This window comes from Etheostoma cragini, chromosome 21 (assembly GCF_013103735.1).
Source record: "Etheostoma cragini isolate CJK2018 chromosome 21, CSU_Ecrag_1.0, whole genome shotgun sequence".
Lineage (NCBI taxonomy): Eukaryota > Metazoa > Chordata > Actinopteri > Perciformes > Percidae > Etheostoma > Etheostoma cragini.
This window is the reverse complement of record NC_048427.1, coordinates 14002901-14074989: the sequence shown is the minus strand read 5'-3', so window position 1 is coordinate 14074989 and position 72089 is coordinate 14002901. Positions and strand designations below refer to the sequence as shown.

General features: G+C 41.0%; 3 protein-coding genes and 1 long non-coding RNA gene across 6 annotated transcripts in view; 2 read left to right on the top strand and 2 right to left on the bottom strand.

The window, feature by feature from the left end:
* Positions 1-2606, top strand: part of mrtfba (myocardin related transcription factor Ba) — a 29220-nt gene extending 26614 nt beyond the window's left edge. For all 3 annotated transcript variants that reach the window (XM_034860238.1, XM_034860237.1, XM_034860236.1), the window contains one exon: positions 1-2606. This exon is cut by the window's left edge and continues 1678 nt beyond it. The gene's annotated coding sequence lies outside the window, so the exon portion shown is untranslated.
* LOC117936829 lies at positions 1638-4097 on the bottom strand. The gene is made up of 2 exons (XR_004655033.1): positions 3897-4097; positions 1638-3423 (listed from the first exon to the last, which is right to left on the bottom strand). It is a non-coding gene; the product is annotated as an uncharacterized LOC117936829 (long non-coding RNA).
* A 19445-nt stretch (positions 4098-23542) lies between these two features.
* On the bottom strand, positions 23543-43453 carry ubald1a (UBA-like domain containing 1a). The gene is made up of 3 exons (XM_034860452.1): positions 43171-43453; positions 42446-42505; positions 23543-24201 (listed from the first exon to the last, which is right to left on the bottom strand). Exons 1-3 carry the CDS (start codon positions 43276-43278, stop codon positions 23884-23886), a joined length of 486 nt encoding a protein of 161 aa, XP_034716343.1. The 5' UTR covers positions 43279-43453; the 3' UTR covers positions 23543-23883.
* A 4514-nt stretch (positions 43454-47967) lies between these two features.
* On the top strand, positions 47968-52421 carry foxj1b (forkhead box J1b). Its single transcript, XM_034860451.1, has 3 exons — positions 47968-48318; positions 48473-49135; positions 49807-52421. Exons 2-3 carry the CDS (start codon positions 48548-48550, stop codon positions 50677-50679), a joined length of 1461 nt encoding a protein of 486 aa, XP_034716342.1. The 5' UTR covers positions 47968-48318; positions 48473-48547; the 3' UTR covers positions 50680-52421.
* Positions 52422-72089: the final 19668 nt, after the last annotated feature.

Below are 72089 nucleotides of genomic sequence, written 5' to 3'. Positions count from 1 at the left end.
CAGTCTGATGACGAGAGGAGGGAGCTCCTCAATCTGTGTGAGAGCTATGCACTTAAGAGGCGGCGAGCTCTGGGGACGCGCCTTAATCACCTCAAATCAAGGAAATGTGAACTTTGCATATCCAAAGTAATCGTTGAGATGAAGTGATCAATACAGTTGTGATCAACGTAAAGATCATGTGGCCAATTGCTTCAGAGATACTCCAGTTGTTGTCCAGGTATCTTGTTTTGAATGTAATTTTGAAAAACAGAACTTTACTCACAAAGTTGGCAGCTTTTTTTTTTTCTTCCAATAGTGAACTGACTTATACAAACGGTGGAAAGGGAACAAATATCAGTTTATGAGACATGCAGACAAACATCCCGAATAGGTGTGGAGGGCAAGTTATATCAAGGAATACAGATGTCTTTGGAGAGGGTGTGTGTGTGTGTGTGTGTGTGTGTGTGTGTGTGTGTGTGTGTGTGTGTGTGTGTGTGTGTGTGTGTGTGTGTGTGTGTGTGTGTGTGTGTGTGTGTGTGTGTGTGTGTGTGTGTGTGTGTGTGTGTGTCACAATATTGTAAAGTAAGACTGATGAAATAGCTTGTGATGCGTCAGCCACTGTGGTCTGTAGACCAAGTTAGTTTCCTGACCAAGTGGGCAGAAGCAGGCAAGTGTGTGTGTGTGTGTGTGGAATTGTCTTCCTGTCTTTTGCATGTCCACCCGTGTCTCTGTGTGCATGATTGTATTCACGTTTAATCTCGGGCTGTTTCGAGCTCTTTCTCAGCCGTCGCCCACAAGTTGTCTGAAGAAACTTTGATGATATCGATGAAATCAAATCATTCGACATATTTAAAACTTCCCTCTTCAAAAGGCTTCTGATGACTGTTGACTGTTTTCATCTGTGTTGTTCAGTTGGAGTCATCCAGTCCAAAAATGCACAGACACCTTTAAGGTGGGATACATAGTGAAGAGGGCTTAGCTACTTTTAAAGCTGTCATAATTCCAGATGTTTATTTTAACGGATTGCATCATGTCCCACTTGCTGTTCCTTTATAAACCTAAGTATTGAGTTACTGATTTAGTATCTCAGTTTAAGCTGATGTTCTGGGATTGATGCACTCTCACTGTATGGCACTTTGATATACGATTCCTTTTTTTAATTGTCTTTTTATTTTTTTTAACAGTCATGTCCAGTTAAATTTTCAGTTTCAGTACATTTCAGCCACTTAAATCTGCCATTGCGTCCATTGACACTAGAGGGCGCCTCTCTTCTGTTGTGGCACATTTTCAGGGTCATTTCTACCAGGAACAAAATTTAAATGGGGCTTTTTTTTTTCTCTTGCTTTTTAAATGTATTTTACTGCCTGTGTAATGCTAAATTTCTGTACATCAGCAATACTTCGGAGCCCTTTATGTCAACACTGTCTTGTCAAAGATGTATGATGCTCTTATGGCTGCAGTTCTACATTTATCATCAGATCAGATGGATGCACCCAAATCCAAAACATTTGACCATCTAAAAGAGTTGCGTCTAATACTGCCCAGACCCTGGGCTGTGTAGTTATTTTAGCTGTTTTCCCTCATGGGCACCCCTGGTTTTTCTTCCATCGGTGTTCTCGGTCTAGTTGTATTTCTTTTTTTTTTCCACGTTGCTGCAAGTTTTAATCCCACGTGGGATTAACAGTAAGATATCTAGTTGATTCTTGTGTATCCTAGAAGAAATGACTAGATCATATTTTTTTCTTTCCAGTCTGTCACCTTTAAGGCTCTCATATTTAATATGTTGTTGCCAAAAAAGGCAGTGGATCATACTACCACACTTTGTTTATTTTCTCACTTTTTTGTATCCATATCACCTTTTTTCGGAGGGTGAAAAGAAAAATCAATCTTTTATTCAGCTAATTTAAAAATGTCGGAGAGGATTTCATGTGTATATTTTTGGTTTGCAGTTTAAAAAAAACTATTTTTCATATTAGAAATGCACACACCTCTTGGCTGCAGTAAATCTACACATGTGTGCGATTTACTCAATGTGACACCACTTAACATTGATTGATATACTGTACTGTACAGTTAGTCAGATCATGCCTTGATTTTATCATTGTAACAACCTTTACTACAACGCAATACAGTTTAAAAGGTCATTCATAAGTTCAGCAGCACTTAATAGCTGAGTGGTTGTGTGAATAGCCCTCTTAATTTAGAGGTTTGTGGAGGCGGAGTCCATCTGAAGAAGGGCTAAAGGGTTCTGTCAACTCGTCTACTTTTATAGTGGATGGTAACAGATGTTGGTTCGGGCTTCCCCATATCGACTTCAGCTTGTCATCATTCATTGGAATTTTATCATCAACATTGTACATGTTTTGGTGGAGAAGACATTTTATAAAATCAATATATTTTGGGGAAATTTACATCTTTCATTGTAGCCGAGTCTCCATCTCCACCTGCCATGCCTCTTGTTGTTTGTATGCCATATGTTTTGCACATTGTGTACATATTTCTATAGATGTAATGCATATTTTTCTACATGTGTAACATCCATGGGTTCTTTATTTTGTAAATACTCCAAAAGATGTATATGAGTACTGTATGCCTTTATGTGTCAATAAAATGTGTTGTACTGTGAATGCCTCTGTTAGAGTTAATTACATAATAATGCACAATTCTTTATAAAATGTATCACAAATAGTATTTCAAATAACTGGCGTGAGTGCAGAAACAGAAGACACAAGCAAGGCACTACATTTGAATTGTGTCATGGCTGACAGTGTATACAAACAGTCCTTTGTCAGGTTACAGGTCCCTATTTGCATATTTTCAGCAAGGCATTTCCATTTTCCTTTGAGATAACATATTCCCAGGTTTACTTTCCTTAGACCAAGTTGTCATGGAGCTCATTAGAGTGTTGACAGACAACCCACAAAGCTGTGTCCTAATACCAGCCGAAAAAAGGGCATTGATCCTTTTGAAGGGGTCAGTTTTTCTAAAGGTATTAGTATCTGACACCTTAACTAGTCTAGACATTATTAAAGTAAGTATTGATTTGAATGGCAGTGTTTGCATTTGCAAGCTTAGAGCGTTCATGTTATGCAGACATTCAGGTGGGCAAACTGAGGTTGACTAGGTTGGCCTAGGTTGGCATAAGTGAGCCTTTTTTACAGTTTGTACCAGCGCTGTACTTGATTCCATGCACATCGCCACGATCATTGTGGAGTCTACAGCAGAGGCCGAGTCCCAGACAGCTCCTAGTCCACAGGAAGTTGTCACTCGAGCACATTCGTAGTGGCTCATACTGTACGAATAGCACCAGTGCTGTTAATATAGTAACCTCCAGGTCAAAGTGGCTGGTGGATGTGTATTTTTGCCTGGCACTTGGGACACTGGTGGTGGACGTCCTTCACACGGCTCATGAAGAAAGGGATTAAACAGCAACCTGCGACACACCTGTGGAAGAAAGGGAGGAAGAACGAGAAACAGGCCGCAAGGTCAAACGTTTTTTCATCACAACACTGAGCTATACAACAACTAGTGTGTCTTTAAAACTGACTGTAAATCACTTTCGATAACAGTGGACAGCTTAAACACACCGCCTAATCACATTACAGGCTTAATAATGCAGACAGCAATATCTATCTAAAGTTTGTTGGCATTGGCTTACATCAACCACCATCATTTCAGACCAAGTGAGGCTGTAGAAGCAAAACCTTTTTCCCCTATGCTTCAAGTCTAAATGCTATGCTAAGCTAATGTCTTATTGCTTTAGCTTCACATATAGCATGCAGACATGAGACTCCTGCCAAGAAAGCGAATATGCAGGTTTTTCTTTCAAAATGTACAGCTTCTTTAAGACTAGTTTTAACGCTGAAGTCTGGCAACGTAAAAATGTCTACAATCAATTGGTCTCCAGAAAGACATACCCCATCATGGTGCACATGTAAAAAAGCAACCACGTAGTCTCGCCCACTCTGCTGCTGGTTTCTGTGAAGACAGTCTCTTCACAGGATGGACACTTGATGGCCGCTGGTGTTTGAGCCAGACTTTCCACTTATCCACGAGAGAGACAGAGAACACTGTTACTGGCATGTGCAGATGTAGACAAATGCATGTCTGATGGGTTGTAATTATAATACACAAGAACCTTCCAATATTTAGGAAGTACCAAATTGTCCAGTGAACGAAACCTCATGAGCACAGTGGCAAGTATAGTGTTAAACAAAAAAACATAGTGCCGTATGTTGAAAAATTAAATCTTAGGATAGTATGTTGAAAAAAGTCACACAAAAGTCAAAGTATGGTATGTCTAAAAAGGTCATACTATGGTTGGGCAAAAGAAGTCATAAAAAAGTCATTGCATATAGTATGTTGAGTATGGTTGGTGGAAAAAAAAGTCATTGCATATAGTATGTTGAGTATGGTTGGTGGAAAAAAAAGTCATTGCATATATTATGTTGAGTATGGTTGGTGAAAAAATGTCATAGTATGGTTTGTTGTAAAATGTCAAAGTATAGTATGTCGAAAAAAGTCGAAGTATAGTATGTTTAAAAAAGTCATAGTATAGTATGTTTAAAAAAGCCATAGTATAGTATGTTGTAAAAAAGCCACAGTATGGTATGTTATAAAAAGTCATAAAAAAGGCATAAATTGTATGTCAAAAATTATGGTTGGTCTAAAAAATTCATAGTGTAGTATGTTTTAAAAAGTCAGTAAAGTTACATACTTACTCTTACTGTTACATACATAATGTTCTTATTCTTATTCAGTCAGTCAGTTTATAGGTTATTACATTTATATTTTACAGTCTTAGTCAATGTTTTGTCATGATCTACTGCACTGTTCAATCCCTGCACTGTTCACTTGTTCAGTTGTTCAATTTTTCACATTTGCCTCATTGTTACAGACAGTCTACAATAGTATCTCACCTTAACATGGTCATTGCATTTCTGTGAGGGATTTTCTATTACATTTTCAATTGTTAATTTTATTTTTGTATTTATTCTTATGTATGTGTGATCTATGTGTGTATATGTGTGATATACGTGTGTGTATGTGTTTGTTGTGTTGTGGTTGTCTTTTACTGGATGCCTAAAATTTCCTTTGGGATGAACAAAGTATCTATCTATCTATCTAATATGGTATGTCGTAAAAAGACAAGTCAAAGTATAGTTGGTCAAAAAAAGTCATTGTATAACATGGCAAAAAAGTCATGAAAAACAAATAGTCCTCTAAGTCCTGCCGCACAAGGTGCCACCTGCTCATCACAAATATTTACACTCCGGTGCGCAGCATCGGGGGCAACTCAGGGTTCAGTGTCTTGCCCAAGGACACTTCAACATGGGACTGCAGGGCCAGGGATTGGACCATCAACCTTCCAATTGGCAGGCCACCGCTCTACCACTGCCCCAATATTTCAAAGAAAGTCATAGTACAGTGTGTTGAAAAAAAGTGATAAAAATTCATAACATAGTATGCCGAAAAAAAGTCATAGTATAGTATATCGAAAAAAGTCATGAGACAGGAATGGAATGGTAGTCAAAAAAAGTCATAAAAAAGTCATAGTATAGTAGTTAAAAAAAAGTCATAAAAAGTCATAGTATAGTATATAGAAAATGGTCATGAAAAAGTCATAGTATATAGTACGTTGAATAAAAGTCATAGTAGGGTTGGTGGTCAAAAAAAGTCATGGCAATGCATGTTGAAAAAGTCATGTTGAAAAAGGACATAAAAAGTCACAGTATAGTATGTCAAAAAAGTCATAGTATAGTATGTTGAAAAAAGTCATACAAAAGTCATAGTATAGTATGTCAAAAAAACTAATGGCATGGTTGGTCAAAAAAAGCAATGTATATTGAAAAAGTCATAGCATACAATGTTGAAAAAGGACATCAAAATGTGAAGTATTGTATGTCAAAAAGACATAATAATAATAATAATACATTTTATTTAACAGCGCCTTTCTAACACTCAAGGACGCTTTACAGACAATAAAAAACAGATACAGGGAACATAAAAGTGTAAGTAGTAATAACAAAACAAATAAAACAAAAAACAAAACAAACAAAAAACAAAAACAAAACAGGAACAGTGTATTTACAGATAGCATAGTATAGTATATGTAAAAAAACTATGGTTGTTCAAAAAAAGTCGTAATATAATATGTCTAAAAAAGTCTAAGTATAGAATGTTGAAAAACGTCAAGTATAGCATGTTAAAAAAAGCCATAAAATAGTCATAGATGGTTGGTGGAAAAAAGGCAATGTGACGTATGTTGAAAAAGTCATAGTATAGTATGTCGAAAAAAGTCATGCTATGGTTGGTCAACAATAGTGGTATAGTATACATAGTATGTCAAAAAAGTCATAAGAAGTAATTGTACAGTATGTCTAAAAAAGTCATAGTATAGAATGTCAACAAACGTGTATGTTGAAAAACCTCATGAAATAGTCATGGATGGTTTGTCGAAAAAAGGCTTTGTAACGTATGTTGAAAAAGTCATGGCATAGTATGATCGAAAAAAGTTATGGTATGGTTGGTCTAAAAAAGTCATAAAAAAGTCATAGTATAATACGTTGAATAAAATCATAGTAGGTTGATCGATAACATCATAGTATGGTTGGTCAAAAAAGTAATGTATGTCAAAAAAAGACATAAACAATGTATGGCATATGTCATAAAAGTCATACTATGGTTGATCAAAAAAAGTCATAGTATAGTATGTTGAAAAATGTCTTCTTGTGGTTGGTCAAAAAGGTCTTCGTAATTTATGTTGAAAAAAGTCCTAGTATGGTTGGTCTAAAAAAGTATAGTACAGTAAGTTGAATGAAGTCATGGTAAAGTAAGTGTAAAAAGTCATAATTCAAGTAAAAAAAAATCAGTGTGTTAAAAAAAAAGTAATAAAAAAGTAATTGTATAGTATGTTAAAAATTAGTAATAAAAAAGTCATGGTATAGTATGACTAAAAACGTCATAGTACAGAATGATTAAAAAACGTCATAGTATAGCATGTTTTAAAAACTCATAAAATACTCATAGATTGTTGGTGGAAAAAAGTCGTAGTATAGTAAATCAAAAAAGTCATAGCATGGTATGTCAAAAAGTCATACGATGGTTGGTCAACAATAGTCATAGTATAGTATGTTGAAAAAAAGTCATAAAAAAGTCAAAAGTCATAAAAAAAAGTCATAGTGTGGTTGTTCAATAAAGTCGTAATAACGTGTGTTGAAAAAGTCATAGCATAGTATGTCAACAAAGGTCATAAAACGTCATGGTATAGTATGTTGAAAAAAGTCAAAAGAGTCACGGGTCGTAAGTTTTAAAAAAGTCTCAAAAAAGTCAAATTATGGTTGGTTGAAAAAAGTCATAGTACTGTATGTTCAAAAAGTCATGGCATGGTATGTGAAAAAAAGTCATAAAAAGCCATAGTATGTGACAAAATAAATCATACTATGGTTGATCATAAAATGTCATAATATGGTTGATCAAAGTCATAGAATGGTTTGTCAAAAATACTCATAGTATACAAAGTCCAAAAAAGTCATAGTAGCATAGTATGTCAAAAAAGTCAAACTATAGTTGATCGAAAAACGCCATAGTATGTAATGTCAAAAAAGTCATTAAAAAGTCATGGAAAGTTGAAAAAAGTGAACAAAAGTCATAGTACAGGATGTCAAAAGATTTCACAAAAAGTCATAGTATTTGTTGAAAAAAGTCTAGTAGTATAGTATGTAAAAAAAAATCATAGTATAGGATGTCGAAAAAAGTAATAAAAAGTCACAGTATTTGTCAAAAAAAGTCATAGTATGGTATGTCAAAAAGTCGTCGAAAAGTCAAAGTATAGTAATTCGAAAAAAGGTCCTAAACAGTCAAATTATGGTTGGTCGAAAAAAGTCATAGTAATGCATGTTCAAAAAGTCAAAGCATGCTATGTCCAAAAAAAGACATGAAAAGTCATAGTGTAGTATTTCAAAATAAGTCATACTATGGTTGATCAAAAAAGTCACAGTATAGTTTTCAAAAAAACTCATAGAATATAAAATCGAAAAAAGTTGTAGTAGTATAGTATGTCAAAAAGGTCATACTATGGTTGATTAAATCATCAAGTCGTAGTGTACTAAGTCGAAAAAAGCCATAGTATTTGTCAAAAAAGTCATAATATAGTATGTCAAAAAAGTCATAAAAAAGTCCCAGTATAGGAAGTTGAAAAAAAGTGAACAAAAGTCATACTATGGTTGGTCAAAAAAAAATCATATCATATATGTCGAAGAAAGTCACAGTATGGGTGGTGGAAAGAGGGCATAGTGTAGTATTTCAAAACAATCATTTATCTTTCTCATGACTTTTATGACATACTATACTAGGATTTCTTTGACACACTGTTCTAGGATTTTTTTGAAATAATACACTTTGACTTGTTCTATAGCTAGTCCGTTAGAAGACTGTTTGGGTCCTAGCATAGCATGTCATATGACAAGGTCATAGTATACTACGTCAAAAAAGTATATTTTGGAAAAGAAGTCTTGTTATAGTATGTCGGACAAAAGGTAGTAGTAAGCATATCAAATACAAGTCATAGTATAGTATGCTGAAAAATGTTGTAGTATAGTCCGCAGAACCTAATAAAAAACATAATACTGTATGTTGAAATAAAAGTAATCGTAAAGTATGTTGAAAAAAGTCATAGCATACTATGTCATAATAAGGTCATAAAAAGGTTATAGCCTGCTACCTTTCATAAAAAGGCAAACTTTAATATGTTTTTAAAAATGTCATATGTATAGCATGTCTTTAAAATGTCATTGCATAATTTGCCATTAAATGTCATACAAATGTTATTAAAGTCGTAGTGTAGCGTACCGTAGCATGGCAAAACATGTGTCAAAACATGGCCTCCCATAGAAAATACATTGAAGTGTCAAAGTATACATAGTTTCTCAAAGTGCTGTCAGCGGGCCAAAGTGTTCCAGAACGCACACATTCAAAACTGGCTCCTCCCCCCAGGGGACTGAGGCCCTGCATGACTGAGATCCTTTTGTGTGTGTTTACGTGTGTGTGTAACCTACCTGGAACAACTGGGCCTGTTGGTCTTTCTGACACAGGTCCAGCTTTTACTTCCAGTGTTTCGCCCTCTTGTTCCAGCTGGGGAGGCGGGAGCGTGTAGATCCCCCCACGAGGTGTCTTACTCTTAAAAAAACAGGGATGAGTGTCCTGTTGACCTGATTTAAAACGAGCAAATGATTTTACAAATGCATTAAAAAAATGCTGTTTTCGCTCAAAGCATTATTGAGTCCTGACATGTTACGTTGCTTAATGCTGCTTTAAATTATAGTGGGCTATAAGTACATTTTTAAGTAATGGAAAGTCATAATTTTTAACTAATGAGTGAAAAAGTGAAGAAAAGCCTGCCTTTATAGTCTGTGACTTTAGAGCGATTTCCCGGTTTCTGCAACAGCTCTTTTTTCACCAGCAGCTCCTTGAGCTCCTCCTGAATGGCCTTCAGCTCACACAGTTGGTCGCTGTACTCGGAGGTCACTGACAGTACTACAAAGGGAGAGGATGGTTACAAAGAAACACATCGAACATGCTACTGTACCTGCAGTAGTTCTCCTTAGTGTAGCAAAAAATGATTAGGCAAGTCAAAACTATAAATGACATTGGAAAGTCAGTCATATGACCTCAAAGGATAAAGAAACGTAGGGCTTCAATTTTATTTTCCTCGTCTATTTGCACACTTTTGATAATTTATTTCCCATTTCCCTAAAGATTGATATGATAATGAGATGAAAGTTCTTGAGATGGAAAGAAATACTAGCTATCTCACGCTCAACTTAGTGTGACTTTGCTGACTAAATATCATTTGTAATCCAAAAACAAAATTAAATGATAAATGTACGTAGGAGTAAAATAAACGAAGTTGGAGTTTATTTCAGGAGGAAGAAGAGAATTTTTTTTTTTTTTTTTACCAACTTAGCTAACCTCCTTGTTAGCTTGCTGGGAAAAAATGTTTTATTAATTGAAAACCAAAACTAGTAAAAGATAAGAATAAAATAAGTGATCTGTAAGTAATTTAATTAGCTGATTGGTGGTAAAGGAAGCTTCACATTTCTTTTTACAGTTTACTTTTGGGCTCCAAAGTTGTCATTTGGAAATTAAAAAAGGCTTTTTTGATCAATCAATTAAAACGAAGGGAATCACTGGTTCTGCGGTTGTTTGAGTGGACTGATGTATGACTCACTTTCCTCTGTGGTTCTGACACCAGTGTCCGCCGACTTCTTCTTGAAGTGCTGCATCTGCAGCAGGAGGAAGCGCCTGTTGTGAAGCTGCTTCATGCGGGACTCGATGTAAGCCAGCGGTGGGAGTTGGTCCCTTGGCTCCGATGTCCCCTGGTTGGATTCAGGCTTGGTGTCAGGTACAGAGTCATCCTGCTGCTCTTGTTCTGGGTCTACACCATCATCAGTGTTCATCTGGATGTTCTCTGTCAGACTGAAAGAATGATCCTGGTCCTGGTCCATCCCGGTTTCAAAGACTTGAATCAAGCAGTTTTATGCACACATTGAATCCTCAAACTGAATGTAATCAGCTTAAAAAACAGCTCAAAACCAAAATCCAAATCTAGGCTGAAGTCCTTCTGGGGCAAGTTCAGATCTCAAGGCTCCGTGTCTCATTTGCAGCCCACAGAAATGGAAAGCCGCATGATGTCAAACATTGCTGGCAGTTCAGTCTTCTCTCAAAATCATTCAGAAAGTTCAAATCCGAGGAATTGGGAAATAGGCTCATCCGAATGATGTCTTTTCATCATCTGTCCAGTCTTGGCGCATGACGTTAAAAGTAGCTTTAACACAGGCGTCACTAAATGGGGCTCATAATAAAATATAATGTCAACAGTGTACACAGAGGACACTGTAAAACATGCAAATGCCGGCAGCCCGGGGCACCTGCGGGACAATGGACAGTGTCTCACATTAACGGGAAGACTGAGGTCATGTTGTCATTCAAGTTTGGACATGATTTGAGTTGTTCGGGTGCTTTTGGAAAGTACAAAACAGGGTTATCATTCCATCTTCATGTGGTTGACAAATTCCAGTTGATCTAGTTGTTGGTAAGTCAGGCTGCTTATGGCCACTGTGTTGTTAAAAAAACAAAACAGTGCAAACTATGTGTGACGTTTACATTTTTCTGAAGCTCTGCCATTTTTCATCCAATGGTCTTAAATGACCTGTAACAGCAAATGAGACCAACAGTGAAAAGATCCCCCTTTCAATATAGTTCTTAGTGAGGCCTCCGTCCAGGTTCGATTCATCCCGAGCAGTCAGAGAATGACTTGTGGCAGGTGTGTGGCGCTGCAGAGCAAACATTCTGATGGGTCACAGATTTCTTTGTAACACCGGAAAGTGTTAGCGTATCCAGCCTGCTGAGCCAGGTAAAAGTTAGCAGGAGATTTCTTAAAGGCCTAATGGTATTTTAATGTTATTTTCCAAGGTATCTGCTGTAGGTATAGTTGATACTGGGGCAGGGCCGTTACACAAAAGAAGGAAATTAAACAAATAATTTAAAAAGTAATTTAACAAAGTAGCCAACATTAAATCACATCCCCCTTCTAGTGTGGATGTGTTATTCCTTTTACTCCATGTTTGGGATGTCTTACCGTTTTCCTTTCACTTGTACCCCTGTAACGTTACCTGTGTAAAGCAGCTGTAGGTTTCATGAAATGTGTTATATCAATATAAGATATACCGTGGGTTGCTACAACAAACTCTTGATGCTTTGGCTCGTGACACAGTGACGGTGATACCCGGTTTATCTTATGCAACACTTGAAATGCAACAATGCATCTGTAAGTTAGTCTTTGTTTGTAAATGAATGATTTTCTGTCTGAGCAAAACATTGGTCCTAACGGTATGACCTCCCTGTGTTGCTTACTCGCTAATAAAGTGGGAAATGCAGCACCATGAACAAAAGACCTTTACCACAGCAGGTGTGGTAGAAGTACAAACTGAAAATGACATATAGCCATTTTAATAAAAAGGTCATGATCAGCTTAGTTCAACTGCAGACTATAGTATTTAATAGAGACTTTTATCCTTAGTTAAATAATAAAATGATGTCTTCAAACTATATGGGTAAGATCGAGGGACTCAGACAGGCTTGGATAACCTGGTGCAGAAAAAAAAACACAGAGACTGCGGTTGCGGTTATAAGAGGGCGCGGGTTTATTATAATGTAACATGTTACAATGTGATTGGCTGTTGAGCAGCAGCTGTGGCAGTGTGATGCAGAAAGGGAAAGCTAATACTTCACTGCAAGCCTTCCAGCTGTGTGTGAGTGCAGCGTATCCAATAGCAAGGGACCATGCAGGCAGCACACAGCCAGTGTTGAACTAAATGCCAAGGCATCAAACTAAATATGAAGCTTCAGCCACACCGTGTGGCCCACATTAAACAAGGATCACACTTTTTAACTTTCACTGGAAACAATCTTAACTGGGTATTAGACTATAACTGAAGTGATAACTAAAGCAACGTAAGGCAACTTTATTTTAGAACCTAACAGCATCAAGGCAATTCAAAGTGCTTTACAAAAATTATTAAGGAGCAGTTAAAACATCTGTTAAAGAGAGTATAAAAACAGCAGAACAAGACAAGTAGGAAATGCAAGAATAAAGGTCACAGTGCAGTGTAAGACATGAACAACTACTTTTTTTTAAAGGCAGCATCAAGCTGAAAATCCTTCAGCCTTCATTTAAAAGAACTGACTCACTCTCATGTAGCTCTGTTTTGATCTTTTTCACAGTTATTTTAGCTATTAGAAACTCATGATAAGAGGGTACTCTATGTTATGTAATTTTTATTTAAACAGGGGCCGTGCACAATTAAACGTTAACCTTATATCAAAACAAAGGAGAGATGCATTGCACCAGGTTGTAGCACTATGCTATTTTCTGCCTGCAATCCCTGGGCAGGTAGGTAGGTACATGATACATAACACATATAGTTAGATACATGTTACGTTGATGGAAGCTGAGTTCAAAGGTCATGGCCACACTCACTCTAAACATAAATACTAAAGTCTCAGTTGATTATTGGTCTAAAAATAACATAACCCTTGTAGGGTTTGGTAGTACACAGTGTACCTGCTTGTTCAACTGTGAAATGTGGCAGGAGCTAGCCAGCGTAGCTTCAGTAACGCCTGGAGCCAGTTTGGAACATCAAGCAGAGCAGATGATGTCTGACCTATATTCCACGCACAAATTCACTCCATACATAGGCCTATATGCCAGTCTCAGGGACAATAACAACCAACAGACTGTAATTGCCTGTGCAAACAGTCTTATCTGTGACTTCTTTTTCATTTCCGTATCAGAAATGATAAGGTGTTGTCGTTGATGCTTCTTGGCGTTTCCATGGGACTTTATGGGTTGTCTAGGCCACTGGACTATATAAATACAGCACATTTACATTTACCTGTAAATGTGTTGTTCTAGCATCTGACCACTAGATGTCAGGCTCTTACACCAAAGGTGCAGGTCAGGCCTACAGAGGATTAGGTCCTCAGTTTACAGGGCTGACGTCATCGGTCCTGCAGTGGCAGACCTCTATCAATCCATCAATTTACCCATTTATTCTTTTATTCATCCCTCAGTGTTTCTACCAACCTGGAATATTAAGAAAGTTGTTCTTTCTTTCTTTCTTTTCTTCCAGTTTTAAAACTCACAAACCTCTATTCTTCCATCACACACACACACACACACACACACACACACACACAAACACAAACAGAATCAACAAGAGCAGCAGAATGATTCTCTGTGTGTGTGTGTGTGTGTGTGTGTGTGTGTGTGTGTGTGTGTGTGTGTGTCAATGTGTGTGTATTTGTTACTGTAGATAAACACAGATCAAATAACAGTACAGTGTGTGTGCACCACCTGTCAGGGTATTAATCACACAGGGGAGGATGCACACAGTCATTGATGGTAAATGAGCTTCATTAATTACCAACAGAAGGTTCTCACGTATCTCCGGACAACAGTGTTACTTCCATGGAGTCAGTGTTAAACATTTGGACCAATGCTTGACCTGCCCTGAAACGATTCAAAATAAGGCTTAGGTGCCAGCCCAAGAGTTTTTGGGACTTGATCTATGGATTTGACACCACAATCCCCCAATCCTAGGGTTCATTCACCCTAAAATCATTAGTTTACCTTGCAAGTACTAAACATTAGAACATGTTAGCAAATTGCTAATGAACACAGTGTAACATTTACCAGCTAAAAAGCCACTTTATTTTCAAGAATGGGTGGAGACCAAAACAGAGCTAAAAGTAAATTTTAGACATGTTATCAGGTTGCCAGAAGCACAACTCCAAAATAAAGCTAATGTTGCTACGTAACTGTTGGCAATGCTCCTAAATAGCCAAATTATTGCAGGTTTGATGCTGTCTTCAAACAGGCTCATATTAATTGTGTTCTTGAGAAGAGTCCATATGAACTGTTGTAGTATTCCCAACCTTGAAAGCAAAAACTCTTCTGAATACTACGAGTTCACGAGTTGTGACATACTTGTTGATGTTTTTAGGAATGGCGGAAGCCATGGAAGTTCACTTTTTGGTTGATGGTAAGTTAACATATTGAAATTGTAGTCGTACAGAGTCTGATGAAAATGTTGATATTCTTAATGACCTCATCTTCTCCCTCTGTCATTATGCTTTTGCATTTCCGGAATTACTTTACACGCTTGCTAGATTGCTTAACTGTTAGCCTTGGTGGCTTCTAGATGCGGACAGTAACATTAATATTGCGGTTGCCTAGCAGCAACGTTCTTAACCACTTGATCTCTAAGCATATTGTGTACACAACTTCCCATGTAATAACCATGAGCTCATGAGTTCCATTTGAAGCATGAGTAGCACAGATAGCTACAAATCGAATAAACATTGCATGTAAACTCATCTGAGAATAATACAGTCTTAACACCAATTCCTTTTTAATGTTGCAAAATGTCTTTGTCAAAATGTATTGATATCTTTTAACATATCCCTATATATTCTACTTTTATAGAATGTGTTGTTACATCGAGCTAAAAAAGAGTGAATATTAGATTTATATTCCCCAGTTGGGCATAACATGACTCCAAATTAATGCTAATGTTGCTCTGTGTCAGCTTGATGTTATATCTGTTTAATACATCAACAAGGTGGTGTGTCTATCTTGTGCTTACAGCTTGTTGTGCTGCTCCCAATTGGTCAAAATGTACAGTCAGGTGACTGGTAACTGGAAGGCATTAGCGTTTTAACTTAGGTCCTAACACTGTAATTAATAAATGACACAATACTGCATTAGAAACACTGAGACGTAGCAAAACACTTTACACAGCGTTGGAACAGCCGTCTTTAATTCCCAGCGATAACAGTGGACTGTTACATAACTGATAACACAGAGGTGGTCGAGTGTCTAACAATGTGATTTTTCACCATGACCCTACTGTAATACCTCAGTGCAGTAATATAGGTCAGTCGGTGTTTAGTAGATTAAAGGTTTTTGTAGAAGAGACAGATTATTTGAACACACTCTGCTGTCCAGGGTGTCCATTAGGCAGCATGTTGTACTCAGTGGCTCACTCCCAGAGGACGTCTCGCTGATGATGACATACAGTTGCTGAGAGGATTGCGTCATGCCTGGATTAGTAATGTGTGTGTGTGTGTGTGTGTGCGTGCGCGTGTGAGTGTGTGTGTGTGTGTGAATGTGTGTGTGTGTAAAATACATTTTAAACATACTTTTACAATAATGTCCATCTAATCTTTGTCGGTTTACTAATTGCCTTACTGTATTATTTTTGTTTTCAATATGTAATGTGGACTTTTTTAATGTTATTCTCTGTCTCACATTTGCTATCTAAACAAGGACAGATGTGTGAATGAGTACACACAGAAGTTTAGGATTAGGACTTGTTTTTAGGTTCAAGCTTAGCATCAGGTAGCCTACAGATAAGGGCGCCCGTGATGAATGTCGTCACTATGGATACTCACCAGTCTGGTATGACAGCGTGTGTGGATGTTCCTGTTTTCTTGGCTGAACAAAACCATTGTAAGAACCATTTCCTGTGCAGCAGCTTGCACCTGGACTCTCATACGGAGTAAAAGGAGGAGGATTTGAATACACACACATACTCTCACACAGTCTCGAACATGTTGGCTGAAAATGAGTGGCAGTGACATTTCTTTTTGTTATTTTTTTGCCAGACAGGGCAGACAATGGGGATCACTGCACCATTCAGGCTGATCAGAGGATCGGGATGAGGAGAAATGCGTGTAGTGTAAGGGGACTAGTAAGTGAGAGAGGAGAGAAACATAGAGAGGAGGGGAGAAGAGGTGAAAAGAGGAGGAGAATGGGGAGAAAAGAGGGCGAGAGAGGGTGTCAGGCACGCTGCCAGCATGCAGGTCTGATGTGAAAAACGATTTCTGCAGCCGCAGCGACAGGCGAGGGAGGATGGATCCAGGTCTGCATCAGAGACACTACGTTACCTTCCCCGCTGACGCCTATCTGCACACGAGTTATGTTCACACACATATCGCTGCTGTAAATCATCTGTTGCAACAAGAGCGTTATGTAATAGAGTTCCCCTTAAAATCTCTGCACAGCACCATTCAGCTGTATAAATTCAGAGATTAAAACTGCACGGCAGCTTATTGTTGTGCCTGGAGTGCATCGCTACAAAGATAAATCACGGTGACAAATCACAAGAGTTTCCACCACAGCGTGCCTACCCGCAGGGTGCAGACTCATTTGTCTCAGCTGGATTGACTTGTCAACACATCTGCACTCACTTCTGCTCACATGATCACCGGTTAAGACACTGCAAACATGGTGCATTTTAATGTGAATCACTGACGTGGTAATTCTGAGACGTGAACCACGTCTCTATTGAACATTAGATAGAAGACTATTGCTGAGAATACTCTTCCACTTGGGTACAAAGAGCTTTGTGACACACAAACAGCAAGTCTGTTTCTCCGGTGTAAACGTCAGTGTTGAGGGTTATAAGGCTGGCACCATATGATGGCTTTAGCAGTTGTTTGGTCTCATTGAAATATCTTATCTAGTAGACATATAGAAGCAAATCAATTCATGGCTCTCCATTGACTTTTTATTGCTATGTTTTTATAAAATGTAACTTTTAAGAAGAAACAAGTGGATACAGGCAATAATATGATAATATGTGAGGCATCAGTAAGAAGAGACCCTTATACTCAGTATGCCTATTTTGTCCCTAAGTTAAACACAATCAAAGAGTCCGTTTTAGAATTTTAGGATTACTATATTTCAGTAACTTAATCATTTTGACAGTTTGAACCTATGTTATAGTGTGTGGATAAATCAGAAAGCTATGCAGTGCTGTGTTAGATGGGCTAGAGGCTGCGTGCCACAGACAGGGTTCCGAAAGTACTGAGAAGTGGACTAAAACAATGTTGGTTTTGGGCTTTTAACAACTTAAGCAGACATATGATGTTACTAACTCAGACTGCTAAAGCCTCATACAATTATAAAATGGGAAACTTGTCTTTGAAGATTGAGAAAATGCGTTAAAATAATACACACAACCACTAAAACACTTCCATGTATTGGATTGGTGCAGCCACAAAACTTCTTGGGGTTACAAATAAGTGTTAACATCAAATGTCTTCCATAATGAAGCTATTTAAGGGGGGAAATGGGAACTGTCTGCTCATACTCATTCTACAGCTGCTAATTTACACTTTGTTGTTCATATAATTATATATCTAATTGTTGGAATTGTTGTCTGAATGTTTGCACACGCCCCTTAGGCTGCCTACCTCTTTGTGTCCTTTTTTTTCTTTGATGTACACTGCTGGCGCTTGTATGTTGCAATGGCCTGATTCCCCGCAGGGATCATTAATGTTTCATCTAATCTAATCGAACCCCTGCTGTTACCACAGAGCCGCCTCACAGTCAAGAAACCAGCACAGGATTGTAGTAGAAAATCATGTTTGAAGTGAAGGAGACAGCGATAGGTTCATGGACCACAAAAAAGTAACTGATAGTATGGGAGGAGTATGGAAATATGACATTAAATGTGTTAATTTACCAAGCAGATGAGAAGCTGATGATTCACTTTAAGGATTTTCTGTACATGAACGCTGAATAGAATAGTTCTGTGGCACAAATAGCCACATTCACTGTTTCTGTGTGAACATCTGCTTGTCTGTGACGTCCCGCAGTGTAACAACTTGCTAATTCACCTGTAAACATGTTTTATGGCTCGTTTGTCCTCAGCGTCTTCTGAAAATCTGAGAATGAGAGAGATCATGTGCGTGGAGGGGTGTTTGCAATAAAGGAGAAGGGGGGAGGGGGGGTGATGTTGAGAAGAAAGATAGAGAGAAGTGAAAAAGAAAGAAAGAAACAGATAGGAACCCTTGGAACACTTGGAACTAGGGACACTGCATGACGTTTTTACAAGGCCAGTCGGACCAGTTCAGACAGCCACACACACCTGTGAGACTCAGTGATGTCATGTTGACATACGCATGTTGTCCATACACAAACACACACACACACACACACACACACACACAGACCACGCATCAAGTTTCTCATATGACTTTCTTCCCAACAGCACCACATGATATGGGAACAGAAGCAGCATGCCACTGTCTCTGTAACTTCCCCCAGTGGTCGCTTTATGGTCACGGACACACACACACACACACACACACACACACACACACACACACACACACACACACACACACACACACACACACACTATGTGTGCCTGTTAAGTCCGGCACTAATGCGTCCAGCCAGGCAGCACTGATACAACACTGAGAGCAGAGATAAAGCCGGCTTTGTGTCCAACTCAGGATCTCGGCCACTGAGTGGCTGAAATGGCACACAGCCATTGTCACAGGTTCACTGCGGTCATGGACACACACACAGACAGAGTGAGAGAAAGAAAGAGTTGGTGACACTGGCATTGGCTGAAACCACAGATCGGAAAGGTGCAATTGCAACACTGTTCAACATCTGTCAATCATTGCCATAATATTTGAGACATACAGTAGACATAATTACTGTAAACACACAAGACCTCGCAGGCTCCAATGGCTTCTTCTACATTATGTGCCACTGGAGCAGATTTCACAATAAATGTGAAGGACTGTATTACACATGCACTACAACCCTGGAATTATCTAGACACTACCCGAGTGTCTGAATGAGTCTGTTCGGTAGAGTCGGTTTCAACATCAAACACTCTTTACTCTGCCAGCTCCCTAGTATAAAGTCCAGGTAATCTCTGATTGAGCCCCAGGTGTGCGAATTTACGGCAAGCAAGTTGGGATGTTGAAGATGTTTCATGCTGCTCGTGCAAAACAGGAAGAAACAACGACAAGATTCAGGAACTTCTGCTGGTTAGGACCGACACCGAACTCGTAAGACAAAGACGAGGAATGGCGAGAGACTCAGTTGTTTATAACCAAATTATGATCGGCTCTAAAGCGCAGTGTGACCTGTGTCATTACCCGTCTGCTACGCGCTCTACCCAGCACCACCCCTCGTTTAAACCAGGTTATTTCCTGCAAGTGAGAACGGATCTGCCGCTGACAACCTCCCGTTGTGTGCTTCATGTGTAAAAGGAAATGTTGGAACTTAATTCCTCGGACATGCTGTATAGTCCGGAAATTACATATGAAAACGGCATTTGGTAAAACAAAAAGACAAATTCTGTCAGATTGATGCTTAAAGCTGCATTAAGTTGATTTTTTTTTTGGTCTAAGTCTGAAAACACACTACATCAGCAAGAAAGTCTGAGTAGGCTATGAGACGTGAGCTCACTGGACATTTCACAGCCCCAAGATGCATTGCGGCTTTTCAAACCATCCAGTGACAGCCGCAAGGCAGACGGTTTAAATAAATAACTGGTTGGATAAAAAGATTGCAAACAATGGCGAGAGACAGGTACAGTTAGAGGAAAAAAGCAGGAGCTCACAACACACAGCTCGAGGCCGGCTGAGTAATTTCTGCAGCATCATTAAGAAATGAAGCTGATCACTTTTCGAATTATTTCTGACAGCTCTGACTTCCGCTGACCAGACACGATGCATCGTTCTTGTCTTCCAAATCATCTCCCACCCCCCCCCCCCTTAACTAACACGTGAAAGCCCGTGTTCTTTTCCATCGCTGTAATCTTAGTACTTGTATGTTTTAGTCACTTTTAAGAAGACAAAATCACCTTTGAAACATCCGCTGATGGATTTCAGGTAACAATGTTTTCCCATTTATGTGGTTAACGTTTCACTGCACACTCTGTCATTATGTACTATTGTTTCTTTCCTCCCAACTTTTTCCCACTTTGACTCATATTCTCACTCTCTTCATCTAATGTCTGCCAGAAACTATGTATGTGCAGTGTGTGTGTGTGTGTGTGTGTTCCTGCTGCTAGCTGCAGCTAGTTCGGTGCAGAGCCGGAGCCTCCGCCTGTAGAGAGAACAGGGTGGAGGTGAGGAGGTGCCAGGTTACAAATGCACCCAATGTCACTGTGTCCGTTCTGCTCCCCTGCCCACCTCCACACAGTGCGCAGTGTCCTCCACCTTCCCCCTGCCCTCTATTCAGACTCGCCGCCTCCGATGGCTTCCGCAGAACATTGGACATGGTGTTTCCTGGCCTTTTTAAGCTAACTTCTGCTCCCTAAAGCCCCAGCTAAAGCTTTTATTTTCTATATTGCTATATATATGCATATGCTATATCAACTTGGCTTCAAAGCCTGGCCCTTCCTTGGGCACTGGTCCTTGCATTTCATACAATCCAAACAAGGACCCACTAACAAAGACATTGCTCCATAGCGCTTCAAGTGGTCAAAAGCTCCGCGGGGTAACTTTTAAATAAATAAAAAGATATACGTTTTGTAAAGCAATACAATTTGTGCTTTAGAGCACTGATTTGATCAAATCTAGCATGGTATCTTTCAATGAAATGAGTTGTAGAGCCCAAAATTCAAGTATAGTCTCCTTTGTTTAGAGAAAATACATCTAAATGAAAGTCAAACCTATTTCTAAGGAGTAAATAGAAGAATAACTAGGCACATAGCAATTATACTATAACCAAAATTCAAATACAACAAAGTGTTTTCTGGGCAGAAAATCTAAATAAAGAGAAGCCATTTACTGCCATCATATCATACTGGGCCATGCTGTGCTGCTCTTGAAAAAACCCTGATTGCTCTTCCTGTTCCTACATACTCCGATGCACCGCAGTACCCGATGCCAAGGTTAGGCCTTCACCCGACCTCGCCGACACACTTGCACTGGCTCAAAGATTGGCCCCATACACGATCAGCAAAGGGAACCTGCTTCATTTCCTGTAGAGGAGAAAGGAAGCGGCCAGGAGGTGAGCCGAGGACATTGAGAACTCTCTGACCCCGCCATTAGAACCACCGTTTCACCACTGGCATGCGTGGGGTGTGTGTTTATGTCTGCCGATGGCGTGCGTGTGGACAGCTGGTGTTTGTTTGTGTTTACATCTGCAGCGATGTGAATTCAGGGAGGCGAAGATAGCAATGGCCGCAGAGCAAAACTCCCTCTTTCAAAAGCTTTTCTCTCTTCTTCACTTTGGCACCACTCGCTCCAAAGCCTAGACCAGACATCTTAGTTCTCAGAGAGAGACACCTAAAAGACAGAGAGGTTTGTAGAACATGACTTTGGAGTCTGGCCGGTTTCAAGTCCGCCTGGCTGAAAGGTAGCATGAGATTATGATGCATCCATATTGCCACTGTTATTATTTTACACACTGCTCTGGTGTCTCGCTCACACTCACACATACACACTCCCAAACTGCAGTAAACCATGCCGATTAGGATGACATACAATATTTATTTAGGTTCACAAAAATGATAAGTTAATTATCAGGTAGTCCACAAATATTGTGGGAATGTTCTCATACAAGTGGGGAAACATACATGAGAAACCATTTAGGAACAGGCCCACCCCGAAACGCTCTGATTTAACCAAATAAAGTATGAAGCATGGAAAAGGATGAACTCAAACATTAGTTTAGTCTAAATAATAAAAAAGGAAGTTGCTTATTTATTCATTATTATATTCATAATTTCCCATCTCTTTTTTCCTCTTTAAAAAAACAAACCCTCAGCTATTCAAAATATCTCTTCTCTCTCTTCCTATATCGAATGAAAAAAATAATCCAAACAGGAGAAATCTAAAATAAAAAAAGGGTAGACCCTGTATTTAAAATATTGCCATATGATAGGGCCATCCCTGAATTGTCCCTCAGTATCACTGGACCAGAGACCGGTCAAAAATAAGAGACCTAAATGTTGTAAAAACATCCTCTGCAGTACAGTATCTGAGGTTGGATATATATATATATATATATATATATATATATATATATATATATATATATATATATATACACACACACACATACTGTATATCTGAAAGTAGTCTGTAGTGTCCCCATATAGTCTGCGGTGGACTTCCCAAAGCTGCCCCACATCCATTTTCTTCTCTGAGTTTCTCATATCTAACAATACACTATGTCCATTTTGCTTTTACATTGAGACACTGCTGATTTGAGTCTTTGTCGAGAAATACTCATCTGTTGCACGTCTATTGGGGATGAGACCCACCACCCCACCCTCATCTTTTACTCCACCCCCTCCCATAAACATGTCTCGACCTCATGTATGTATGCTACAGAAGATGTCACACGTTATGAACACATCATGCAAAGTGGCAATTCTGTTTACAAAGATGTAGTCGAGTTTTTTTTCCTTTTATATCTGTAGCCATTTGAACTGCGTTTGCATTCACTTAAAAAAAGAAGAAAAGAAAAAAGAAAAAAAGACCAACCTGAAGTCCCACTCATTTTCAAAGCCCCTCCCTTAACCTTTCAACAAAAACAGAACAATTAGCATTATAAACAATGTTATATTCATGATTTCTCATTTTTACTTGTAAATACCCAAATCCTCGGGAAACAGTATACAGTGGACAGATGTTGTCTGAGTCCAGGTTTAAAACTGTGTCAGGAAAAGCCATTGCAGCAAGGATCAAAACCTTTATAAACATGTCCTGCGGCGGCAACGGTTGGTTTAAGAAGAATCCCTGATTAGCTGAAAGAAGTCAGGTGACCAACAAGTGAGGTAAGAAAAGTCCCACCTTTAACGATGGGGATGACAGTATGGAGGTGTTTCCTCTAAACGCTAATGTGTGTGTGTGCGTGTGTTTGTGTGTGTGAATATATATTTATGTGTCTGTATATATATTTTTGATTACACACTGACCAACCGCTCACATGCGTACACACTCACACACAAGTGCGTGTAGATTTTTAAATCCGTCTCAAACACTGCAAAGTTCCTCTCTCCTCATGCAGCACGGACAGTAGCAGAAACACAGAACACCAGTGGCAAAAAACACTGGCTAGAAATAAAAGGAAAAATTAAGTTTGCTGCCTTGAATGTCTTTGAGCATCACATTCAATCCTTGGGCGTGACAATTAAAAAAAAAAAAAAAAAAAAAGTTAAATTAAAACTTTTTTTTAAGTTCAAGAATATTTTTTTTTTCTACGCATTTATTTAGGAAAAACTAACAAAGATTTCAGTTGCTCTCTTATTACTATGTGTGTGTGTGCATCGTTTTCTTCTTCTATTTTTGTATTGACATTTGCATTGGTTTTCTCCTCTTCTTAAATTGTCCACATTGAGTTTTTCTTGGTATCTTTGCGTAGCTTTCGTCTATTTCCATATCCATCCGTATTTTGGGAAAAAAGATCAAAACCCATTTCTACCCATTATCATCTTCCGCCCTCCCCGCATTTATCCTCCTGTTCCCCTCCCTCCCCGGGGTGGAAACGGGGGCTTTTCAGTCCCATGCTGCCCTTCATCTCTCAGCCTCCATCACTACACTAGCCTTCTGCTCAGCACCTGCATGGGGGTTTACGCCCGTGGGCCAGGAGGGGCAGGGCTGCGTGGGGGGCTGCCCCTGAGTCCAGAGTCCATGTGGAGGTTGCGGCACATTAGGAACGTTTGGTGAGAACCCCCAGCCGCCGACCTGGGGGGGTGAGGTGGCCATGGAGGCAGCCATGGAACTGGCGCCGCTGCCACTGTTGAAGCTCTCGGACGCCTTCAGCCTGGAGAACATGGTCAACGCGTCCGGGAAGTTGGGGGGTGTCGCTGGTGTGTTGGCTGGGGTGCACATCTAAGAAAGAGGAGGGAAAGAGAATGATTAATGCATATTCTGGTGGTTTTTTTAGAGTGAGTTAAAGTGTGCATGTTGCTGCTCCACATTCTGTTTTATTGGTAATATTATCAGTGGAAAAATCTTTCTGCCTTCTATAATGGATTTCTTTCAATATGACTGTTGACTTTCACTGCAAAATTGTGGGGCTATAATGAGGTTTTTAGTTTTTTCGTAACAGAACGACACCAAAACCTGGTTGATCAAAATCAAGCTCACGAACACTTCAAGGAAAATGGACATCTGCCAAAAAACACTATAACTTCAGCAATTTGCATCATGGGGTACTGCATAAAAGGCAGTATTGAGCAGTAAAGGAAGTAAACTGCTGTATAACTAAAGGGAACTTTAGGGGAATACCATGCACACTTCGCCTCCCCAGAGGATCCTGATGATGACATTATAGTCCTTTGTTTAGATCCACTTCCTGTTCCAAATATAATATGGCGTCCAATCTGATTTAGCATCCTGGACACACACTGGGAATAACAGCTAATATTACTTTCTGGACATATGTACAAAATACAAAAACACACATTAAGTCTCCTTGGCCTCATTATTCTTGCCTGCTCTAACCGGCTCCGACCTTCCTTTGTGCTCGCGATGTTATTGTCCTGCTGCCTGCCAGGAGTTCCTTTAGTGGTGCACCCCGAGGACACACAATACACCCGTGTGCCAAAAACAACACTCAGCCTACCAGCCTGCAGCTGACAGGCCATGTGAACAACATGTTTGGCTGCTCAGAAATAGTAAGCCTTCATCCTCATCCTCCCTAACGCAGCTTCTCACACACTGCTCCATGGCCTGCTTCCTCCCGTCCGTTTGTGACCAGGAAAACAACAAGCTACTGTACTCCATAAGGAAGCAGAGGAGACGCCACGGTTCAACTACGAGGCTTGACATCTAGAAATTGCTGGGCAAACACCTACATAAAAACCCCAAATCACCCGGGCAACTCCCAGGATTAAATACAATGAAATTTACTTATGATTTGAGTACAAATGGGATGAAAGAATCTGAGCCTCGATTGAAATCAAATCAACCTCATTAACCATCTGTCATACCTACAAGAGTGGGATTTTAACGTTAAATGCGAGCTGGTTCGTTCAGGGTGGGCTTATTCTGGAATTGGGAGTCATAGGCTCCGTGAATCAACTACGGGAAACAGCAGCTGCAGTCACACATGAGTACAGGACAAAAAATGTTAACATGCTGAAAAGGGAAAAAAAACATTTCCTTGCTGACAACTAGGGGTGGGAATCTCCGGGCACCTCCCGATTCAATTCCAACTCAGAGGCCGACGATTTGATCCTAAACTGATTATCAATGCAACGATTTTTTTTAATGTCCATTTCCATGCATGACTTAAAAAAATATAGATATCAATCTGAGTGTTGGATTTTTGACTTCTACAGCATTTGTCACACACGAGTTTTAATGAAATGTTTTGTCTACTGAGGTTTTTATTTTCTAGTCATTCCATGCTTAAGCCTTAAAGGCTTCTTAGAACATGAAATATGAGGTGGTCAGATGTTGATGAAGTAGATCAACAGCCTTTATTATTATTATTTATTTTTTTGTATTTTTTATTAGATCATGAGTATATTTTTTTTCTTCCTTTTGGCCATTTTTGTGTTTCTTTTTTCCGCACTCTTGCCTGAACTTTAAGTTGTTGTCCATTAACCCATCCTCTTTCAGTCACTCTGTTTTCTGATTTGTACATGTCTGGAGACATAATAATAATAATAATAATAATAATAATAATAATAATAATCATTGATTATTAATTTAACAATATCAAGCATCGAATTGTGCCGAGAATCACAAGACATCTAAGAATTGATTATTTTTCCCACCCCCGCTGAACAGACCTCAGGCTGGCCCCGGGGATCTATTCAACCGCTGGCTCCATCACCCGGGATGCTCCGATTATGACACGCAGCCTTAATGCACAAGTAACCGTTAGAAAAACAACAGCCTGACAGGAGCCCCTTTCCTCCCTTGGTTGGGGTGGGGTGTAATTAGACTCCTTCACCTCCAAAAAGTGCTGCGGCTTGCAGGGCAGTCCTACGAATGTACAGCGTGGAGCCGGGCTGGCCCGGGCCCGGCACAGTAAGAGGTTCTCAGAGCGGCGTGCTGTTATGAAAGGTGAGTGTGTCCACTGTGCACTCTGACAGGAAATGCTGGCTCATGTCTCGGAGGCCGTTTCCTGCGTTAAAGAGACACCCTGGGATGCTCAAGTGACCTTTATGATCCTTCTTCTTGGCGAGCAGCAGTGGAAGCTGCTGGTTGGGGGTTTTTTAAACCTTGTGATCGTTTAAAAGGGTCTGTGTGACTGCTACTCAGGTAGAAAACAATAGATGAGGCCTCGTTGCTTACTGGCCAGGAATGAAAACCGCTGACACATGACCTTTCAGGTTGTCCACGGAGACCTCTGTATATGACTTACTCATCTATAAAGTCATACACAGATGAGCAGGTACTAATATACACCTGCAGTGAGCTTAAAGACTTTACATTTCATTTGTACATTTATTGTTCAGCTTTTGCTTCATGCAACGGTGGACTAAAACAGGAAAGATGGGAGAGGGAAGCTGACAACAAAAAACTGACTTCAAACACCATGTTTGTGTCTCACAGTTGCCCACCTCGCACTCCTCCACTCATTATACAACACAACACAGAGTCGGTATGTTGAGTGTGTGGGTCTTTGCAGGGCACCTCGACAGAGGTGCAAACCGTATTAACCAACAGGGAAGACGGTCAGGTCCAAAGACAGTTTGGACCTGACTGCTTATCTTATTACTTTCTCACTAAGAAAAGCTTCAACGGACCCCGGACCTGTCGGCATGTATTTATTAATGATCCACAAACACAGAAACACCATATCCTCCACTCCCAAACAACTGCAACACAAATATAGGATGTGCATTAAATTTGCCGTTATTATCAATTACAAGTGTTGTCAACTTTCAAACGTTCTGTAATTAAGCACATGACCTGCGTATTGTCAAAGCAGAGAAAACAGGGTCAGTGGTGAAAACTCCGCATGATTTCCTAAACAGAGGTCAGCCCTGTTGCTCTGGAGCAGCATACTGAGGAAGCAGGTTACTGTGTGTTTTCCCTCAGTGTGTGTTATGCAGCCTAGTAGCAGATTAACTCTCGCTGCAGGCAATGACAGAACAAGTCAAGGTGGAAACCGTTCATGGTGAACGTGCTACATTTTGACCTAGCTGTTACAAAAATAGTCAGTCTATATGATGTGATTTCCTAGATATTTAATGTTCAATCTACATAGAAGTCCAAGTAATAAGTAGCATATCATATGCCATAGTTAAGCTATGTTTGAGTCAAATATCAATATAAAAATGCTTTTTTTTTTATAACAATTTGTTCTGGATTACTCATCTAAAATGTGATTGTCCTATTTCAATCACTGTGAGTAATTAGTTTGGTAATTATTCTAAAACATAGCAATGTGGATACTTCAACCAGCGGTTATGGCATTAGTGCCAGCTTGGCAGAATCAAGCTGTCTTGTCAGCTGTCTGTCATGACAGTTAGTAGTACTATCCTGAAGGCCTTTCCTTTAGAGGGGTGACATCAGAAGGCAGCAGGTATCTGTTCCATCTGCTATGAAAGGGATTGTTCGGCTTCAAAACTAAACTGCAAAAGTAATTTTTAATGAGCAACAGCCAATGGGAAAACTCCAACACTTAACTGACCAATGGCGTAATTATATCACTCAGTCAGTCAGTCAGTGAACAACTTTGATGTTCATGGGACTGGCCCCGCCTTGCTTGTGTCCAGCCAAAACTACTGCAAGAGCTGCTGAGACCGGTGTGTGTAAACTTAGGTTTAAGTCCATTTGTCTGTTGGACAACTGAAGGGCACCTGGGCTGCAACGAGACCGTTAAGATTTCATTTTGAGAAGAATTACCACCTGAACATACACACACCTGTTGGCGTTTAGAGTGTCTACAGAGGGTTTACAGTTGAGTGCACACATACCAGCACTATGGGATGTGAACCGTGTGAGGTTCACTGGGAGATATGTGTAGTTATGGAATGAGTAACTCTATATGGAAGAAAGACGTGTGTACTCAACTGTGGGTTTGATAAGGTTTTTTTTTATAAACAAAGTTTGTCTTTTAAGAAATGTAGGTTAGCTGTGGCCTTATGATATATAGACTAAATCATAACTGTACATTTAGGATGATAACATATGTTGTTTATGTTGTATATATTTGTTTGAAGGAACAAAGATGTTTATTTGCCAAGTTAAATTACAAAATGTTAAAAGTGGACAGTAGGTCAGTCTGAAAGTAGAAAAGGGCATTTTTTTCATGTGGTCTCTACATGTAATAGTTATATTTTATTTAATACTGTACTATTTACTGGAAACTAAGACATACTATATATGGCAAGATGGATGATGCACAATGACTGATTTGGCTGTTTAAATACATTTAAATCAGCCAGTTACTTGGAAAAAGACTGGAGATGACAAAGATGAACTTAGTTGCATTTTGGTTCTTTCTCTGGCTAGTATATGGATTTTTTTTTCTCATCAATATGCTATTTAAAATCACATATAATGTTGGAACTGATAATTGAGGTGGATGTTATATATTATTTTGAGGTCAGATGTATATAACAGTGTCTTGTAATCTCATGTGGGAGGACCAAATGTTGGGCATTACACAGGAATAAAACTACAAAAACTGCAAGCAACCATTACTGACAGTGAATTATCGGTGTGCAAATACTGTTGTCTAAATATACAGCAACTGGGCAAGAAAGGGGGAAAAAAAGAAGAGTTTAAGTATCTAACAAGTGTTTATTCTGTGGGTGCATGCAAGTTCATAACTGTTCAGAGACCACGTGAGACGTCCGGAGAGGTAAACTTGTTTTCAAATTGAGGTTACTGTGACAGTTGTCTCCAAAACACTACGAGTATTGTAATTTGAGAACAGTCAGCTCAGTTGACGCAAACACATTGCTGTCTGCAGGCTTTGTAAGATAATTACAGCTGTATCATTTAGAAAAAGGTTATCAAAAGGACAAGATCAACACAGAGATGTACTGCCGTGTTGAGAAACTATATGCTGAGAAACACAAGCAGATGTTGAAAGCTGTTGTTGAGGAACTTCAGTATGACAGACTGTGTGTGTGTGTGCGTGTGTTTAAGTGCATGCAGCAGCACATAAAACAGAAAGTGTGTTACAGCACAGAGGTCTAACGGTTTATTCAAAAGGCACAGATGGAGAGACAGGGCGAATAACTGACAGCGAGATTGTGTTCAAAACAGAGGCAACAGCGAGGGGTTGCCATGGCGACTGTTGTTATGAGGAGGTAGAGCAGATCTCCTGTTGACGGGATGGGGCTCAGGCAGGACTGGCTCTGTGGTCACAGTGGCCCGGCCCTGTCCACCCTCTCTTCAAGTCTGTTTGCTGAGCCCAGCATGAAGAAGGCAGACAGGCAGCGGCCCCTCTTAACATGCCTGGACCGGGCCCGCGGTGAAGCTCCACAAACCTTAAACACTCCTCCGTTTGTGTACATAATGTGTGTGTCCACAAACAGATGAGCTGGAGTTATTTTCAGTCTAACCGACCACATTCTTTAGAACTATCAAGTGTGTGTGTGTGTGTGTGTGTGTACGTGCCAGGCTTAAAAAGAGAAGCTTTCCATCCCCTTGCATACTTGGGCAAAGGGTTCAGTTACGTCTCGTGCCCCCAACTGACCTCCATGTAACGTTTACCTCGGTGCTCCTACACCACGCCACATACTTTTATCCCTCTCACTTCCATCTCTATCTGGATGTATTCGTACAGCTGTCAGGAATTCAAAGACAGATTTTGCAATGGTCCGGAGCACTGGCAGCATGAAGGGCGCCTTCATCTCCATGTAGCCTTCAGCGTGAGCCTGGCTTGAGATCGCGCATGCTTCAAACTTATGGTGCGGATTTGAAGCATGAGCAAATTAGAGACCGACCGATACAGGATTTTTAAGGCCGATACAGATACAAATATTTGGTTGTTTAAAAATCCGAGATTCCGTTATATCGGACAAATATTTATATATTTTTTTTAATCCAGAAACGCGTAACATTCATAAATAGATTTCCCTAACATTAGTTATTTGTAGTTATGTATGCGTTCTCACTAAAATAATCTATTTGTTTTATTGTCACAAAACAATACTTATGACCGAAACCAAACTCGGTTTTCTCCATCCTTTTCTCTGCTAAGAACATTAAAATGAACCTATAAAAAATGTTTTTATTTGCGTTCTGTCCTTCCTCTCCCCCCTCCTCTGGTCTGTTGCTTCACACACACTCTAAGTCAGCACTTGCAGCACACTGTGCTGAGAGATCTGTGAGAGACGAGAATCACGGCGAAGACTGCAGCCCCGAGCTGGAAGTTTCTGAACAACCTCTCAGCAGATTATACTGCTTTATTGCTGAAAGAAAACTCTTCACCGTAAATCTGACTACATGCAAAATGAAACAAATTAAGATGTTTTTAAGATCAAGATGAACTTTATTGCCCAACAAGGGCAAAATCTGTCTCGGGCACTGCTGCAGCCATTAATCACAATTAAAAACAAACACACAACATGTACAACAGATACTGGCCCTGATGGTGTGTAAACACAACACGGGGTCACAGTGCAGTTAAACGTTACTCCAAAAATAATGAATAAAAACAAATAAGTATCGGTGCAGAGGCACAAGCACAACAATAACGGTGCGAAGGCGCAAATCCCAATCGTCAACCCAGGCCTTTAATCTGCCACTATTTAGGAGCTTAAAGGGATACTTCACCGATTACCATTAAGCTTTGCATCAGTGGAAACCTCCCTCCCTCTTGTCTCCGAGAAGAGAGATCTCTGTATTGTCGGTCTGGAAAAAAAACTCAGATGACGCAAAAACCTCATTTTGCGTCATCTGAGGCATTTCTACCCAGAAGTATTGAACTACAAGCCAGCTATTTCCGCATGTTTTCAACCCGTAGGGGGTTGGACCCACAGCAAGCTGAGGCGAACTGAGTGCCAGCCATCTTGGAGCTAAGCTACAGCTGGGCGAACGCTTTTCAGCAGCCATCTTTTACAACAATTATGTGCATTCAAACTACCGCACATTAGTCCCACTGGGATACATAGGTACAGATCGGAGAATATGCAGGGAACTTTAATACAGACAGAATACTTGACTTGAACTTTATGGAGCCTATAATGTGGCTGCACCAGATGTAGTTTCGTATTTTTTTTTTATTATGTTCTTTATGTAGTTTAAATGTGTAACACCACATAGTTTCGTGTTGATATCTGAAATGACAATAAAACACACTAGAGTTGACTGCCTCACTGTCTATGTCTGTAAACGGTATGCGTGGCTTGGGAATGGACAAAAACACATTTTCTGGCTTTTCTTGGCCTAGAAGGCACCAATTTTGAGTGAAAGTTCCCATTTCTACTACTAAAATGACCCAATTTAAAGATATATTCATCTTTCCAACGGTGAAATATCTCTTTAATAGACAAATGAATAAGTGAGTTTTGGAATCGGTTTAGTCTGCAGCCAATTCCAAAAATCATTTTATTCCTGTGTGTATCAATTTGTGGACTTGTTTTAAGTCAGTTCCCAAACCTTTTAAGAAAGTTATGAAATTTGATATCTGGAGTTCAGGTTTTAAAATATGACATGGTGACCGGATAGTGTGACACATAAGTTTCTTCACCACAGCTGGTCTGTCAACATGCAAAATAACACATGTTCTACAACTGCAAAAACAAGACGAGGGGTCTCCTTTATAGCTTGGCTGCTATCACTGAGCCAACAGGCATGCACACTTCAAAATCCTTATTTGGTGATCTGGTAAACCCCAGGGCAATGTCTGTTTTGAGGAACTGTGTTGCTTAATATAATTATGTTGATAATGTGGCAAAAATGTTTTTTTCCTATATAAGAGAGAACCTGGGGTCACAGCTCTACATTGTGTTGTACACATATCAAAGCCTTCCTCTTCCCACGTCATTATCATCAACTCTGGGAGCATTTCACTCGATGCTGAAGGGTCTCTCTGCTTGTCTTCCAGCACCGTTATTGGAACTGACCAATAGCACACTGTCCCACTCAAACTGTGACTAATAATGGGCAGCTCAGGGGTATGAAGCTGTACAATACTGAAAAAGAACATGGAGCCATGTCTAAATAAATCCAAGGTTGAGGTAAAAAAAAAAAAAAAAGAAAAAAAAAAAAAAGAGAAAGATGTGAACAGGAGAGGCAAACATTTGAGTGCCTCTTTCAACTGGTGCTAAGGGCTGGTTGTGTGGGAGGATGCTTGGGTTTCACCAGCATCAGGTCCGGACTAGTCTGGGGTGCGTCTACATCATGAATGTTTTCATGCATCATGAAATATACAATCCTTTTGTTTGGTTTGGTTTGTTTGGGTATGTTAAAACAATGCCATTCAAACCTGACAACACAGACAATGCAGGGCTCTGTCCACTTTGAAGAGGGCTTCAGTACAGTATGTCAGACATGAAAACTGACACGAACACCAAAAAACTAAGATGTTGTATTGGCCAAAGAGTGCCAAGATAAAATGAAGAAGACAAATGGAGGTTAAACTGGTGATATGAAATGCCTCCTCAATATATCAAATTACTGGCAAAGAGCACAGACAAGTCCATCTTGTTTAGCTAAGATTACGGGAACAAGAATTAGATGCTCTGACAACATGCTTCCCAAAATATGTAACCTCAAAATATTACCAAGACTCTGTCTTATAAACAAATAAACTTGTGAGTCTGTGTGTCATTATACTACCGGCAGTCAAGGCCGAATTTACTTGTAATCTGGCAGTGAAAACCTCAATAAACCACAAGAGCAAAAATGAACTTTTCCCATTTATGGATCAAACAAATGACATACTGTAGATGTGACTGCAGTCTACTGCTACTGTTGGTGTCCAGTCATTAATGTACTGGGAAGGCTGATTCTGACTGATGCCCTGTGAGGATTGTGGAAATGAGGGCAAAATGGAAAAGCATGGCAGATTAAAGTTAATAGGTGTACAAAAAGAAAACTGTGAAAGAAAAATAAATTAGATGAAACCAACAGAAAGTGAGAGATTGGGGAATGAGCGGGCTATTGGCAAAACAGGAGACCAAAACAGGAGAATAAAGGAGAAAAGCCAGGCTGAATAAACCATTGCTGAATTAACTGTGCATGATTCTGCCTGCCTGTTAAATGTTTAAATAGGTTGTGTGTGTGTGTGTGTGTGTGTGTGTGTGTGTGTGTGTGTGTGTGTGTGTAGCCAAGCACTGCTTTTTTGTTTTGGAGCAGCAAGTCTGCAGTTAAATCCCAATGCAACCAATCAACTGCCAAGTACAACTACTAACTATGCTAACAATGAGTAATTAAAATAAATATTGCAAAGCTTTAAATGATACTTCCAATTCAATTTGAGATCTTTGAAACAAAAAAACTAATTAAGATTAAAATATGAAATATGTCAGGCAAATCAACATATGCTTTGCATTAGTCTGCATCACCAACAAAAACATCTAAACGCTAAACAATAAGCTAAAACTCACTATAAAGCTTTAGGGAGCTGTGGACTCCAGATAATTCTGTGAAGGGTCATTGCAAGTGACCCCTTTTCCTGTTTTTGATATACTGTTATCATCAAAAAGTCAATTGTAGCCTCTTTAAGGCCTTAAAGCAAATCATTTAATTAGATTTTTTGACCTTTAAAGAACCTGCAAATTCACTGTTTCAACAGATTATTTGACCGTGTGGAATAACGGGAGCATTAAACCGTTCTCACGGCAACAACTGATAATAGAAAAGTAAAACGAGGGAATAATTGATAATACAACAAATGCTACAAATACTTCTAAATATGTTAGACATATCCCAGGCTTAACTCTGGTACTGATTATAGAGGGAAAAAACACTCAACAACAAGACCTTCATCAATCTGCCACCCTCCTCTCTAAGCTGTGCATGGGGAACTGCCATTACTTTACAACAGACAGTGGTTTGGCACTAGTTAGTGTCACCAAATCAGCACTACCACATCATATCTAAACCATACATGCAACTCTATGTCTCGGTTTTTATTTTTCCCTCACATAGCTCACTAACAGTACGTTTTGACGTGAGAACTAGGCGTTTCTTTCCCAACCTGAATAAAGGAGGTTGACAGGTGCTGCTGAACGTTTCAAGTGACCGCCCCCTCCCCTCCTCACCCATGAACCCTCACTCCGTCCTCCTCACCCAACTTCCAGCAGCTGCTCCCCGAGTCTGTGTATGTCTATGTGTGAGTTAATATTTTATACACGTTGAGACAATGTTGGATTCACGCTCACGAGGGACTCAGTTGACCATTAGCCGGGCGGTGTTCTGTTTTCAAGTGTCTTATCGCACTGTATAGGAAGTAGAAAGCAGCTCTTTACAGAAGACGGGAGAACTGGGACTGAGTAGACCATGTGTCCTGGGGCCTGCTTCAGAAAGCAGGTTTAGGGAAAACAAAGTTTGTTAACCCTAAAGGTTAACCTAAAGGAGGAAAACTCTTTTCTGTTTCAGAAAAGGAGGTTATTTAAATCTGAGAGAGATGGGTAACTCCGGCCCGTTTCAGAAAGAGAGGTTGCTTAACCTCAGTTACTATGGTAACTGAGCCTGTGAACCTAACCTGGTCGGGAGCAGGTTTTCTTCAATAAAACTTGAGTTTCTCTCTGTCTACTCCCTTTGACAGTGCTCTTCTATTACCTCATTCATTCATTCAACCTGTATCAGGCACATTTTAGTGCAGTTTGCTATCTGCATGAATAAAAACTAAACATGTTGGTTTATTAACTGTGTTAGGCAGACTACAAAACGGGTTTTGTTCCGAACATGGCATTTCCTTTGTTTGACGATCCCTTTGATAAAGAAGCTGTAAAACTTAGATAGATAGATGTATTTTCATTTCCAGATAAGTACCTATTTGAGCAGTCTTGTTTTTCTTCCCGGACTGTTATGTAGCCTACATAACCGTATCCGGCCTCAAATCACTGACGTCACCCATCGTGGACATGGTCTACATCCCAGCACATTGTTGATGTGGAGCGTATTCGTAAAGCGCCGCCAGAAGAGTGTGACTCACTCTGAAACGTGTTTTAAACGTGTGTGTACAGTTCCCTGGACACAAACCAATAACAGACATTAAAAAGAAATAACAGAATTAGGATTTATAATCGATGTTGCTGCAACCTCAGAATGGGATTAGTAATAGTTTACTTTTTTGCTCGCAGGATTGCACCTAAATGAAATGATAGGTGTAGCCAACCATATTAGACGTTACCTGTGATTAAAGATGAAATTAATACAATATAGTCGAGCTTATGCATTGATTCAAGCAGTAATTTTCTCCCACACCAATTCTCGCTATTTACAGCAGCCGCTGTGTTGCTTTTTTTTAACTAAATGTTCAAACTTGCTGTATGTGCGCATGAGTATTTCCACCAACCAGTTTTTTTGTGGTTGTTACCAGTGGAAATCTTACTATAATGGCTCCATTTATGCTGTCTTTTTATTGTGATGGTGCACACCTTTACCTCCGAGTCAACCTACCCCGGGTAGTTGACTTGAATCAGCTGTTCTGGAACAAAAACTCAGTTTCCCATCGCAGGGTAAATCAACTCAGAGATCAGGGTTAGACTCAGAGTTAGTTAAACCTCCTTCCTGAAACGGACCCCTGTTTGAACAATTGTACACACTGCCCTGCTCACAACAATGGCTAACAATAGGTGTTCAGTGGCCCACTCATATCTATAAAAAGGAGTTTGGCCTGTCAACTGGTAAGAGTCTGGCAGCATAAACTACTAGGCCAAAGGTCATAGTGAGGGAGGAAAAAAAAACATGAGTGTGATGCAAACACAGCTTGCCAAAAGATATTTCTTAAGGCTATGCATACACTGGAGAACCAATTTTTTCTTTCTTTCACCTCACATGCAGTCTGTGTATTGGGTTTTCTAATCAATGTCAGCTTCCATTTCAATCTGAACCACTGAACACTACAACATATGGTAATCAAAATCAATATCTAGAGATTTAAATGGAGGAATTAAAGAGCAGAGTCAAGGGTCATGAATGCAAATTTAAAAAAAAATAGGAAAGGGATGGATAAAGGTGAGGGAAGGGACTGCATAGAACTAGTAGGACTAGGGAGCAGCAGTAAAGTGAGCGGAAACAGGCTGCAGCACAACAGCTAACCTAAGAAAACCGACCAGGGAGACGCAATGTGACAACACTCCCTTTATGCAACAGACAAGGTTTCCATGTGCTGCACTGCTGCTTGTCATTCCTCTGCCATGGGCCAAACCCCCGGTGTGTGTATGTGTGTGTGTGTGTGTGTATGTACTCGGTGACTCCAAGAATCAGTGTGAAACTCCAATGCTCATAAACACATCTGGTCCTTGCAGCCATCCCACATGGAAGCCCATTCCCAGAGTCCCTTGAGCCAAGGTTCCTGTGTGTGTGTGTGTGTGTGTGTGTGTGTGGTTAGGGTTCTGGGAAGTCATGCTCTTGGAAACATGCAGGGCAACACGCTGGAACATGCAGAGCACAGGCCAAGCCTCTTCAGCTGTGGCTAACTGCTTGGCAATACTGTACGACACACAGAGAGAGAGAGAGAGAGAGAGAGAGAGAGAGAGAGAGAGAGAGAGAGAGAGAGAGAGAGAGAGAGAGAGAGAGAGAGAGAGAGAGAGAGAGAGAGAGAGAGAGAGTTTGGCCCATGGCAGAGGAATGACAAGCAGCAGTGCAGCACATGGGAACCTTGTCTGTCGCATAAAGGGAGTGTTGTCACAATTAACAGATCTAGACGTGATTGAATTTGAGACACATTGCTGCATGCCCATTTAATTGTGCACACACATAATGAAACAGACTTGAATATACAAACAACGGGAGGAAACAAACTGGATGTCACCCCATTCTGCACTTAATAAACTTCTTTAAGCAATAGCTGCAGCAGGACAGAGAGCACCTTGTTTCTTGTGTGACAGAAACACACAGCAGCACTGTGTTATTTTATCTTCTACACAAATACCTGGCATTGCCTTGCTATAAGCCTATTTATTTAGCCAAACGCTTTCTCACTTGTTTCCATTGATTCCTCACGGCTAGTTTGACAACAATACAAGTATCCTTTATATAATTTGGTTAACCTTCCTCCATCCCTTTGCATCGTGATGATGAGCGAATAGAGGCTGAGACAGAGAGAGAAACAGAAGCAGACAGTCCTCCATGTTATCAAATGATGATTTATGAAGGTAATTATACCTCTGCTCTTCTGCGTGGGGCACACCACATACTTCAAATCTCAGTGAGATCTTACATGGATGAGAAAAGTTAGGATTCCTGAAAATCTTTTTTAAAGCCACACCCAGACACCAAAAACAAAATGTTTGCAGTTACCGAAAAGACAACCTCAAACACACACACACAGACACACACACAGACACACACACACAATTTATATTGCGCGGAAACAGTCTTTCAACAACCTCACACCCACTTTTATCACTGCCTTGCAGTGCCCAATGCTATTCTGCTACGTCACTGTATCCATTCAGTTGGTACTGAACGTTGCCCTTCATAAAATCCTAGTTTCATTTATCTTGTGTGAGATGCCACTGACAAAGCACAATTACAGCACAATAAACGCAAAAAGGAGATCATGGAGAGAAAAAAAACAATTCTGTGGGTTCAGGATGTAGGCCAGGCTGCGCTGTGCCCGGCAGTAGCAGTTCTTTAAATGGATGCAGAAGATCACACACTTACTGCTTATATTTTGCATGAATATATTAATTTCAAGTATGCAAAAGGACAAGACCAGATCTCAGAACTTTGACAACATTTAACAGTGTAATAAGACTTTCCAAGAAAGTGCTAAAAAAAAAGTAACAAGAAACAGGAGCTAAAACAAGAACTAGAAGTGTTTCAATTCTTTCTCTTTTAACACCATATCAGTGTGAGAACCAGAAGGAAGATGTACTGTACATGTTTCAATATGATTCAAGAAGAAAATGAGAATGTGGAATATTCTGGAGATTAACTTAACACTAGGATCTCACTGTATACATTTTTAATAGCTGTACCTCTGGCAGAAATTACACAGATGTGAAGCAGCCTTTGTGGCTTAGTTAGGTTGTTTCTTTGCTTAGTCACATGGCGGGGTCACATGTTTCCAGACAGCAGTGGAAGTCATCCAGCTTGGCCACTTCCTGCTCTGTGCTCACATGAGGATTCATTTGCTTTATTGTGGCTGCATGTGCCCCACATGGAGAGGTATTAACCATGGAAACATTGATATAGGTATAAGGCGTCAGTGTTTTTTTTTCCAAATGACATAGTGAACAACTCAAAGACAGACAGTTGTTACACTGGCCAGACCTGATCACTCAAAAACCCTGGAGACCGAAATATTTCCCAAAGCTGCTCACAGTCATCTAGTTCCAGGAAATCTCGCTCTAGCACTCAAGAAAACATTTTTGCTTTCACATGACCAATGATTTTCTGGCCATTATTTTTTTTTGTTATTATTCACTGCATTTTAGTAAAGATTATTTTGGGTCTTTTTGGCCTTTACTGGATTGGACAGCAGAACTGAAGACAGGAGATGACTAGACTAGAGAAGGGAGGGGGGCCGCGGGTTGGAATCGCACCGGGACCACTGCAGTAGGGACTGAGCCTTTGTACATGGGACACGCTCAACTAGGGCACACCAGAAGAGCATTTTTGACAACTGGCATTACAACTGTGTAAGAAGTATAGGAAATAGCTCAGACTTTATATGCACAATTAGTTTAATTATTTACTAATTAAAATGAGCTTAGCACATTCTTAGAATATGTATGAAAACAAAAAAGGCAGGGGTATAAGACTGTGTGTATAGTATTTGATAAGCAGGATTAACATGAACACCCAGAAGAAACACAAATACAACTCATGCATTCCACGTGTGAGTGAACATGCCAATATGCTGTTCTGGGGGTTAGTAACTGCTTTGAGATTAATGAAAAAACAAGATAAGGAGGGGCGAGGCATGGTTATAAAGTTCTCTAACAGGAAACATAAACGACAGAATTGAATTCAAGGGCCTTATGTATTACGTCTGTAAAGAGAAAGAGATAGAATAGGCGAGGGAGGAAGGCAAGAGTAGTGAGAGCGTGTAAACTAAGAAAGATACAGGGTGCTGTGTTTTTAGTTCCAACAGCACCCTGTGCTGGTAAAGGGTCCATTTGGGACTGTGTGAGCATTGCATCCTGTAGTCAAAGTTTCTTTATTAGTCCCCCTAAGGAGAAACCTGCCCCGGACAGACACACAACAACAGGCCCAAAAAAAAAAAAAAAGACAAATGTCCAGTATACATATGGGCAACTCAAAGAGCTTTGCAAACTGCAGATTACAGTTTACCATTTTAATACTAAACTAAGATAAAAGCCATCCTTCCTACATTCTTCTGTTCACCCATCCATGCCTTAAAACCACTAAATCCTACATCCATACGCATCCAGGCTGATCAAAAAGCTCCTGCGGGTTGGCAGGTGTTCCCATAATTTTGCCTGCCGTTTTAACCAGATTGAAAGTCTGAGTTTTAGATATTTCACTGTCAAATTCTATAACCAGCTGGTAATACCATACCAGAGAATTGATTCTATTGTTGCTCTATAGAAGATTAACATGATATTTTTACAGACCCCAAGTACTAAGTCTGCACAAAAAGTGAAGATGCTGATGAGTTCTGGCACAGACATTTGTTACGTGTGTGCAGCAACTCAGGTCATTATCAATATACACTCCTAGATATTGAATAGAGGACACCGAGGAATGTGCTGTGGTTGCAGTGTTGGTAAAGGCAGTGTTTGTGTCGAGGAGAAAACTGGGAGTAGACAGGGAGGAGTTGCAGAGTTTAGAGAGATAGAGTTTAGGTGTCTGGGTGTCAATCATGGAAGAAAACATAGATAATTGGGCAATCTCTTCAAGCGCCATCATCTGGCTGTTATGCTTTAACTGAAACACAATTTATATACACAACCGTGGATGACAACAACAACAAACAGAGTCAAAATGCGTGTCTATGCAGAGATTGTAGCTCTTTTACTTTATGAGTTAAAGCACAGGCACTCCCCTGTGTCTGCGATCACTACTAAAAGAAAAACTAATGACAAGAGCTTATCCTAAATCCTCCGCCCTCCAGGGCATTATACAAGACTTCACTGATGAGTAGGCTAGCTCACCTCACTATTTGATATTTGATACAGAGTATTGACCTCTGATTGCACAGCACAGGTAAACTAAAATCAGACTTGACATGGCTTACAACATGACTGCTATGCTTGTCACAAATCCTCACATTGTTGTATTTCTTTTACAACAGTGCTTCTGTACCCAAGATAGTTTCTTATTTCCCATGATGCCAAAGTTAAATGGGAAAGGGATTTGGTACACCACATTCAGCTTTATACATTGATGGCACTCAAAAACAACACCATAAACAAGCTCATTGAACAGTATCCATAAACTAACTGACCCACATGACGAACTAAACCTGCCATGCTGCCAAGAATTGCATGTCTACGGCGATCTGTTGGGGCTGGAGCGAGGCAGCTAGCCAAAATAGCAATCTCAAGGATGAGTTCAGTTTTTGTTGCAACACATAACATTGACAAAACAGCCTGTGCAACAGAAATGTATCCAAATGTTGTTCACGTTTAGCCTAAACGGAAGAGAGACACAGTGTGTGAGAGTGGGAGCAAAGTGGATTAGATCTGTAAACCAACGAGCCCTGTGGCCCGATAAGCTGCAGGAAGGTTGGACACGCTGCCCTATTGTAGTACTGCTGTGACTCACACACATACACACAAACACCCACTGCACAAAATAGAAATGCATGCACGTTCTACGCAGAGGCATGTGCATAAAAAGGGAACGTGAACTTGTGATTATGCAAGAACACGTCTATAACAACACCACAAACACACGTAGGTGCTCTGCGTTCCGACTTTCATCATCCAGTGTCGGCAGCAATCAAGCTCGGACCTATTTGGCAGCCAGAAGAGAACAGCTCTTGGCAGATTGTTTACTCTCTAAATTAAAGTGAGACATTTCCTGAGCTAAATAGAGAACGGAGATGCTCTTATTTACTCATCAGATGAAGAAGGACTGGCTTTTTTTTTTTCTTTTAATAAAAGCGGCTATAAAAGTGATCCTGATTCAGTGCAAGCCGTTTTATTCTGACTGGCGATATTGAAATGCTCCAGGACTATATCAGGGCCGCTTTTATCCCGATGCTCCTCGCTTTCCTGTAGAAGTGCAAACATGTTTAGCGCTATGATTAACGTCTTTGCAACACAAACAGTGAGCCAACACATACACACAGAAACAAACCGCGTGAGCTTAAAAATGATCAACAGTTATGTCCAACATCCTCTCACGTCTATGTCAGGCTCCTCCAAAGAGCAGCTATTGCTGGATGCTGCCATGCATGCAGCTGCAAACAAAGACGTGTGTTCTGCCAAAGTGGGCTGCTGCTAAAAGCCAAGAATACTGCTAGGGTTTCATAAGGTTCAACCTCTGTGTGTGTGTGTGTGTGTATGTGCAGAGTCCTAACGCCTTCCAGTTTATTCTCCTCGGTTTTGCCTGCCCCTAAAAGTCCCCAATGTGTTGCATCAGGGGCCGCAACAACCCAATCAGGTGAAATGTCTGGATTGGGGATCTGATTTGTGAGCGGCAGTTGTCCTCTTTCTGGAAGGAATTTGTTTTTCTGTTTTACCCAGAAACTGAGGGGTATGCACCTCAGTTTACAATGACAAATGAGGGATTTCAAAAAATCTACATCCATCTTCCTCTCTCCCTCTTCTTTGCACACGCACTACATAAAAATGTCTCTCTCTGTCTCTCTGTGTGTGGCTGCTGCTGCATGCCTGCCTCTGTGTTTATTTCTGGAAGCTCACAACATGGCCGACATGTGCTTTGTTATTGTTAGTACAGCATCATCCCTCTTGGCCTATAGGGGCTGTTTATCCTCCCCCATCTCACCAAAAACAACATAGTATCCTTAAAGATATACTAGCTTGAAAGTAGGTTTGTTATTATTCCAATTAAACATAATGCACAAGTATATTATCACCCCGCTCCTCCTCACACTCACCATTTGATGATGATGGCCGTACGGAATATTTGTTTCTTGAAAAAAGGCACTGAGGGCAGTCTACAATGAAAACACACAGAACATTTAATGACATTTTAGTGACAGTGGTTTATGTTTCAGGGAAATGCATTGAAATACGAGCAAATAATTCGTCCAAACATGCTCACTTCTGTGTCGATATGAATAAAAATCAAACAATACAGAACAGAGAGCTTGCGGGGAAGCCCAATGAAATGTTATAACACTAGCGAAATCACCGCAGGCTAAACGATTAAGTAGCCTGCTCTTTAGTAACGTTAGGCTAGCCAATACAACACGACGGTCATCTATATTGCGTAACAACACTCACTGGCTTCGTATGTACACTGCTGTCATGTGTCGGATTATAGTATTTATCTAGACTAAAGTCTAGCTAATTGCATCAAGCATTGCCCTGTGTATTCCCTATTGGTTTGGTCTAGCTAATATAGCTAACGTTACTTTAGCTAGATACAGCAAAAGTTCTGGTCAGAACGTGGGTCGACTTATGGCCACCTAATACGGACACAGTTTACACTAACGCTTTGTTTTGTGTTGAATTTCAGGAGCCTGAAAAGTGGCGAGAGACAGACAGGAATGCTCCAGCGAAAACTAACGGTCGGTCAGACATAGCTAAACGTTTGCCAAAGTTACCCAACCGACTCTTAACGTTGAAGCTGTAGCGTTCATTTTTCTTTTAACGTTACCTCGAACTGCCAATGTGCCGCTTGCAAAAGCTGCTTCGCTTGGTCTGCCGCACAACCCGCCGTCAGGACGAACTGGTTAATCATGACTTGATGTTTGAGTTCATCCATTTTCGACGAAGCCCGTGTCCTGCTGGCGGCGACTGGCTCTAAAACCGACTTTCGACCGTTTTTCCTCTTTCTTCCCTCTAGTTGTATTCCGTTTCTCTACCTCAGTCTTCCACCATTACAGCCGGTTGAGCAAACACAAATATTTACTGTAGGAGCGGTAGTGGAAGGAGCATTACGTGATTGACAGAAGGGCGCAGCCAATCAAATGAGGACATTGCCGGTGGGATTTGTATGCTGCAAGCGGAGGGTCTCGGATCATAGTGTCTTTAACCGTCTGATGCGGGTTTATTTTTATACTTAAAAATACGTAAAACGGAAAATGCAAAGCACAATCATTGTAGTTTAAATGATGGAACATATTGCGTTAAAATCACAGCAAAAGAGGGAAGTCCCCGCTCGAGTGTTCTCAGAGAGGGTTTGTTTTGGACTACAACTCCCGTGATTACACGCTTTGTTTGTAAAGCTCCAGAAGGCAGACTTTTGTGAATGACGGCCGCTCTCGTCCAATTCCCAGGCGCGCTGTGTCACTATCCTTGCCAAATATGGTAAACAAATCCACCATCGCCAATTACATCGCTCGGAGGTAAACTAGGGCCAGCCGACAGACCTACATATTCAGAAGCGACGTGTCTGCTCTGCGCACTTCTTCTTATAAATCCCATCTCCCGTCAGTGCTGCAGCTTGTGCGGCAACATATTAGGCCTGCGACCTTTTACGCATTTCTCCTTTGTTGTAATCACTGAGTGAGCATGGGCTTTTTTCATCTGCTTTGTTTACGCTTGCCCAAGGACACTACAGCAGTGGTCGGATGTTAGGCGACAGCGTTTGAAACAGGGTTAACATAACACGAGGAATGGTGCCAGCTGGCCTAACGCATTAACGACTTATATCACTCTGTGTTAATTCATGACATTTAGAATACATATGAAATGAATGAGAATGTAATATTAAATCGTTAAACAAAATAGGGCATTTTTTTAGTAGTAGCGTAAGCCTATGTGATAACAAAGAGGAGAACGTATGTACCCCTTCAAACACAGACAATGAATGTAGCCTACAATACAATATAGTTAGACTTATGTACCTCTTGAAATACACCGCATTAGTTAATTTTCTCATGGATGGATGAGGGACAATAAAGTAAACATCTAGGCCACTAAAGCAGCAGTTTTTTACTGCAGGCTGGGTGTAAAATGAGCTCACTGGTATCAACACACGCCGCTCAGAATTATGGGGAACTGTAAACTGTAAACATTCTTTTATCAATGGCTTGAATGTGACTGGGTCTGTGGTGAGAGAGGATAGGAAGGACTGATAATAGCGACATCTGCTGGTGCAAGGAGGCACCTGAAAAACAGCATAACCACTGGAACTGGGTGAAGTCGCACTCATTTACATCCATGTTATTTATAATAATAATAATAATGCATACTTTATTAATACCAAAAGGGGAAATTACAATGTTTTCACTCTGTTGTTATTAGGCATACACACAGGCCTGAATTACAAACACACATGCTCAGTACTTACACATGCACTCATGGAGAGATGTCAGAGTGAGGGGGCTGCCCATAGAAAGGCGCCTGAGCAGTTGGGGTGCCTTGCTCGAGAGCACCTTTGCAGTGCCCAGCAACCCTCCGCTTTCCAACCCAACTTCCTACAGACTGAGCTACTGCTAATCCCACAGAAACTTGGAGGTTTCCCAATACACACACACATAAATATATATTACAGTGTGCCCTTTGATTGGCTTACTCTGGTTTACAGTTCTATGTTGCATGCAGTTCCCATGGTGTCATTTAGCCATACTTAACAAGACTTTAAACCAACTCACACGGGTAAAAGAAAAATGTAGGTTATGAAGAGTACAGTTCCATACAAGCAAACTTCATTTTTTTATTTCAAGTGTAAACCAAATCAAATAACAGGTTGGTCAAAGTTCTATCTAAGCCTCGGGGGCAGCAGCTCCATCAGGGGAGCCCAAACTTCCCTTTCCCGAGCCACATTGATCAGCTCTGACTGGGGGATCCCAAGGCAATCCCAGGCCAGGGTGGAAATAGGCCTATAATCTCTCGACCTAAACTGTTTCCCCCTCTCACCAATTTTTGTGCAAGCTAACCTAGCTAGTTAGCCTGCTGGTGGTAGCCTCATATCATACATACAGTATATTGAGGAGTGGAATCAATGTTCTCGTCTAACTCTCAGCAAGAAAGCAAACAAGCATATTTTCTATTCCTTTTGGGTTTAAAATCATGTAGCCTTGTGTGGCCCCTATTTAATCAAGTGTGTCAACATTTCACCTGATAAATTTGAGCTTAAACCAGATATCAAACAAAATGTGACAAAAATAACAATTTTATCTTACAAGGTGAGTATTCAGGACTTTTATTTCCTGCATTTGTTTAGGATCTTGTATCAGTTAGTCCTCCACCTTTCCCCCAAACTGCATTTAGTTATAGCCAAAGGGATTAAATGCAAAGACTTATACAGTATATTGTGGGTTTTCTGAATTAAAACCCCTCCAAAGATTAACTGTGCTATTAATACGAAATACATAGCCTGGTGTAACAGTGCTCCCACCCTCCTTCAACCCATTAGGTCTACTGTAGCCACACTGTAAGCCTATGTGTGCTTAGTTGCTTCAGAAGGACATCAGGAAGCCTGGCAACAATAAGAACAGCTGTTCAAACATTTGCCTGCCTCGCCAGCAAGCTCTTTGTCAAGAACCTGAACAAACCTGGAGACATTTTTTAAATCAAGCCTCCTTGACAGGGAAAGCAACAGCTGGCCCAACGTTTCCAGGTTCTTCAAGTGTTGCAGCGTTGATTTTGTCACTCATCCATCCTCGGCGGCCTACACTGAATGCCAGCCCTGCTCAGCCTCCGCACTCCAAATCTTGAAGCACAGGCGATGTCTTGACAAAATCTGTTTGGGGAGGATGAGAGATGGTTGGCACGGCATATAGTAGGGAATCATCTCAGGCTTTAGGTGAAAAAAGCATCATCAATGCATGTGGGACTCAGCTCTTGTACAACAACTGAAGGCTTTCTCAATGGCAATTGGCAATGATGACTCACCAGCTGTTGGCTTTCAGCTTTGTCTATCCCATATATCTAGAGACAGCACAGCAGGGGTCATTGAATACCACACAACCAGGTGGTTATGAGGTCCTAAATCTACATCTTTTCAATCACATGCCTGCTGCGGTTTTAGCATCTCAAGTGTGTTTGGTATAGCCAGAGAGTACTGACAGCATGAAGCTGTAACAAGTAACTTCTGTTTGACTAAAAAATAGTTAGTTGTATTCCCTCTTTGGACAAAAAACTGAGCAAAAAAGAAACATGATGGAAAACATTTAAAGTGATTGACATCCCTTATCTTGGGGAAAAATCATGCTGAACATTGGTTCCCATTTGGCATGCAGTCTGATTTGTTTACATTAAACCATCAGTGCTTTCTACAGGTTCTAGGGTGTCTCTTTCCACCTCCGGGCCAGTCGATGGATGCTTACAATGGTGGCTTGGTACCCTGGTGTAGCTGCAATGCAGTATTGATCCACTGGGTGGCAGAGTTGTCTCATGAGAGACCTTTTTTCCCAGCAGAAACTTTGACATGGCAGTAGCAGGAAAAGCACAAGTGTATCCAAAACCATGATGGCTGCATTCCACTTAGGAGAGGCCCTGGTGTTGTGCATGCTGACTCACTGAAATAGCTCACTGGGACACTGGATGGAATTGAGTCATTGCTATGGTTATAAATTTCAGCTGTTCCTATTATGACAAGTCAAAGTATCCACTGTGAAAAAGGTCAATGTCCATTGCCTCTGCCATTCACATCTACATACACAGAAAACCTATGGGCCAAATTTCGGTTTTACATGAACCTGTGTAAAACATCAACCCTGACAGTGGCTGCTCTAATGTTTTCATTGTAAATGTATGCAATGTATAACTGCACTTTTATTAATTTTGAATTTTAAATATTGTAAAATCATGTTGCTATTGTGGAACTAGCAGCATGACAAGGCCTAGGCCTACCTGTTTTGCCTCAAGCATATTTAACAGTATTGATCACATAGTTTCAGAAGATCAATGTAGGAAAAAAATTGATCGATTGATTGATACATTATTTAATCATTTGGTTTTAATGCATCTTTGCTCTCTTGCACATCACTGATCTGACGTGTTTTTACGTAGCCAGTGGATTGTATACGCCGTGGCTTGAAATCCACTAATGGGCAAATTTAAAATGAGATTAACTAGAAGTAAATCATTTAATTGCACACAACTGATATGTAGGCCAAATATTCAATCAGCGTTTGCTTTTTCACGGTTGAAAAGAAGAAGACAAATCCCTCCAGGGAAAGGACATGGCAAATATATGCTTATGAGTTGAAGTGGGGTGTTTTACTTGTAGGTGCAAAAGTGCGCTCCAGGCGGGACCTGTGGCGCCTCTTTTTCAGCGCCAGCGGGGGGAAAAGCTCGACGCGCGCCACAGGGGTCACATTTCACCCCATTTCCGGGATGGAGACAAAGATTAAAGGCAGCGAAACTGACTGTTCTTATGCTTACTGCAGCGAACGAATGCACTCACTCGACATTCATTCGATTGCGCCCCCAGCCCCAGACCCTTTTGTGTGTGTGTGTGTGCAAGTGAGAGAAAGAGAGAGAAGAACAAGGATAGCGCCAACCAATCAGAAATCCCCTCAGGCGTTTAAAGGGATGGTGGGCAGTCTCTGAGCGACTTATTTTACAACCTGCGCATATTCTCTCGTCTTGACCTCCCACGGACAATCAAACAGAGCCGAGTGTTCGGATGACTAACAGCCCGTTTCGCCTGACTCGGCATGGCTCTGTCCTGAGTGGCGCTTTTCTTCTTTTTCCTCCATGAGAGCTGCTGCTGCTGGATGCTACTCGCCCTCCCCCCGCCGCACTTGTTGCGCAGAGACTAGATGCGCTGCTGAGTCCTTGGAGAGGAGAGGCAGGGACGGACGGCAACAGGTGCACACAGAGAATCTTCCCTAAAAAAGCTGCACCGCAGGTAAAGAAATTACGCATCATTTGTGGTATTAATATGTAGGGTTTGGTCGTGTTTTAACCAAGCAACATTTTATCCGTGGTGATTCATTTGTGTGTAAGGCTGATTTATATTCATTTAATTAACTGTGTCTTTCTTTCACTTTTTCTACTTTCAGATAAAACGCAACTTTAAATGCCGATTTGAAGATCTTTTGTCCGTCTTCAGCCTTCCCCGCGCGCACAAAACCAGGATGCCGGTTCTGACGAGCCCCGACATTGCCAACAAGTTTAATGAGAAATGGCTGTTGGTTTATCCCGAAGAACAGGTCACCGGGTCCGATTCTGTCCCCATGGACGACAGCCTCACTAGCCTCCACTGGCTGCAGAATTTCTCCATCCTCAACGCGGACCCGGAGCGACCCAACGGAGCTGGTCCGGGCTGCCCATCCTCCCAGCAGCACCTGTATCTCAAGAGGCTCGGCTTCCCCAGAGGTGGCACCGAGTCTCCGTCGAGCCCGCCGGCCGGGGACACCGCCGCCACCGGGATGCCTCTGTACCTCGGGAGCCCCGTCACCTCTGGCAGCGAGTCCACTGCGGAGCCGCTGTTCGCCAACTGCGCACATCCAGTCAACGGCTACGTCCAGATCCCCATCCAGGCCAGCCCGCCCGTGGAAGTCGACTACAAAAGCAACCCTAAAGTCAAACCGCCCTATTCCTACGCTTCTCTCATCTGCATGGCCATGCAGGCCAGCAAGCAGCCCAAAGTGACTCTGTCCACCATCTACAACTGGATAACGGAGAATTTCTGCTACTACAGACACGCGGAGCCCAGCTGGCAGGTAACCGAGACAGGTTAACTTCCCCCTTCTATTATTGATGAGTCAGATAAATGGCGGGGTGAGGGAGAGAAGGGTGAGCAATTGATCCCAGTGTTACCATCAGACATCACATGGTACGGTATAGGACATCAGAAAACACCTTCTTTTTTTTATCAACGTGGGCAAACAAAAACCCATCAGATGTAGTGCACATTTTAATTCATTTCTATTTCACCGGATTAGAGACTAATTTCGTTCTTTGATGATTTCCATGACAAGTGTTTCTTAATGCCAGTCTCAGAAATTTCCATGTTCCCTGAGAGAGTGCTCATACAGGGTTTTTGTCTGAGGGGAACGGTGATGGGGTGGAGAAAGCACTCTAAATGTGTGTGTGTGTGTGTGTGTGTGTGTGTGTGTGTGTTAATGAGGGCTCCTGAGAGAGATGGCAGCTAAGCACAGCTGATCATGTTTGAAATGCACAGAGCTGCCTGTTACTAAAAAGCCTCATTAGGTACATTTGCTTTCCAAACAACAACAATACAACCCCCCTCTTCCTCCTCCTTCTCCTCCTCCTCCTTACCTCTCATCTCCCTACAAAGACAAACTGACACTCAGTTTTTGCATGACTAACTAAATTTGCTTATAGCCAATGAGATTACGTTAAATATCCTTTTTTTGTGTCTTTGTCCCAGAACTCGATTCGTCACAACCTGTCCCTCAACAAGTGTTTCAGGAAGGTCCCCAGACAGAAAGACGAGCCAGGGAAGGGAGGCTTCTGGCAGATCGATCCACAGTATGCAGACATGTTTGTCAATGGCATCTTCAAACGCAGGAGGATGTCTGCTAACAGCTACAACAACAGCAGCAGCAGTGGCACCCACAGGCCGAGCAAACTGGTTCAGGGTTATCACAGCACCCAAAATGGCTGCCCTTACCAAGGGCTGGGCGGCAAACGGAAGCACCTGCCCTCTAAGAACAGCAGCAAGGCAATGAGGGCGAGTGAGTCACCTCTTTTAGCTACAGAGGCCCACAAAGCAGACATCCTGAGGGGGGACTTTGACCTCGCGTCCGTGTTTGACGACGTTCTCAGCGGGAACTGTAGCACCTTCGAGGATTTGGACATCAACACGGCGCTGAGCTCCCTGGGCTGCGAGATGGAGGTTTCCATGCAGGGGAGGCAACAGTCGGCGGGGCTGGGGAGGTGGTGCGGCGGAGGGGACGTCATGGGTCAGAGCGAGCACCTGAACCACCACCAATCCTACGGTTACATGGATTGCACGCTCAGTATGGGAGAGCTCCAAGTGCCGCCACCACAGCAGCATCCGCAGCAGCTGGACCAGGATCAGCTGCTCCAAAGCCACCACCACCACCACCACCACCTGCAGCAGTTCGACGAGGCCTCCGCACTCTTCCCGGAGCAGCCCGAGGAGGCGGTGCTGCAGCCTTGGGAGGAGATCAAAGAAGAGGCGCAGGCGATTCCTCTGACTCTGGATCAAGGCTTCAGCCTATGCGAGAGCTTCTTCACAGAGATGCAGCCGTGGGAACGAGTGGAGGCCTATCTGTGACCTTTGACCCCAAACGTCATTGACTCCTTATTATCTACTCCCAATGCCCTGATGTCAATCATGTCTGATTACTGATCCAATATAACCCCCAAAGAGATTACCACCAGTTAGAAACACAGCCCAGCGGCATCTGCATCCAATCATTCTGCAATACACTGCATCTGTAATTTATTTACTTGTACTTTTGTTTAGAAACTAAAATGATAAAGTCGAATCTATCTTACACTGTGAACCCAGATAACAAAGATTTCCCTATCAAAAGACATTGATCTGACTATAAAGCTGGTTGGACAACTTGATTGGGGATTATTCCCTGGCATATAATCCCATTTCTTCATAAATGTGTCAGGAGATTGACAGCAATGTGTAACACGACACAACACTGATGTATCAGGCACAACGACATGACAACAGAGAAACATTTATGAACCCAATTAAAGTTTCACGTGGACTGGGGAGGATTATCGCACTCTGTAGAATGTATGGCAGCAAATGTATTTATCAGAAGGAAGAAAAATGACGTGACTGCGTGCAGAAAACCGGACAAATTCATTCTTTAAGTTGGATTTTCTGAAACTATAACAGCTCGTACGTCGGGCAGCGGGTGAAAAGAGAATGTGTTCATATGAACTGGACTGAACTGCAGCTATTTGTCGCTCCAGGTGGAATGATGACAGGAGAAAAGTGAATTAAATCCCATTACCCTGCTTCAAAGCACTCTTCACAAACATGCACTGTCACTACGGGACTGAGACAACATGAAGGATTCTAATTTGCTACATTAGCATTACACATTTTTTTACTAACATGCAGCGAAATCAGCCTCTTATCAAGTTATCAGAGCAGGAGGGATACTGTAAACTTATAGTCTAATATAATAAAATCAGTCATTATAGCTTTGCTATACCAATTTAATATATATATATTTATATATATATATATATATATATATTTGTTAAAGTATATAGCATGAAGCTAGGCAGGAATATATGCCATTTGTCTACAGTTATGAGAGGAGCAGACCTAAAAAATTGATCAACTTTCTGTCAGTCACGAAAATCAAACATTATGCACTTTGATAGGCAGCCGTTTAAGGAAAGCAGGAAAGCTTTTATTTCCAGGATGTTTAGTTTAATTTTTTTGTATCGTATTAAAATGGTGTTTTCTAAAAGTTTACTGACCATAATGAAAGTGATGCATATGCTGTGATTGTCCACATCAGTTTGTGTTAACAATGAACTCAACACTGCAATAAGTCCACTGGTCAAGTTTTTTAGTTGATTTGTGTTGCTTAAAAATACTGTTTTCTGTACAAACACAAAAAACAGGGCATTTGTTGATTATATTTCGCCAAATTTGTCAATAAGGAATATGCAGTTTATTGGTGTCTCTGTGTTGATTAATGATAAAATAAGAGAGTTCTGTTTTCTGTCACTGGGTGATGGATTTGTCCTTATTGATTGCGTTGGTCTACATCTTTTTTATTTGTATAGGTTGTTTTAGCAAATCTTGAATTCCAAAATGTGTCTGAGAATATAATAACTGTTGGTTTGAGGAGACAAATGATGAGCAGATACATATACATACAACGCTTAAAAGGCCAGATTTTCTTATTGTATCATATTGATCAAGTTGGATACGAGCTCTTTAATCCTACCATGTTCTTTTCATTTGTACTTTTTTATGCTGTTTAAAATGCAATCATGCCTTGATGCAATAAATGGTGTCAATTAAAGAAAGAACAATAATAACAAAAACATGTATTGTTTGCTTGTCATTGTGAAATATCAGCCATTAAAACACCCACGCATGAAGTGCAGTATGAAGCTCTAGTCAGGATTATTGACTAAAAGCTCTGTGTGTGCAATGAAGAGATGCAAAGGTTTATCAGAGTTTATCATTAATCAGCACGGGCAGGTCTGGACTAGCTCAGTATTTGAAACATTCAAGGGGTCATGTAATAGTATAACAGCTCTACAATATAATGCTATCTGATACATTGGACAGTAGAGAAATGGACCTTCAGCATGAGCTTGATTGTTAAAACGTTGGGTTATCATCTCTATTATAGTCTTTGAGACAACAATATTGGGCTGTAGGGATGACATATATTTTTGTTGGCCATTGGCCGGTTCCCCTTGACAAAAGACCAATGGGATTTTTCCATTAGATTTCGGATTACTGTAGAGAATAAGCTATGATATAGTTATGAGGCTTACACGTTTTGGTCAGCAAAATAATCTGATTCTTAAATCGTTGATGCAACGTCAGAAGTACAAACCTAACGTTAGTTCATTAACAAACTACACCATTGTCACATGACTACAACGTCAACGCAACTGGCTTCCGACTCATTTTGCGTGCTATGTGTGATGATGTTTAATGTCATGACAGACCTGTGTAGTCTCGTTTAGTCACGTCTTAGCAACTGCCATTTGAACCCCTTTTAAGTTCACAAGTGGGTTTTTTACTGACATATTTCTCTAAAGAAACACGACAATGTATAAAAAAATCCATAACCTTGTATCTATCGTCATGGAGGCTGCGCAGTAACACTCTGCCATCACCGGAAAAGTGCTTCTAGTAGACTTCACTGGTCTAGGTCAAAGTATAATGGCGTCACTTTGTCCATTTCTTTAACTGTCTATGGTATATTGTTTACCATGTATTGTTTACTAAGTTTAGCATGTTAGCATGCTAACTATTGCTTTAAAGCAATGAACGTTTCTGTACAAAAATGTGAATACATGCAATATGCAACATTAGTTAGAATACAAAATTAGCATCTATTGCCAAGCAAGCAGACTGAGTGGCTGTTCTTATATAGCAGTGCTTTGGGCTAACATCAGCATGCAAGCATACACACAAAGACAGTTAAATACGTTTATCAGGTATAATATTTACAACGTTCACCATTTTAGTTCAGTATGCTAACATCCGTCCAATAGTCATTGAGAGGCTTCACGAAAAACTACTAATGTCAATCTCATGGCGGCACTACAGGAAAAGTGAGGGGATGCTGTGCAAACAAATGTCTGTAAAATGAAAACATTTCATGGTAATCTATCAAACTGTTGGCAAGATATTTGTTGGCGCACATTTGTTTGTTTGTTTGGTCGGAAATTGACTTGTGGCATCCGTGTAAATGCGTGTCTTGGTAATAAGAAATGTCAATGAGTTACTTGTCCACGAGTTTCTAACTTACATTGGATATGACAATCCGTTTATTTTAAAGTAAAAACAAAAGTAATCAAACATAATAACTGGTCTTCTTTTAATCCTTATCCTTCACTTAAACCATGCTCAACCACACTTAACCACAGTTAACCACGTCAAAAAACTGTGACCTTGCTGTGCGCAACACAGCTGACCCAATTAGGCCACATTTAAATAAACTTGTACCTCTCCAGCATCACATGCTGGTCAACCAATGAAATGGCTCCAACAATATTGAAGTGTGAACTAGACTGTATGAAACATGTCTGAAACAAAGTGGTGGACTGACCGACTGGCTGACCAACTGACCGCCCGCCCAGCTGACTGGTTAGCCTATCCTTATTTTTAAGGTCTGTGCTGCCATCCATAGGACCACACTCCTAGCATGTCTTAACATGAAAAACATCATATAAAAGCAAATAAGTTTTAGTGATAAAGATATCAGAATACATGCCAAAGATCACACAGGCCTATTGTGATGCTTTTCCTCTGGCAGGATGCCCAAACTGTGCAGCTAAGTTCAAAAACTTACAGGAGATTTTTGCCCCAAGGTTCATGAGAGGCCACGAGTTCAAAAAGTTAACTCAGCCACAGAAAATATAATCACTATTTCTGAGTGTAGTGAGTTCACGTTCTTTACAGCTGATTACATGTTTTGATTGTGAAATTCAGGGTCAAATCAGTTTAATGAAAGGAAAAGGAACTCTCTAATCAAGATTTCAGTCAACTTCAATGAAAACGTGATGCTTTCTTTCTCTAGCTCTGCCTTTTTAACCTTGCATCCATCAAAGACATGTATCATAGCTGTTAGTGAATGCCTTCAAAAGTCACCACCACACTTAATAATCACCCTTTCCAGGATTTTGGTTGCATGCCCTGTATGAAAATGTGCTTTTCCACCTCAAATCTCTTTTTAATTGAAATTGTTAGATGAAAAAGGGGAGAAATGCATAAGGCTTATCCCTGTCCCTCTGGCTCACGGCTCCCAGCCGGGACAGGTCATGTGTGGAGATCTCCAGGAATGGGTGGAATAACTTAGATTCCTAAAAACAGCAGGTACTGAAACCTGGTTCAAGGCCTAAAGCGTGTGACCACTGGCCACCTTGCCACCAGAAAATCACTCCAACTGGTAGAGAGGCTGATCCTGTGACAGGTGCAAGTCATGTTATACCAGTTATAGGCCTATAGCTGACTTCTATTTGCAGAGGAGATGTGAGTAAGTTGGAGAAAAAACATCAGTGTCACTATCAAGCTCAAGTTGAAGGCTAAAGAGGCATCCTTTGTATCCAAACGTGTGTGTGTGTGTTTGTGTGTGCGTGCAAACTTTTACATTTGTCTCTGTTTGTCTGTGACCGTGTGCACATGTGCGCTTACATTATGCTCCCATAATGTTTGTGTTGCTCCACAGGCTTCTTTGTCTGCCCTCGTGCTGATGTGTGCGCTGCCCGCTGAGTGTGTGTGTATACCGCGGCGATCGAAGCCCCGTGGCGGCCCAGATAACACTATCTCTGTGGAGCCAGAGTCCCGTGGTTCTATTCAGTGCTGTGGATGAGAGGCTGGGACTGCCCAGCACGCGGACCTGCTCAAAGAAGGAGGAACATGCTGGCCTGTCACTGTAGGCTAACCTGGCTTATAATGGTTTATAACCTCCTCATTGGTGCCCCTCTGGGGGGCTCTGTATTATGTGTGTTTGTGTGTGAGTTTGGGTGGGTTTTACAGAAGAGGGCAAGCGACAAGAAGAGGGTGTATTCGGTGTTTTATTGCCATCGTGGCACCCTCTGGACAGCTCCTGATTAGAGTCAGGGATGAACAGGGTCAACCAGCTTTGCTAAAGAAGCACCCCTCTCAGCATGACATAGATAGAGGGTTCAGCTTACCGTTTATTGTGGATAGCCACAGAGCTATTCTTTAAGGGAAATGGCTAACAGAAGACACATGATGGGGGTCCCACACTAATTAGATCCTTCATTGTGGCACAGAGCAAAAAGTGGCAGTGGGAAGGCCCTAAGTCTGTTTTATAGCCCCTAAGGTACCCCTGAGAGCGAGTGATTACGTATACAAATAAGTCTTGGATCACACTGATAAACGCAATTTCCTCATGAATTGACACACATGTCACAAAAGGACCTTATTCAAGAATAACCTTCACCTTCACTCTGAATTGGTGGGAAATTGTCGTCCATCTCTTGTTTCCAAGCCCTCATCACATATTGATAAGGGAAAAACACTGGGATAATGTTCAGCAGTCTGACCATCCATTAATGCTTCTTTAGACTGGCCCAAAACAAGAGGATGGACTCAGGCAGGAAATACACCTAAATAGTCTTTCCAACAGCCTGTTGTTTATGTATGAAATGCTAATTAGATTGCCTGTTCCATTTTTGAAAGGAATTGTGGATGGTAAATTAGAATAAAAGGACTGAAGTGTAGTAGGGTGGGTGGGGGTTTCTTTCATTAACAGAGATTAGTGTTTACCTACTTGCATAATTGGTCACATAAGTGTACACATGGCCATGTTTACATCCAATAAGAACACGATCATTGCTTGAATAACTGAATCTTTCCTTGTATTATCTTTCCTCACCAGTGGAGTTTTTTGTCCAGAAAAGCCTTTATTCTTCAGATTGTGGTGTTGACTAACGAGGACTGGATCGACAATTTGCCAACACCACATGAACCCACACAGAAACCTTCTAGATTCTGTTTTGATGTGCTAATTTTATTTATTCGGGGCATGTAGTGCAGACAAATGCAGGTGCACACACACAGATGGCAATTAGGAATATGTATAGAGGTTATCTAAGGCCAAAGAGGCTATATTCACCTTTATTTGGGTTGTTCAGCGCTTATTTGTTGAGTCCCCTATTGTGTTCTTGATGTCTCTCCAAAGCTGTAGCTGGAACATGTAGAACATACACTTGGGATTCGGCATTCACTGCAGGGTGCAAAAACATCATAAACCATTTCCATTACATCTGTTATGCTGCTGAGTACTCAGAGTTCCTTTACCATGAAGGCCTTGACCTTTACATTTTACTGATACCCCACAGAGTAAACTTTCAATGACTGCCTCTTGCTGCTCGTTAAGATAAGCAACTCCATTGAGGTCAAACTCATGGTCAACCTAATGGAAAAAACAATCTGTGCCATGCCATCACTCAGTCAGTCAATCATAGGGATCGTTTGACTGTGAAAGTCTGCCACTGTGTACTGCTGCTTTGTGTTGGTGTCGTTTGGAAGATGATGGGTGTCATATATCCTATTGTTTCCCATTAGCACTTAACATGTGATATTTGCACTTGTCCAGCTTTATTATATAGTATTATGTACTTGGTACAATGCATATAATTGCACCAGTGTGTGGCAATGGTTTTGTATCATGAATTCCCATTGCATGTAATTATAACTTTTTCAGAATAATATAATTAAGTGGTTTTATGCTGTTTTGTTTTGGATAATATATCATATTGCACATATATAGAGAAAGTGACAGACTTTTTTCCTAATGACTGACATTGTACAAGAGATGTCTATAACCTCTGCAAAAATGAAAATGAACTGAATTTGATGAATTCGGTCCGATAACTGTTTTATTGTTTCGTCAAAGGCGTTTGATAGAATTAATCAAAAAAATTGCTAGATAAAGGTGCCCCTAAATTTTTAGTGGGATTTTTTTTAGTTTTGGTATGCCCATCAAACATTTCCGGTTGTTTGAATGTTTTATCTGCTCCATTCTGTGTTAGTGATGAAGTGCGGCACGGAGGTATTTTGTCTCCTATTTTATTTAATGTTTGTATAAATTAATTATCAAATTGGCTAAATAGGTTAAAAACTGTCTGTCATGTGGGCAACACTATTGTTAATCGTCTCATGAATGTAGACGATCTTGTCCTGCTCTGTCCATATAGTGCTAGATTGCAGAAGATGCTGAAAAGCGCCATGTCATATCTATTGACTGGACCGATGACAGAGACCTCTACCGAAAGCGTTGTAATGTTTACTCTCAAACTAACATGCTTATTAGGAGGCTTTCTATGTGCTCTGTGAAGTGCTCTACAACCTACATCACACCGCTATATACTGCCCAACTGTGTTCAAACTATGAGCAAAAGAGTATGCTGAGGATTAAGGTAGCATGCAATGATGCAATGATGCTTTTTTGTGTCCCCAGGTGTACTGTATTTCATATAGTGCTTTTCTAGTCTTAACAACTACTCAAAGCGCTTTTACATCATACAGGAACCATTCACCACTCACACACATTCACACTCCAATGGCACACCATTGGGGGCATCTCGGGGTTCAGCGTCTTGCCCAAGGACACTTTGACATGGGACTGCAGGGCCATGGATTGACACACCAACCAACCAATTCCAGTTGGCAGGCAACCACTCTACCACTGAGCCACAGCCGCCCCATGTGGCATAATGCCAGTCAGTTGTTTGTGTCCACTAGAGTGCCAACCTGTGAGGCACTTTTCAGACAACTGATTTTAAGTTTTATGTATATTATAAGTCAGAGAACCATATAATTGAAGCCCTAGTCAGTCCTCTGAAAAGCTGTTAAAGATACACTTCTTGGTTAAGACGACATTGGTGCAAGAGCCTGTTTATCCTATAGCCACATTAACCAACTCCGACTGGGGTTTCCCGAGGCGTTCCCAGGCCAGGTTGGAGCTATAATCTCTCCACCTAGTCCTGGATCTTCCCCAAGGCCTCCTCCCAGCTGGACGTGCCTGGAACACCTCCCTAGGGAGGCGCTCAGGAGGCATCCTTACCAGATGCCTGAGCCACCTCAACTGGCTCCGTTTGACGCAAAGAAGCAGCGGCTCTACTCAGATCTCCCAACGGATGACTAAGCTTCTCACCCTATCTCTGAGGGAGACGCCATCCACCCAGCCTTCATGACCACAGGTGAGACCACAGCGACATCTTTGCCTTCTGTCTCAGCCCTCTTTTCGTCACAACAGTGCGAGCAACCTATGTGTTTTAGCATATATGTGTGTTCTTTTGGCTTGTGTGCGTGTATGTGTGCATCTTGGCATCCACCACTTGTTCGCTGAAAGACATTCTTGCCTCGTGCCTTCGGTCTCTATGGTCGCAGGGAGCGGCTGATTGTCCCACAGGCAGACAGGAGGAGGGCACACAGCTGCCATACACACAAACACCAATGGCACAGACACAATTACGCACACAGACTCAAGCCAGCCACAGATTATTCAGGCACACTGACACAACTGCACGAACCCTTACACCGTCAAGCGTTTGCACACACTCAAGCCCACACATAAAGGGCTAGCCAGAGGGCAGCGTGTCAGGAGGGTGAGCATGGTTGAGTGTAGAGAGCGAGCCAAGACAGCACTGGAGCTCTGCCACTCACACTGCGTCAATCTCGGTGCCAAGGAGCCGAGCAGAGCAGAAAACAAGTCTGGACCAACCTTCTCAATCTGGCCCGCTGCTCTGCCTGACTCACAGCCAGAAAACTCTCGCCAGGTCTAAGTTACGGTGTGCAACCTTTTGTACTGTCCCACCTGACTTATTCATCATTTAGATCAAAAGACCCCAACGTCTTCTTTTTTATCTACATCCCTCTCAGATAAAGTCCCCATGCATTGAACAACAAAATCTATCTATCTATCTATCTATCTATCTATCTATCTATCTATCTATCTATCTATCTATCTATCTATCTATTTTAACCATTTATTCATATTTTTAGCTAACTATTTCAACTGTTTATTTATTATTTATAGATATTTCAGCTGTTTATTCATAACTTCAACCTAACTATTTTAACTGTTTATCCATCCCTTTTAGTTAAATATTTGAACCATTTATTCATCAGCTCTTCTTGCTTCCTAAGGTTTCCTTTCATTCTTAGTGGTAACCTGCAACTAAAGGTCTTACAACTGACTGGGAGGTGTGTGCTGTCAGCCAATCAGATGCTTATCTAGTGGTTCTTGTAACAGTATATTTATTGAAGATAAGCATCACACCAATTTGTAATCTTATATAGATGTTTATATTCTTCCTATACACAAACAAATGTTTGGATCCGTGTCCTTTAATCAAATCATATATCAAATAGCCGTCAGCTATAACATGAATTTAGTGAAAAAGCTTTTACTAATTCAGCATCAGCATTTACTTTTTCTCCCACAATGCCACTTACAAGTGACCGAGGAAGTCAAGGATATTCAGCGAAAAGGAAAGAAACAGAGATAAAACATTCAAAAGATTCTAGATAAGTTTGCACTTGAATGCTTCATTCATGTATCTGCCGTGTGTCTGTCTGTCTGTCTGTTTGTCCATGCATCTTTGACAGCAGTACAAGGTTGTGTGTGTGTACTTCCACCCCCGCCTACTATCCAGGACCTCTTCAAGCTACTAGACTGTCTCCACCAACCCCCTCCTCCACACACACACACACACACACACACACACACACACACACACACACACACACACACACACACACACAGTTATTCCATTCTTCTCCTATGTCTGCGCACCGCTGAGGGCTCTTATTTGATTAGCTGCGATTTGCTTTGTGAAGCAGTGGAGCATTTGGTTCACCGGGGGAGCTATACACAGCAAACATCTTTCACAGACACATGCAGGGGTTCTCAGACAAAACACACACAAAGACACATACAGGATACATACACACAGCACATTTTGAATCCATTTTTTTCTCAAGTTTGCCCAAATCTTGTGTTCTTCCTTTATGTATGCAGCGCAGTGAGGAACAGAACCATGCAATTATGCGCAGAAGCTTGTATGATTTACAAATGCACATCCTGACAACAACAACTCCACAATCTCCAAACATGTGGGCCGACATGCGAGCATCACAGGCTTCACTGTCAACAGTTCCTTTAACAGTGACTAACCAATGTCTGTTTACTGGCCATGACCTCATCTCGGCCTTCACAGGAATCAACCTCTGATTACATAAGGATGACTGCGGAGCGACACCCTATCTACCAGGCCTTAGCTGCACTCACCACCTCCTTCAATAATGGATGCGAGGCCAATGTGTTGTGGAAGGTGCGTGTCTTTAGGAGGCGCGTGAAAAAGACACAACACAAACAACAGTGTCATTGTGTCGGTGTCAGTCTCTCTATGCCTTTGTGTTGTTTTCATTAATCAGGGAAGATGCACACAGGGTGACAGATTTTCCAATGTTAAGTGTTGCAGGAAGCCGGGCGGCTGTGGCTCAGTGGTAGCGCGGTTGGCTGCCAATCAGAAGGTTGATAGTTTGATCCCTGCAGTCCCATGTCAAAGTGTCCTTGGGCAAGACACTGAACCCAGAGTTTCCCCTTATGCTGCGCGTCAGAGTGTAAATGTGTGATAGTGGTTATCTGATGAGCACCTTAAACGTCCGCCTCGGCCACAGTGTGTGCATGGTGTTTTGGTTCCTGTACTATGTAAACGCGCTTTGAGTAGTTGTTAAGACTTGAAAAGCACTATATAAAAAAGTCCATTCACATTTGTGTCATGTGCTGCAGTAGCACTAACATGCTGCTTGGTTTGGGGTTTGTAAATGCAGAAGCACATGCTTGAAGCCAGCGGTGTTGTCTATGTGATACGCAGTTAAACACAGTATACCCACTAAAAAAGCACCAGAATTTCCAAATACCCACTTTAAAATGCTCTCTGACACGCAACAACATACTTTCCATTTTTAACCATTGGTGCATAAAAGGGTATGTGAATACAAGAAGTGAAGTTGTTGATGCTCAAAACTTCCTTGGGGGAGGACATCCAGACCCCGCACTTTTGATATGGCCCCAACCCTCCCCATCTATCTCCCAAAGGCAGTTTCTAGCCAATATACAGTACAGTATACCCTCTACAATACAAGTTAGACCGTGCAGGCCCGCTTTCTGTGAGTAATTGGTGAAACTTACAAAGAATATGTTTACGGCAGTTACTCTCTGTCGTTTTGGGACCGATTGCTGTTGACAAAGTACACACAGCGATATACTGGTAACAGCAAATGATGTTTAACCAGGTATCCAGCTAATTTAAATAGCTCGTGTTACTGTGTTGTGTGAAAAGTTAACTTCATTTAATATTTCATGTGGCGTTTTCTTTTGCAGGGTGCAAATGCTCCACCCCAACAAGTTTCTTTCCAAGATAATCCTGCAGGGCCACCGTCTCTGCGTCCAAAATCGTCCAGAAGACGATTGTGACAGGTTTGAAGAAGTACAAACAACTCAGAGTGTTTTTCTAGTCATATCCCAGAACGTACTGGTATTTGTGGTGTAGCTAGACCTTACTCTACAGTGCAAGACTATTTTCTTTTACTCCAATCCAACCATTTGATGACCCCTTGTGTACTAAAGCATCTGCCTCTCCACTCTTTTATTTAGATTTTATTGTTTGTGTTTTTATTGTTACCCACCAACAAGTAGAGAACCTCCAGGGTTTATTTGTATGGGCTAAACGTAATTTATCCATAATTTAACATGGTGTGATTACATTGGATTAACACAAAAAACCCACTTAAGATGCTTTTATTATGCAGAAGTGTATTTTAAAGGGGAACTTTACACTTCAATGTCTGATTACATGTGTTGGGAAGTACTACTGCGCTGTACTACTGTGAAAAAGTGTATAAGGTGATTTTTGTTTGGCTCCAGGGGGAGCTGTATGACATCTGTTTAAATGCCTTAAGTGATAAAGTGAAGAGAATCCGGAGTCAGTAAGACGTGAGCTTACCATACCTCTGTAGCCGCTCCCCATCTCTGTGAGGCAAGTACCTCGAGGCTACAAAATCTGTTGCTACCATTACCACACACCTGAACCAAAGTGTCGGCAGTCAAGTTGCATGGTGGGTCATGTAGGCACAAGCTTTTGACAAAGAAGGAGAATGAGTGCTGAAAAGAATGTCAATTGTGATCTTTTATTAAACTATTGAGAGTGCAACAATGACTGGCTACGGATAAGATATGCAGTAAATTATGTTCTTATTGTGAAAACTGTATTTTCTTTTAGACAATGCTGGAAAGTCCCAGTTCTCCAATTCTACACATTGCAGATGGTTTGTGATCAACCATGTGTGGTCAAGCTGGTTTGAGATTCATATGCACAGCTGTGTTTCAATATGTTTCACAAAAGTCTTATGACATGTAAGTAAGTGCTGTGTCAGTACAAGAGACAAGAGTGTATGTAAATCTAACTCAAACAGCAAAGCCAGGGCCAAGAGCATTTCAGCACACAACTCCCCAACATTATGGTGTTTTGGATTTGTGCAAGCATGACAAACGGGATGATTCAAACAGCACAGAAATTTGGCCCAGTGCTAGGGATAGGTTCTGATAGCTCTGAGTTGCTAATCGTGTATCCAACCAAGCACAAACATCTCTTTTTTGGCTAAATTCTGGTCTGTCCCTCATCATTGAGCCTAAGAATAGTGTCTGAAAATTTGAATAACAACTCATTACATTTATATAGCACTTTATCAGAGACACTCAAAGCACTTCAGGGGGGAGGACTACACTCTGACAACAATGTGTAGCACCCACCTGGGTGATGCACAACACATCAGCTTGGTAGGGGAGAAGAACATGTTTTTAGTGGTGGGTTTAACCGGAGCACCCGGAGAAAACCCAGACAGACACCCAATCTCCACACAGAGAGGCCCGGGGGTTCGAACCCAGTACCCTTCTTGCTGTGAGGCTAGCCATTGGGCCACTGTGCTGGTTATATGTAGCGTTTTATTGAACCATTACATTTTAAGTAATCATGTTTAATCATGTCAACCTTCACTTTCCAGTAAAACTAAATCTATGATATGACCCACAAACATCCTCTAAACATCTTTTATCGATGGCAATTTTCAGGGAGAGGTGGCTGTTGTGTTTCTATATTAATTCCCATCTTTCACCCATGTACCATGCAATGACAAGTGTTCTCTTCTACAGATCTCCTGTTTCTCTCCCTCTATCCTCTCCCCCTCCCCCATGTACCCCCCACCACAAGGGGTTAATTAAAACTGATTGGGTCCTCTGAGACCACACCTGCCTCTGACAGGTAAGGTATCAAGCTTTTATGAGCCCTGTGCATTTGTGTTTGTGTGCGACCCTGTGCGGATATGTGCTTAGCACATCAGTCTGTTAGCACATCATGTGCTCTGCTGATCTGAGTTCAGAGCGGCCCCATTAGAGCACGATGATAGTCAGTTTATAAATATGCATTTGCGCCTGGCCTCCAGTATTTAACTCTGCATTTGCATGTGATTTGTGGCGGTAGATATGCATTTCATTTGTGTGTGTGTGTCCCTTCTTTTCCGAGCCATTGAGGGTCTCACTTGTGCTGATTGGACTCTGCTGGCTGGAACCAATCGCTGCTCTGCTTTAAGTTCACGCCTGTCTGCATGTCTGTCGTGTCAAGAGCCATAGAGGAAGAGACGTATGTACACTTTGAGCCTCAGATCATCATCTTCACTATCACTGAGATCACACACACACACACACACACACACACAAAACAAAGTATCATCATTTAAAGTGTCATTACAGTTCACATGGCTGCTGATAGCGCAGAAGCTTGCTCACATCTATGTAAACAGTCAAATGCATGAACAGAAATAATGAAAAACATGATGGTCCACATTAAGGCTGTGATTGTGTATTTGGTGTGTGTGTGTGTGTGTGTGTGTGCATATTTGATGGCAAATTACGTGTTTGTGTGTAGAGGCAAGAACTAGTGTTGCATAACAGCAGCTGGCAGGGGAGAGGTGCTGTACACGCACACGCACTTACGCACGCACACACACACACACACACACACACACACCGCTGCTTGGTTGGCAAGTAGAACAGTCAAATTAGCCACTGGAGAACAAACTGCTCCAAGAGCTCTGCAGGGAAAAGGTGAAAGGACAAAAAGTGATAGAAGAGGGAGAGAAAGAGATAGAGAAATGGAGATGGAGGAAGAGGTGATGAAAGAACAGTACAGACATGACAGAGAGGAGGAAGATAAGAGGCAGCAACGTGAGGGGACGGCACGACAGAGTTGTAAATGAGTGAGAGAAAATAAGATTGTGGGGGGGTAGTGTGATAAGTAGAGGAGGTAATTAAGAGAGGGGAAGACACCGAGACCACTGCTGGAGGCAAAATGAGCCAGTGTGAGCAAGCAAAAAGGGGTAGAGGGTTCCTCAATCAAGAATATGGCACAATGTATGTACATATATATATATATATATATATATATGTATATATATATATTCCATTATACATGCACAGTATATATATAAAGAAGTACGGTTACAAGCTATAGCATGTAAAAGATCAGATTATTAAAAAGAATAGAGACAACACAAATCATGCATGTATAATTATATATTCCACACTTTTGGAAATGTGCATATCACAGATACATGAGAATGTCCTCGGTTATCAGCAGAATAACTTTAGACAAAGAAAAAGGTAAGAGTAAACACGCATGTCCCTAATGGTGCAGTGTGCCCTTCATGGCCAATTAGTGGCCCAATGAAATGTAACATCTCTGTGACCCAATACTGTACTGCACCCTTGGGTCATTCTATTTTTCAACACGCAGCAGTGAATTGCATTACTCATCAAAACTAAATCCAGATTCAGAGCGGGTTTGCACAATGCACAAACTGATCCACATCCTCGAAAAACATAAAAATGATCTCACAGCAACTGAGCACTTTGCAATGTCATCCTTTTTTAGTTTTCGACTTCACACTTTTGGCAATTTTTGAAAGATGTGTGAGAGGTGGTGGTGGTGGTGGTGGTGGGGAGCCCTTCACACGTTTTCAAGCATACGCTGTCCGTCCCTCAGCTGCTCTCGCCAATAAAGTGGGTTTGAAAGCAACATGCCGACAGTCAGGGGTGAACAGTTGTGAATGAAGAGAGAGACAGGTTCTAAATGTGCCGGGCCGGCCTCCTCAACACGACACAGGCGTCATACAAAGTCCACTGTGACGGCATGAAAAAGACACAGTAGTTGTTTGTCAGTCTGTATCAAAGCCCTCCATGCGTGGTTAGACGCTTTGTACAAGTCCAAGAGTAAAAAGAATTGTCTGTTTCTGTCCTTTTACCATCTGTTTGTCCCGGGCTACATTCACACACATCCATGCTCAAATTTAAGATGCTTTCTTGGCCATTGTGAAAGTTCATGGACTCAGCAGAGGTTTTAGTACAATCATTGTTTAAGAAAACAATAGCCTGCTGCAAGGAAATGTAAAAATGTAGATTTTGTCACATTGAACATACAAGCCTGGATTTAGATTTTATTTGTAGATTTGACTAGCAGTACAGTAACCTAGCTGGAGTGTCAAGCTAAATCAGAACACAGCTGCTAACGTATCTGAACCAGCTTCCGCGATGTGTGTAAATGCTATGTACAGTGAATTTCCTCTAACATAATGTGTAACTTCCACAAAATAAGGTAGTTAGCTAATGATATATTCTTGGCTTTGGAAAACACTTCATTAGCAGTCCTGCAGGGGGTTGCAGTAGTTAGCCGGACATGCTAAAGTTTTCAGCTTCCACACATTTAAATCATTCACTGCGGTTTTGGAAAGGCTAAAATAAAGAGACACTCGAGCCTAATACAAATCCAAGATGATATATTATTATATTAGAATGGACAATTGGGGAAGGGTATTAGCAAAGTGTGAATCTGTTCTGACTGTCTAGTGTGCAGGAGTAGAGGTAGTTTTTGTTAGATATATTTCCATCTTGTTTCACACACTTCAACACCAGGAGCAATTGTAAAGAGCTTAGTTTTCATTAAAGCAAAATTATGACTGGTGTGTTACCTGCATGCCAAATTAATTAGAGCACACAAGGCCAACAAGCATTAAACAAGCAATTTTTTAAATCAGACTCCAACATAGTCACTCAACATAGAAAACATCAGGGCTACATTCACTTCCTGCTAACTTCACGGAAAACAACAAGGGGAAAATAAGGAATATTAATATTCTTGGTCTAACTCAGCTAAAATCACTGAATCTGCAGCATGTTAAAGGGCCGTTCACTACCGAAGGCAAGCTACTGACAACGTGATCTTCATCTGTTTAACAGACTTTACCAATTTAGATAATATTTGATTGTCTTGCTATTAATACAGACATTTGAATTAGCCACAGACACTTGCCTTGTTCTTGGACTAACGGCGATGCGCTGTTGAGAATGAATAGAGGAAGAACTGGAATGGATATTTGGCGTTATTTTAAACAAACAGGAAACACTGACGTATCAAACTGAAAATTAGATTAATTTACTTATAAATCAAAGGTGCAGTGGCCAGTTTGCACAGTTATTCCAGGGTCCTGTGACATTTTCCTGCATGTCTGCCCCCTCGCTCTCCCCTTTCAAATATGAGCTGTCCCAACCATTAAGGGTGGAAATGCCCCCAAATCTTTTTAAATCAAAGATGGAAGATTGTTCCGGCCCACTTTAACCCCTAATCACAGCCAAATGTGTCCATGTTTCTTCTTTTGATCCCAGAGAAACTCAAGTATGTCTTTTTTTATCATTTGAATCCACCTGCTCACCCACATAGACCCTGAGCGAAAAGAGAGGCAGAGGAGGAGAAGGCGAAGGCGTCAGGACAGACATTGTCTGAAGTCTCTGTAATGAGCGGGTTTGAGCCTGAGCCAGACCTGGACCAGACCTGCGCAGCTCGGTCCAGCTAATTATGCAAGGCTGCAGACAGCTCTGGCAGACAGAGGGGGGGGACAGCAAAAGAAGAGAGGGGAAGATGAAATGAAAGAAGAGAAGAAAAGGGAGGGAAGATACAGACAGAGGGAGACTGACACATATAGAGCGAGCGAATGAAAGACGGGATATAAGAGAGATGAGGGTTGACTTACACAAAGAGAGGATGATAGAGAGCGGAGGAGGGCTGAGATTTGTCCTTTGGCCGATGGTCAATTAGTGGTGGGGAGAGCAAGAGGCCTCGGTGATCTGTGTGTGTCTGCGGCTGCACCGAGCTCTCAGCTTGTTTACTCTTGTGCTGAAGGAGACAGCTGGGGCACCTCTAACACCGAGGCCGCAGAGCATCGTTAGGGGAAACATTAATGAGGTGAATGTGGGATGAAATGTTTCTTGTATTTCAGTGGAGTGAACAAAGGATGTTGCTCTTAAATGACATGCCCAGTGCTTGAAAAAACCAATGTATCTTAGGGGATAGAATACAGAGTTATGCCTAAGAGATAACTTCAGGATTTGGGAGTAAAATTACTTTGATATACCTTAAAGTTAACTAAAGGTTTTGGATTGTTAAACACATTTAATGGGAGGATTAGTGAGGCACTATTGGCCTTCTAGCTCAGGGATTGAGGGGTACCTCAGGGTGTAATTCTGCGGTTGCTGGGGTGTACATGGAAATGTATTTCCATTTGAGTTTCTCAAGTAATTTAAAGAAAAATGTGAAACAAAACCCCTTGTTTTGAGTCAGCTTTACCTTTGAGCATTACATGTTACGATTGAGAGTACTTCATGTACTGACCTTTCACCTTTCAAGATTCACAATGGGAAAAACTATTACTGTAATTATAAGGTAAGATGTTGGAATAAGTTACCCTTTGCAACAGTGCTGTAGTCTAATGTATTGTAGTGGGTGTACTGTGTATATATGTATATATATATATATATATATATATATATATATATATATATATATATATATATATATATATACACATTGGCCAGAATCTGCCTCTGGGGCAGGGGGGCATATCACAGTGGGGGGTGTGGGTGTCCTCCCCCAGGGAAGTCATCAACAACCTTATTTCCTGAATTAAGATACACCTTCATGCACCAATTCATGGGGGAAATCCCTTAATTGTTTTGTGAAAAAGAAAAACACAGATAACAATTCCAAATCAATACAATAAATAAACAGTGGAATGTATGTTGTTGCGTTTCCTTGGGGATTTTTAAGTGTGTATATGGAATTACTGGAGCTTTCTTATTTGGTATACTTGCATATCATGTAGACTACACCACTGGTATTTAACTATTGGCATGCAAAACAGTGAATAATCTTGACCAAAATAACTCATAAACAAAGACTTGGTGGCAACAGTGTAAGACCCACACATATTGATTCATATACTACCAACATTTATGACTGCATTACTGCCAAAATGTAAGGATAAACACCAAGGATATAGCTCATACTATTGGTTGTTTTCCTAGGTGATCTACAACTAACCCTACTGCACACTAAATGCCCGCTAAATGTCAGTGTGAAGTGTTAAAACTTTGGGTAGGTTTCGGACACTTGTTCGTGTTCCAGCATTTTCTCTTTCAGACTTAAGAGTTAGACGATAAAAGAGTAAAAGAAGAAGAATAAGAGAAGCCCTATTTTACTATTTCACTCCTGCAGAGCCAGTTTATGCGTTCCTGGCCAGTCTCTATTGAGGGCCGGCTGATGTGGGCAGGCGTACGGTTTGCACCATCCTCTCCCAGCATTCCTCTGTTTGTCTGCCTCGCCATTAAGGACATGTTGTCTGGCCGTTATGTGTTTGTGTGTCTGGCAGGCTAGCTGGCTGGCACGGGCCGGGCAAAAGGGATGTGTGGGCAGAATGCTAACTCAGTCTTATTGTTAGTAAGTATCCAAGCATCTCTGTGTGTGTGTGTGTGTGTGTGTAGCCATGTCTGAGAATACCAATGTCAAGATCATAGTAATTTCTTTTAAAAAATAACTGCGTCACATAAATTGCTTGAAAGTGCTGCTGCACTTACTTTCTATAAATCAGCAAGAGGCCCTGTTGTCCCACTGGGCTCCACAGACTGCATTTTGTTTTGGAATCCCCTATAGTCTACGTTGGATGACTTAAAGAAGCAAATACAAATGAGGCAATGACAAACAAACCTTCACAAGCTTTTCAGGAAGACGTGAAAGGGTGATGACAGTAGACAATATGAGAGAAAAAGGAGAAGGAAAAAAGCAGACAAACACGTGACGTAGGACAGCGGGGTAAAAAGAGAATCACAGTGATATGTCTGGGAAATGAGGTCTTTATTCTGGCTTTGGTAACAGTGCATCTCATCAATATGTATGTAAAACTGCTATTAATCTTCCTTGTGTGTGTATGTTGGTATACTTTTCGCAGACATTTTTGGCCTAGTACCAGTTGCGTGGACGGGCACGAGGTTCCATTCAAACTACAAATGAGGGTCCCTATCGGTCTGGCGTTCCACGAATGCACACTATTGATCTTTTTTGGATTTTTTCTCACCAGGAGTCCAACACCATTTAGTTGTCTTTGTATTTCTTCAAAAGATGAATTACACAAATGTGTGTAATGCAGATCTCCTTACACAACTTTTCTCCAAAACAAGCATTCATTTCTTATCTTCTTCTTGGCAAAGCAGCTACAACCCCGAATATTGGGCTGCATGCGGATAGCAACTTAGGGGTAGAACTGCAAAGTTGAATCAATTACATATCAACTATGAAATAAATCACCATATATACATCACATATATACTATGACTCTGATTCAATAAAATAGGTAGTACAAAACAAGACATTTGAGGATGTGTATCTCGGGCTTTAGAAACTAGACACTTTTTTACCATTTTCTGACATTTTATAGACCAAACAACTAATTGATTAATCGATAAAATAACTAGCCGACTAATTGACTTTAATTAATGATTGTTAGTTGCAGCCCTACATAGGGGTCCACGTAGACATGGGAGGATGACGGCATTAACTTCACCCGACGGATATATGGTGTGACAAACGGATATAAATCATGTATTTCAAAATGCAGCACGTGTAATTGCACCCTTAATATTAAGAGCCTTTTCCCCCCCCATGATGATCGTTTGTGATCAGCACGGAGACATGGAAGAACCCTCTTTCTATTCAGCAGTTCTGTGCATTTACTTGGTGAAACACGGCACATTTCATTTCCTCGATTTCCTGTCAGCAAACAAAGGGGAAACCTCCTTTGTTAAAGCTCCAATTCCTCCGCGACACCAATTCTGTGCTTCCCTGTGATTAGGTTCAGAGCACATCATGGGGGTGAGGGGCGTGAAATCATTTGTGGTTGTAATTATGGGCTCCCCTCTCCAGAGTAATCATGAGCTATTAAAAACCACCCTCAGCTCAGCCCCTCATCAATGCCAGTTAACATTTATGTTCCTCTGGGAGGCTGAGGGGAAGAGGCCAACTAGCCGCAAACAGTGGGCACAGAGCTGTGTGTGTATGTGTGTATATGTGTGTGTGTGTATGTGTATGGAGCCAGCACATACTTTTGACTTGTGTGTGTTGGAAAGACATGAAATAATATAGAATCTAACTCTGAGCTACAGCCCTGACCACACTTTAAAACAAAGAAATATTAATGTAGCAGACTTTGAATCTGGATACTTGTTATCGAATTTGTATATTACCGTCCTATCTCCAATTCAATTTGTTTTTAATCTTAAAATGCAAGACAGACTAATAGTGCTGATATAAGGAAATGGTTAAATCCTTGATTAGCAAAAACCTTAAAGTTACAGTTACAGTAGGTCACATTTTTGGATGAAACCATTTAGGTTGACTCAAAAACATGACCAGGTTTAACTAATGTGCAGTAAATGCAATGATTTAACTCATCAGGTCATGGAGCTTCAAATGATGTGGAGTAAACAGAAAGCTAAGGGAGTGAATGGAAATTATTGGGCTGGAGAGAGAGACCGAAAACAAAAGAAAAGCCCTCCCCAGCCTTATTGATATTTTCTTTGGACCCTCCCCTTAACTAAAAAAAAAAAAAACATGTAATGAAAATATTTCATCATCTTAATTTTTTTAACAAAAAAAAAAAGGCGTGAACAAAATCAAAATATGAATCTAGGATAAGATGAAGTAAAATACCCTCCCATGCTCCCCCCCCAATAATTTACATACCTTAACTCAGACAGCTGAACTCATATTAGCTTCAGTTAAACATGAAAAGTTAAGATGGACATTTTATAGCACTTCTAAATTCTAAATTCTAAATTGCTTACCTATATACTCACTATGGAATACGTTTTATATTAGGAATGAGGTCAGTGTCTCTCTTTCTATCCCTCACTCCCTCACTTTCTCTGACAGTTTCATAAGCTTTGTGCCACTCCCAGTAGCACCCTGGTTGAATGAACACAATCCCATTATCGGTGACAGTCAATTAAACATCTAAATGCCAAATTCTGAATACTT

Excerpts from the sequence above, each read along its gene's own strand:
- foxj1b (XM_034860451.1), top strand. The coding sequence starts at position 48,548 with ATGCCGGTTCTGACGAGCCCCGACATTGCCAACAAGTTTAATGAGAAA. Across the intron at positions 49,136-49,806 it reads ACGCGGAGCCCAGCTGGCAG|AACTCGATTCGTCACAACCT; the intron begins GTAACCGAGACA and ends TCTTTGTCCCAG.
- ubald1a (XM_034860452.1), bottom strand. The coding sequence starts at position 43,278 with ATGGATGAACTCAAACATCAAGTCATGATTAACCAGTTCGTCCTGACG. Across the intron at positions 42,506-43,170 it reads CGGCACATTGGCAGTTCGAG|ACTGCCCTCAGTGCCTTTTT; the intron begins GTAACGTTAAAA and ends TTTTCATTGTAG. Across the intron at positions 24,202-42,445 it reads ACGGCCATCATCATCAAATG|ATGTGCACCCCAGCCAACAC; the intron begins GTGAGTGTGAGG and ends CCTCTTTCTTAG.